The 72,089-nt window shown below is 48.6% G+C and overlaps 2 protein-coding genes across 2 annotated transcripts; both read left to right on the forward strand.

The window, feature by feature from the left end:
- Positions 1-9,981: 9,981 nt before the first annotated feature.
- Positions 9,982-54,967, forward strand: LOC125767456 (uncharacterized). Its single transcript, XM_049434061.1, has 2 exons — positions 9,982-10,065; positions 51,188-54,967. The coding sequence occupies exon 2, from the start codon at positions 52,442-52,444 to the stop codon at positions 54,965-54,967; it is 2,526 nt and encodes an 841-aa protein (XP_049290018.1). The 5' UTR covers positions 9,982-10,065; positions 51,188-52,441.
- Positions 30,233-43,545, forward strand: LOC125768924 (uncharacterized). Its single transcript, XM_049437256.1, has 2 exons — positions 30,233-31,019; positions 42,281-43,545. Exon 2 carries the CDS (start codon positions 42,601-42,603, stop codon positions 43,174-43,176), a length of 576 nt encoding a protein of 191 aa, XP_049293213.1. The 5' UTR covers positions 30,233-31,019; positions 42,281-42,600; the 3' UTR covers positions 43,177-43,545.
- Positions 54,968-72,089: the final 17,122 nt, after the last annotated feature.

The raw sequence follows: 72,089 nt of genomic DNA on the forward strand, positions 1-72,089 counted from the left end.
CCGGAGATCGGATGCAGCCGTGGATGGAGGACTGCAGCCCTGGACCGAGTTTCCTGGAAACGGATTGGTGACCAGGCCATGTCTACGCGACGTGCTCGACCGTGAGCAGGCCACAAAAGAAGAAGAAGAAGATATACAACACGTACGTACTTTTAATAAATATATAGCACTCGAGTTTTTAATTTAATTTACAATATTTAATGACACTCAAACGATTTAATTTTTTTATTTGTTTTTGTTTACCTTGTTATTGCAGAAAACTGTCATGGCGTCAAGTCGCGCTTCGAATAGCGATTTTTCGCAAAAAATACACGTATAGCGACTTTTCGCAATTTTTTTTATATGGAGTTTTGCAATTTTTTTCTGAATCGCGTTCGCAATCGCGACAATTGCTAAGCGTTTAGAACCGGGGTAACCTGCGTTCCACTTGTGCGCAAAGCTCAGTTTTAAGCGTCTCTATTCCTTTCTAGAAATCCAGACACTCACATTAGACTCCATATCCTTAAGAGAATTTGCAAGCAAATCTCATACGATTACCTTACGCTAATGTAATAGCGGATCTTAAAGTTTACATTACATCATTTACATTATGAGACCCTTAAACAAACTGGGAAATGTTGGGAAAAATGTTACCGGTAATGCATCCCTTACCTCAGGGATGAGCAACCCTTTTAGAGCTTCGGGCCACATTCAAAATCAAAAACTGGTTGGCGGGCCACATTGCAGGATGCATTGATATAGTATAGCTGCTTTTATCCGGACTTTTTCGGACTAGACGTATTGCTGTATTTTTGAAAAGTGAATTAGGATTAAACATCTTTTTTTTTAGTTTTGAGTGTTGTATTAACCGGGTAATTTGCACTTTTAATTCTTAATAACATTTGTTATAAAATTTGCTACTGGCTAATCGCGGGCCGCATAAAACCACTTCGGGGGCCGCATGCGGCCCGCGGGCCCCAGGTTGCCTCATGCCTGCCTTACCTTATATTTCCGTAGCCACACATTTCGGATAATAACATAATTTTTTAACGAGTTTAAAACGCCGTTATTCTGTTCAATCGATCTATTCATGTTCTGCAAATATATATAAATTTAGAATGTTTACATTTATTATATAGTATACACTATTTCATATTTGCTTGCTCACTTTTCATACGGTTGTAGCACTATCTATTATTTAAAGTAAATTTGTTCCCATTTCAAAAGCTACCAGCGTATTCACTACCTTCACAATGCTTAAAACCATGTTTTATACCTGACTCCTGTGAAACGGGGTGTTCGACAGCCTTTAAAAAAAACTTCAAACCAATTCTGCGCAATAAAACCATACTGAGCCTCACGAATTTAAATTTCATTTTCAAAAGTATGTGTGACCTCCTATACAATTATTTAAATAAAAGTTTAGTCACTGTGCGGACGTATCGTATTTTTTTTATTATGAAACTGCTTGTATTGTCTTTTTCATTAGCGGCTCAAATTCGACGAACGACAAGAACAAAACAATGAAAACAATTATGCAATAGTTATTGCACGGTGAATTGTATTTTTGAAGATAAAATTATTCTGCCAATACATATATGTACAATAAACTATGTGCTCAACGAAATCGACTCAACATGGAGAACAAATCCCAAATTCAAGGATAAGCTCCTTGAATTCTGAAAAGCGATTTTCCTAACGGGCGAAAACAAATTCGAGCTGCTTAACCGAAAGCTGCGAGCTCGTGTCTTTGAGTGGTTTTCTTGGAGTAAAGTGAGAAGTCTCGTGAAAATGGACGGAATAATTAATGCAGATTCATACATCAACATCTTACAGGAAAATTAGGAGGTTTCTCCGTTTCAGCAGGCCTTGCTGAAAAGTTTATTGCCCCCATAGCCAAGAAATATGACTTCAAATTCAGAAGTAGCTCGAAAAGCAAGCAGAACTATTTCCTCTATCTTGACTCTGGTAACTGCTTGTCGGCACAGATTTGCGGAAGTGCGCCTGTGAAACGCTTTCATAATACTGAAAAAAAAGATGGCACCGACTACACGATGGAGCTTTCGCGATTCGGTTTGAACAACATTCGTGCTCCTTACTTAATTGGTTGTAGCTTCTCACCATCAGTGCAGTCAAGCATGACACAGTTCCTGCGACCCTTAATCCCGCGTATTAAATATTTCTGCATAAATGAAAAAGAAAGATACCAAAAGCATGGAAAGATGCCTTCTGTCAGACTTTCTAGCTAGTTCCCTCAGTGGAAGACTTGACAAACCTGTCGGCTGGATCAATGACAAAACATTCGGCATTCGTGGGTAACCTTGTTGATTTATGCCTTTTTGGTATAACACGCACGTCAAACAAAGCATTGCTTCCGGCTGCCATGTTGATGGCTCTGAATATCACCAATAACCCATTTTACAAAGCCAAATTTTCGCAGGACAAAATTGATAAAAAAGGCGTGATGGATGAAATATTTTTATGCGAGGACCTGAAAAACATCGACTTTTCAGACCAAGGATTGCTTAACTTCTGGAACAGATGCTCCAATTTCTCTTTAAAATTTCGAGCTGATCCGATGCATTCCTGCTTTTGAAACTCACAAAGATGATCTAGATCTATTTAAATGAATGACTTTGTTAGCGGCCAAACCCAGGTCAGGCCACGCGAATGAGAGGCCTTCCGAGCCACTAGTTTAACCGCAAAACAGAATAGTTTGAGTTTCTGCACAAAAAGGGATTACTGTCACCAATTGTTCATTTAACTTTCCGCTAGTGTTCTCGGTGGGAACCTATACTGCGAAAGTGGAACAATCCGAACAGTAACAGTTTTCAGTAACAGTAACAGGAACAGTTTCGGTTGGAGGCAGAAGACGCGGATGAGATTCAAAGCAAAAAACTAAGGAGAGCTCAAGAAATATCAACTGAAAGTCGAGACGTTCTCCGTTCAAATTCTGAATGAAATCTCATCCGACTCCGAGAAGGGTGATGCGGATGCGATGCGGAAGTGTTAGACCGCTGTTTTTGGATCCGCAAAATGTGAGTTCTATAATGAAAAAATTGGAAGGACTATACGATCGCCCGGAACAGGTATATCAAGACCTTTTAAGAGACATTACGAAAATTCACATGGATAAAAGTAAGGTTCCTAAACTGAGCGACTCATTGGAAAACCTCGTGACAAACATTCAGGTCATGAGAAAAACAGCATACTTGTATGATCATCGATTGATAGATGATTTAACATTGAAACTGCCTACTCACCTTCAAACTAAATGGATAGAGCATAAAAAGACAATAGAACCCGATGAAATTGTAACTCTGATGCATCTATCCAGTTGGCTTCTGCCAATAGCAGCGACAATAAGACTGCTTCCAAAACGAAATGATCGACAATCGATCAATATGCATGATGCAAAGCCATCACCAAGCATAATCAGAAATAACCCAGAACAGCCAGAAAGGCATCGAGGTTTTGTAAAAAATAGGGAACAAAGAAGAAATCCCCAACAAGGCCCAATTAATCGGCGTCCGGTTCTTAGTAGACCATCATGGCCACTAAAATGCCCTATGTGTACTGCATCACACATATCGCCACAATGCGAACAATTTAAAAAGAAAAGTGTTCAAGCAAGGCATAACATAGCATTTCAAAAACGTCTATGCTGCAATTGTTTAAAAGGCAGCGGCCATAAGGCACATGATTGTCAAAGTACGCCGTTAGAATATGAATATTCTGGATACATCCAGCTAGTTTTAGCTCTTAAGAGCCTGCCAAGGACAAAGAAAAAATTTCGGGATAACAAATATCCCAATACTAGTTTATGTATTAATGCATAGTACTAATCTGGACGTGTCTCCTGTTTGACAGAGCAAACCATGGTGACGACGGTCATCCTCTCTAACAATATATGGATAGAAAGGTGTTAATCTTTTCCTGCCCTGCTTAACAGACGGAGACGGAAAATAGAGAGGAACCTATTTGTGTTATATTTCGTTTTGATCAGCGTTAATAGGAATTTCCCGGTTCTGGATCCTTATGATTATGGATTCACTGTCGAAATCGATCAGACGCTGACTTCAATGGCAAGATTGACGTCTGATGTATTACGTAATGCATCAGAAGAACATCGCATATGGCAGTGACTATTCGGTATCAGTATTGATTATGATACCATGATTATATTACTTCATAAACAGGTGCAAAGTGATTTGATAGAAACTTTGGCTACCGCTATGTTAGCTTTTATCATCAGCGAATGTTTGTCCAAGATGAGAACTATAGGACATGTCTTCATGGCAGCTATACATGTTAGGCTTTTAAAGAAATGTAAGACTTTACCCCGTATGCAACATATGTGTTTCATGGATAGTTTATCATGTCAGATCCTGCGCGACATAATGTCTAATATATCCAAGGCCGCGGCATTGACTCCTGCAGTAACATGGATGTTGGTGCAGACCTATTATGATTGTGTCGTGCTGTCATGCTCGAATTTAATAAAAAGTATCAATCTCCGTCTTTACCCTACTGGTATACGCGATGGGATTAATTTGAGTGATGGTTTGCTCGTTAGAATTATTCCTATCAGCAGATGCACGAGTGACGAGCATGACGTTTGAACGACTCGTTACTCTCATGATGTCTTGCGATATATTCCTTTGGCTTGCTTTAGCCTTCACACCCTAATATGCATAGATGACACAACGCAGTCATCTACAGTATACATCAAAGAATCATACCGCTGAATTTGTCCTTTGTGCTATTGAATGAGGTATTATCATTATTACTTTAGATTACACGATGAACTTTGCTCGGACAGTCATTAGATCAAATTCCTGCCAGGGCGGAAAGGATTGGTTTCATAAGTCCTATATTCCAATCGCGGTCTTTTCCCTGATATTTTGCCTGATATCCCTGATATTTCCCGAGGTGATGGGAGTAGTATATTGACAATTTACCCATGACTACCGAAGAAGGTAGGGGAGGGGGGTAGGATCGTGTCCTGAACAATTCACAAATTACCCATGGCTAGTCAGGCTGTAACGGACTTACCAGGCTAGGAGGCTCGTCCACCGGTGTTCCCAACATGTATGGTACTAACACGTGCAGCTCCAACACAACAACGTGCAGGTACAACACCTGAGGCTGATCCATCCCATGGCGGCAACAACAACAGCCATGCCAACTCTTTAAATCAGAGTTCAGTAGGTGGGGGTCACCGATTGACGACCAGTACCCGTAGATCAGACGGAGCAGCCAAGATGCCACCATCGCTTCTGATTTTGAAAGCGTTGTTTGACAGACCTATCCGCGAGGCGGGGCCGGAATGGTCACCCAGTTCTTGACCGACCCCCTCTACTTAATGGGGTATACATAAAAAAGCCAGTTATCCCAGTTTTCCGCGATTTTCCCGAAGAAGGACACGAGATAGACGATCGGGGTGTTCAGTGAAATTGTGCCCGGAGAAATTATCCATCTTTTCTCGCTGGAATATAGCTTACTTCCGTGAAATAGAACGTGCAGCAGATTTAAAAAAAAGCCAGTTATCCCAGTGGAAATCGTGTTATTTAATACGAATAAAATCAAGCATTTTATCTACCATGTCAACCGTGAATAGTGAAGAAATGTCCGGTGCCGCTGCCCTGGATACGAAGACAACTACCAAAAACCGTAAAGGTTTAGGCGCCAAACATCGTCAAGCTGAGCGATTCCGTTCTAAGAAGAATGAAATTACTCATAAGGAATTCCATGATGCCAATACGAGACTACGTGATTCTTTTTGCAAATATGAAAATCTCGAGGAACTCATGGCCACAGCCTATCTCACACATACAGTGTGAAAGATAACCGGGCGTCTAGCAGTGAGGAAATTTTAGCGGTCGTAGGTGTCGAAACTAGTGATATCCACAGTCGGCAGGCTCGTCCACCGGTGTTCCCAACATGTATGGTACTAACACGTGCAGCGCGGGCCCACCCCTTGCGGCCTAGTAGTAAGCGGGGATGAGACTCCAGTGTGCCAATGGACAACACGGACTGTTCTCGGAGGGTTGTTAGGCCCGCTAGCTTACGACCACCTAATGGGTATAAGTAGCGCTATCAGCTCGGATTGGATACTACCTTAGAGGTGGTTCCTCTCGTACTGCACAGGAATTTCGTGAAGATAGCGACGAACAATGCACACCAGTAGGATAAAACTAATCTATCTCACGACGGTCTAAACCCAGCTCACGTTCCCTTGAAAGGGTGAACAATCCTACGCTTGGTAAATTTTGCTTTACAATGATAGGAAGAGCCGAGATCGAAGGATCAAAAAGCCACGTCGCTATGAACGCTTGGCGGCTACAAGCCAGTTATCCCAGGGAGATTTTCGTTTCAGAATAGACGAAGAACAACAACCATGTCTAATACCGAGAAAGAGATGAACACTTTCCAGCGCTCTGAGGAGGATAGTAAGAAGAAAGGACGCAAAGGAAAGATGGCGGCAAAGAAGTCCCAGGAGAAATACCACGCTCGACGGGCAGACCAAGATCTCGAGGAGTTTGATAAAGCTTTGGCGGCGAAGTACAAGCTGTTCGCTTCAGATCATGGAAGCTTGAAGAAGGCGCTTGAGACTGTGAAAATAGTCAAAGCAAAGGTAGCAGTGCCTTTGTCAACGTCAACAAGAGGCGTAGGGGTAGCAACAGCGATGGCGTACAGTCGCACGTGCACCACGTGGAATCCACGAGAGATCGGCAGAATTGTAACAATTCACCAGGTCTATCGTGTACACCTTCTGTGTGCACATGTGAAATTGTATAAGGCGCAGCAGATCCAGACGGAATGTCTATCCGTATATGGAGCTCTCCGCCGCATAGTGATCAACGACCAGATCCGCGAAATGTTGGAAACAGTTGGTCAACTGCCATCCGCTATGATGGCCGTCATGGACGCCATTGGACGGATCGAAGCGGATGAACGCGTATACCATATGGGATACGCAGAAATCCCAGCGATCGCCGACGTTCGTGAACAGGCTGAAACAGCAGCCCTCACTTTGTCTCCTGATACAATAGAGGAAACCCTTCTATTGGCATCGACAGCAGAAACACCGCTTGCATGGAGACAGGAGTTCGAGGGTATGTGTTCCATCCCCGGTGCGGTTTTCCGCAATCATGTGCTGCAGAACTCTGCCGACATCTGGCCCGATGGTTATGGCGAACAACAGATCTTTGAAGATCTCCACGCCTTCAAGAATTGGGTGACTCGCGTCGAAGGACGACTTCCTTCTCATTCCTTCCCAGAACTTACTTGGAGTGGCATTGGAACGCCGGCAGGATTGATTTCCTGTGAGCCGGTCGACCTTAGGATGACAAGCACCATGCGTACCCAGCCAGTTATCCCAGGAGATTTTCGTTTCTGAATAGACGAACCAAACTAACAATGTCTACTACCGAAAAAGATAGCAATTCTTTCCAGCGCACCGAGGAGAAGGTTGAGAAGAAGGGTCGCAAAGGGAAGAAAGCTGCGCAGAAGTCCTAGGAAAAGTATCGGGCCAGAAGAGCGGACCAGGACATGGAAGAGTTTGACAAGGCGTTGGCAGCCAAGTACAAGCTATTCTCATCGGACCAAGGCAGTCTCAAGAAGGCTCTCGAAACTGTTAAGATCGTGAAGGCAAAGGTAGCAGTGCCCTTGTCGACATCAACGCGTGGGATTGGAGTCGCAACAGCTATGGCTTACAGCCGTACCTGTACGACCTGGAATCCGCGGGAGATCGGACGGATCGTATCCGTTCATCAGGTCTACCGCGTGCACCTGCTATGTGCACATGTTAAGCTGTACAAGGCGCAACAGATACAGACAGAATGTCTGTCAGTCTATGGCGCGCTCCGCCGGATAATCGTCAACGATCAAATCAGAGAAATGATGGAGACCGTTGGCCAACCGCCCTCAGCAATGATGGCGGTAATGGATGCAATTGGCAGAATCGAGGTAGATGACCGAATCTACCACATGGGATACGCTGAAATTCCCGCGATTGCCGATATCCAAGAACAGGCGGAAACAGCCGCACTCACCTTGTGTCCAGATACCATACAAGGCACGCTTCTGCTGGCATCAGATGCGGAAACGCCTATTGAGTGGAGACAAGAGTTTGAGGCGATGTGCTCAATTCCAGGAGCGGTCTTCCGAAACCACGTCCTGCAAAATGCGGCAGATATCTGGCCTGGCGGCTACGGAGAGCTGCAGATTTTCGAAGATTTGCATGCTTTCAAGAACTGGGTAACCAGAGTTGAAGGTCGGCTTCCCTCTCACTCATTCCCCGAGCTTACGTGGAGCGGAGTAGGAACACCAGCGGGATTAATTTCTTGCGAACCGGTGGACTTAAGGATGATCAGCACCATGCGGACTCACGCCGTGGACAAAGTTGTACCTCGTGGACCTGGAGGTAAACGTCCGGCTCGTCTTACGGATCAAGAGACAGCTCAGTCTCTCGAACATGTCACCGTGTCTTCTAATAAGACAGATTTCTGGTGTCTCGTTGACACCAAGGAACCAGCTGACGCAATAGGTGCAGCTAGCCTCGTTGGAGAAGTGCATTGTCATGTGATGCGTCAGGCAGCCAGTTATCCCAGGAACCATTTTAGTTATTGATTCTCCTAAAATACGGTTCTTCGACTAGTAGTCAGCAAACCACTATGAATCGCAAATCATCAAACTGCCCACGCACAATTCGTGCACGTGAACATGTCGCGACTGCAGACGATCTTCCTAATCCCTCAACATCAAGGAAACCGGTCGGTCTGGCCAGGTCACTCGGTAAGCCGATCGCTCGTGAAGATTTGGCTACACAGGCTGTAGCCTTTCAACCAAAGGCTGTCTCCGTGGCATCCAGCTCGGAGAAGAATGATCCTTTGCTAAAGTCTTCTATACTTATAGAAGAGGTGTCATCCGGCTCTTTGACCAAGAGACTGGGTAGATTTTCCAACGATTACAGTGGATTCGTCCAATTGGTGCGGTCCTCATACGAGGCTTCCGTGTCAAAAGATGCCAAATTCGGAAAGACTATCTCCGAGGCGCAATATTACTGCTATTGTGTAGTCTTGTTGTGGCGGCGTCTAGTAGCAGTGAGTTGCTCCCATAGCAGCGAACATCGCGAGCTTCGCGATTTCCTCTTTATGCGCATCTCCGAGATTGCAGTCCCTGAAGACATCAATGATTACCTCCTGGGCATTGGTGACGTCATGGATTACAATGGAGTGCCTTGGACACTCAAGCTCGGCGTGACATTGGACCCCACGCCCATAAACGGTCTCTGTGGTCACTACGGCAAAGTAGATGCCGCTAACCACATACATTATGAGACTGTGCCCTCGCCGTTCGTAGCGTTAGCCCGGATCGTTAACGAGTATGCGTACTCGGTAGCGCCGCGCACAGTATTGCCACCACCGGCTTGGGATCTGCCCGCCGAACTGCGTCCAGCAGCCGGCGAGGAGGGAGCCACTGGGCTCCCTAACCGGAATCTTCTTGGTTGGAGTCTCTCCAAGAAGATGACGGAGGGACAGCTAAAGCTATCCAGTAACAACGACGTATACGCGACCGTCCATAATCGCGTGGTTACTTACGTTGTCCCGGGGGTTGAGAACGAATGTGGTTTTCCCCTCGCTGTAGGATTGGTTCAATCCATATCCTCAGCACTGTTCTTTGGACGAGCAGGTCCAGTAGGACTAGAGTCTACTAGTCTAACGGGCTCGAAAGTCCAAGTGCTCTTTACTGAGCGAGCTGGATTAGACAGCGAGAAGCCCGAAGACGTTGGCGGGGCTCTCACTCCCGTATATCAGGGCTCGGGAGCTCCGATGGCCTACTCCGTAGCGTCATCGAACATCACCTCCGCTGCAGCCTTGTTCAGGTACAGGCTCAACCGTGTCCATTTAGATCACACAGACTCTCTGTGTTACACGGTAACAGGTGGTGCTGCCCTACCGGGCTGGTTGGCGACCGCGAACACAGTGTTCAACAGCTGCCCGCAGTGGAACACAGGTTATTACCGAGAGATGGAGCGTTACGCAGACGATATAACGTTAACGTACTGTCTCGGTGTTCGTGGTAACCGCCCACAGTAGTCCTTTGAGACTACTGATCAGCCAGTTATCCCAGTTACATAAGCGGTTGCGAATTGCTTATTATGTATTTATGACTCTTAGTTTGTCTGTTGCAGCGTTGGGTTTTCTGGCTACGAAATATGCTGAATACATTCCCCTAAATAAGGGCGAATACCATGTATTGAACGAACACACCTGGTTGTCTAGAGATAGAATTTAAGGAATGATAGTAGATATTAAGGACGGTATTCTCATTGGTTGTTTGGTTATCACTGCTATTATAAACAAATTAGCCTTAGCCAAGCGGGAAATAATGATTAAATATGACTCTGACTATAAAAAACAATTTAAGAAATTCTGCGACAACAGCACTGTAGGAGATATAAGGAAACTCGAAGCTGAGATGTCCTGAACCCAGTATCCCGCTTGACAACCGGGACCATGATACGTATATACCTGTATAAAAAAAAGCCAGTTATCCCAGTTAACCATTTTGTTGCCAACACTATTGGTTTAAGACTAGTAAGTCGAAAAGTTCCAATCAACATGTCCAATCGCAATAAGCCTAGACCACGCCAGGTGCGCCAGGAGAAACCTATCTCCGCAGTTGCACAGGAAGCCGCGGATCCACCAGCCTTACCATCAACTAGTGCTAGAAGGATGCCCGTTGGCTTAGCCAGATCAGCTGGCAAAATGATTGATCGCAACGATCAACCCGCGCTTAACAGCGCATTTGCACCTAAGGCCTTGTCTAACATGGCTAGTGAGGAGAAGAATGACCCTCTTCGCAAATCCTCCGTCCTCGTCGAGGGGGCTACATCTGGTACTCTCTGTAACAGATTAGCCAAATTCAGGAATGACTACTCGGGGTTTTCCCAAATAGTAGCCAGCTCCTATAGCGCGGCGTGCAGGAAGGATAAAACCTTCCGCAAACAGGTGTCCGAGGCCCAGTATTCCTACTACTGTACCGTACTCCTGTGGAGACGTCTTCTATACGTTTCCGCCTCGGAGACGACGTCAGAGCTCTCCATGAATGGATGAGCGCGCGAACGTCGGCACTATGTGTGCCAACAGACATCTCGGATTACCTCTCTGGTATAGGAGATGTAACCGACTTCGCGGGCGTCCCGTGGACATTGGAAATAGGAGCAGAGGTCAGCTATGATCCTATTGAAGGTATCTCAGGCCACTACGGAAGAGTGGATCATGATAACCATTATCATTATGAGACCTTACCCTCACCCTTCGTCGCGATAGTTCGTATGATATACGACTACGCGTACACCCGCTTGGCAGCGGGTCAAACCTGGAATTTACCAGGTGCGTTATCGCCGGATGGAAATTACCATCCAAATCGAAACTTGCTGGGATGGGTGCCAACTTCACGGCTTACTCCTGAACAGGAGCGGTTCAGCATTGAATCTGGCGTGTACGCAGCGCGTGGTGACCACAACGCGCTGTTGTTCGAGGTTTCAAGTGTGGAAAACCGTTTCGGCTTCCCCCTGGTGTTCGCTTTAATGTCAGGCGTTTCAGCGGCCCTCGGCACAACGAAGACCGGACCTGTATGTCCTGAAACTACGAGTCTAGGAGGCTCCAAGGCCCAGGTTTTATTCAAACAAAGGTCGTGGGCGGAGTCCCCTAGAGGCTGCGGGCTCACCGTATCTCCCGTTTATTCATGCGGTGCAACCCCGACGTCATGTGCAGCTACTTCTGCCGCCATGATGTCAGCAGCGTCACTATTCCGGTACAGGGTAGACCGGGTAGTACCTGGCTCCACCGACAGTCTGTGCTACACAGGCCGTCAAGGCGGGGCCCCCCCTGGCTGGACAGCAACAGCCAATGTGGAAGCAACACCAGTGGAACGTCAAAAACTATCGGGAAATAGAGCGTTATGCAGACAACACTGCAAGCCAGTTATCCCAGTGTTTTATAATATCAAGATGGACAGGCTATTGCGTGACTCTGTTGCGCATGCGTTTGGTACCCTACGTAATCATTCATTTGGAGTGAATGTTGCCTTGAATGCCTTGTGCAAGGGTATTGACGATGAATTCCAACGTATTGATTCTTATATTCATAAAAATCAAAGGAATATCGTCTCCATCGGTGAGGTAGTGGTGATTTCCAGCTATGAAGTTAGTTGGGGAGAAAACGTATGGTTAGATGTTGTTAATCAGAATAGAGTGCCTATTAAGCATGCGCTTATAAATTTTACGATATCGACGAACAATGCACACCAGTAGGATAAAACTAACCTATCTCACGACGGTCTAAACCCAGCTCACGTTCCATTTAAAGGGTGAACAATCCTACGCTTGGTAAATTTTGCTTTACAATGATAGGAAGAGCCGAGATCGAAGGATCAAAAAGCCACGTCGCTATGAACGCTTGGCGGCTACAAGCCAGTTATCCCAGGTTTAAAAATATTTGAGTGTTTATAGCTATCGAAAATCGCTACGAGATTTAATCGCTTTGTTAACGAAAAATATGAACGTGCCAACGAGTAGTCCTATTAAACATCGCTTATCACTCTATATGAGTAATAAGGATGCCATCTTGGTCAAGACGTGGTACAGGTTTCAGGAGCAAGCGGCAGATGTTGAAGAACGTATGTGCTTTCTACAACATATCCCTAAAGCTAACATCCCTGAGTTTATGAAAGGAAAACGTTTGGATAGATTGATTGATGTTAAGGGTAATGAAGGTGCTCCCATCATCCTTTAATCTCATTATTGTAAAGGATTCGCTGTTTGTCGACGGAGGTGGGTTCCCGAAATAAGGGAATAATTAAGATGGTCCGTAATAACGACAAAATGATTCACGTAGGTACTGTGGTTTTAAGCAAGCCAGACAATTCCCTATTGGATATGATCGCATCTCTTGATGTCAATCAATATATCAGAAAAGAGCAGTCTGGAATTGCTGAGTCTTCAACTATGTCTAAGAGCCAGTTATCCCAGGTTTTAAAATATACGTATATAATGACGAAGGACAAGGATCCTGCGATTCCTTCAAGCGATACCGCTATAGTGCGTATAGAAGACGTTACTAATGGGGTAGGTACCGGAAATGTAGTAATATATGAGCGCGCTAGAGGTCATGACCTCGGTCACTACCATCCTAATGCACCGTTGTATAGGGAATTGCCCGCTCCACCTGCGGTCAATCCTGATTTCACTGGATTATCAACAACTCGGGGTTACATGCCGTTGTCAACTATTATTGATGAACCTCCTGTGACTCTAGAGATTGATGATGACACAGATGTTCCTAAAAAAAAAGCCAGTTATCCCAGGGGGACCGCTGAAAATACCGGAACGTGATCAAAATTTCAAAGTGATTTCAACTAAGTGCTTTAAAACAAAAACGAGTGTTTTGCAAGTGTGTCTCTACGACTGATACGAGTGTTTCCACAAGTCAAGTTTAATTGCAAGGAGATTATATTTCTGCTTATTTGGAATTTATATGGAATTGAGATCTGGTTGTCTAGTGATGGATCAACCCGCTAGTACAAGTGGCGTAGCCTCACCACCTACGGTCGTGCAACAACAGAACGGTGGAGACGGAGGACGTATTACCAACTCACTCCAGAGTGCCCAACCCACACTCCAAGTCCCGTCTTCAGGTGGTACAACAACACCTGAGGCTGATCCATCGCATGGCGGCAACAACAACAGCCATGCCAACTCTTTAAATCAGGGTTCAGTAGGTGGGGGTCACCGATTGACGACCAGTACCCGTAGATCAGACGGAGCAGCCGAGATGCCACCATCGCTTCTGATTTTGAAAGCGTTGTTTGACAGACCTATCCGCGAGGCGGGGCCGGAATGGTCACCCAGTTCTTGACCGACCCCCTCTACTTAATGGGGTATACATAAAAAAGCCAGTTATCCCAGTTTTCCGCGATTTTCCCGAAGAAGGACACGAGATAGACGATCGGGGTGTTCAGTGAAATTGTGCCCGGGGAAATTCTCCATCTTTTCTCGCTAGAATATAGCTTACTTCCGCGAAATAGAACGTGCAGCAGATTTAAAAAAGCCAGTTATCCCAGTGGAAATCGTGTTATTTAGTACGAATAAAATCAAGCATTTTATCTACCATGTCAACCGTGAATAGTGAAGAAATGTCCGGTGCCGCTGCCCTGGATACGAAGACAACTACCAAAAACCGTAAAGGTTTAGGCGCCAAACATCGTCAAGCTGAGCGATTCCGTTCTAAGAAGAATGAAATTACTCATCCACCTCGTCCACCGGTGTTCCCAACATGTATGGTACTAACACGTGCAGCGCGGGCCCACCCCTTGCGGCCTAGTAGTAAGCGGGGATGAGACTCCAGTGTGCCAATGGACAACACGGACGGTTCTCGGAGGGTTGTTAGGCCCGCTAGCTTACGACCACCTAATGGGTATAAGTAGCGCTATCAGCTCGGATTGGATACTACCTTAGAGGTGGTTCCTCTCGTACTGCACAGGAATTTCGTGAAGATAGCGACGAACAATGCACACCAGTAGGATAAAACTAATCTATCTCACGACGGTCTAAACCCAGCTCACGTTCCCTTGAAAGGGTGAACAATCCTACGCTTGGTAAATTTTGCTTTACAATGATAGGAAGAGCCGAGATCGAAGGATCAAAAAGCCACGTCGCTATGAACGCTTGGCGGCTACAAGCCAGTTATCCCAGGGAGATTTTCGTTTCAGAATAGACGAAGAACAACAACCATGTCTAATACCGAGAAAGAGATGAACACTTTCCAGCGCTCTGAGGAGGATAGTAAGAAGAAAGGACGCAAAGGAAAGATGGCGGCAAAGAAGTCCCAGGAGAAATACCACGCTCGACGGGCAGACCAAGATCTCGAGGAGTTTGATAAAGCTTTGGCGGCGAAGTACAAGCTGTTCGCTTCAGATCATGGAAGCTTGAAGAAGGCGCTTGAGACTGTGAAAATAGTCAAAGCAAAGGTAGCAGTGCCTTTGTCAACGTCAACAAGAGGCGTAGGGGTAGCAACAGCGATGGCGTACAGTCGCACGTGCACCACGTGGAATCCACGAGAGATCGGCAGAATTGTAACAATTCACCAGGTCTATCGTGTACACCTTCTGTGTGCACATGTGAAATTGTATAAGGCGCAGCAGATCCAGACGGAATGTCTATCCGTATATGGAGCTCTCCGCCGCATAGTGATCAACGACCAGATCCGCGAAATGTTGGAAACAGTTGGTCAACTGCCATCCGCTATGATGGCCGTCATGGACGCCATTGGACGGATCGAAGCGGATGAACGCGTATACCATATGGGATACGCAGAAATCCCAGCGATCGCCGACGTTCGTGAACAGGCTGAAACAGCAGCCCTCACTTTGTCTCCTGATACAATAGAGGAAACCCTTCTATTGGCATCGACAGCAGAAACACCGCTTGCATGGAGACAGGAGTTCGAGGGTATGTGTTCCATCCCCGGTGCGGTTTTCCGCAATCATGTGCTGCAGAACTCTGCCGACATCTGGCCCGATGGTTATGGCGAACAACAGATCTTTGAAGATCTCCACGCCTTCAAGAATTGGGTGACTCGCGTCGAAGGACGACTTCCTTCTCATTCCTTCCCAGAACTTACTTGGAGTGGCATTGGAACGCCGGCAGGATTGATTTCCTGTGAGCCGGTCGACCTTAGGATGACAAGCACCATGCGTACCCAGCCAGTTATCCCAGGAGATTTTCGTTTCTGAATAGACGAACCAAACTAACAATGTCTACTACCGAAAAAGATAGCAATTCTTTCCAGCGCACCGAGGAGAAGGTTGAGAAGAAGGGTCGCAAAGGGAAGAAAGCTGCGCAGAAGTCCTAGGAAAAGTATCGGGCCAGAAGAGCGGACCAGGACATGGAAGAGTTTGACAAGGCGTTGGCAGCCAAGTACAAGCTATTCTCATCGGACCAAGGCAGTCTCAAGAAGGCTCTCGAAACTGTTAAGATCGTGAAGGCAAAGGTAGCAGTGCCCTTGTCGACATCAACGCGTGGGATTGGAGTCGCAACAGCTATGGCTTACAGCCGTACCTGTACGACCTGGAATCCGCGGGAGATCGGACGGATCGTATCCGTTCATCAGGTCTACCGCGTGCACCTGCTATGTGCACATGTTAAGCTGTACAAGGCGCAACAGATACAGACAGAATGTCTGTCAGTCTATGGCGCGCTCCGCCGGATAATCGTCAACGATCAAATCAGAGAAATGATGGAGACCGTTGGCCAACCGCCCTCAGCAATGATGGCGGTAATGGATGCAATTGGCAGAATCGAGGTAGATGACCGAATCTACCACATGGGATACGCTGAAATTCCCGCGATTGCCGATATCCAAGAACAGGCGGAAACAGCCGCACTCACCTTGTGTCCAGATACCATACAAGGCACGCTTCTGCTGGCATCAGATGCGGAAACGCCTATTGAGTGGAGACAAGAGTTTGAGGCGATGTGCTCAATTCCAGGAGCGGTCTTCCGAAACCACGTCCTGCAAAATGCGGCAGATATCTGGCCTGGCGGCTACGGAGAGCTGCAGATTTTCGAAGATTTGCATGCTTTCAAGAACTGGGTAACCAGAGTTGAAGGTCGGCTTCCCTCTCACTCATTCCCCGAGCTTACGTGGAGCGGAGTAGGAACACCAGCGGGATTAATTTCTTGCGAACCGGTGGACTTAAGGATGATCAGCACCATGCGGACTCACGCCGTGGACAAAGTTGTACCTCGTGGACCTGGAGGTAAACGTCCGGCTCGTCTTACGGATCAAGAGACAGCTCAGTCTCTCGAACATGTCACCGTGTCTTCTAATAAGACAGATTTCTGGTGTCTCGTTGACACCAAGGAACCAGCTGACGCAATAGGTGCAGCTAGCCTCGTTGGAGAAGTGCATTGTCATGTGATGCGTCAGGCAGCCAGTTATCCCAGGAACCATTTTAGTTATTGATTCTCCTAAAATACGGTTCTTCGACTAGTAGTCAGCAAACCACTATGAATCGCAAATCATCAAACTGCCCACGCACAATTCGTGCACGTGAACATGTCGCGACTGCAGACGATCTTCCTAATCCCTCAACATCAAGGAAACCGGTCGGTCTGGCCAGGTCACTCGGTAAGCCGATCGCTCGTGAAGATTTGGCTACACAGGCTGTAGCCTTTCAACCAAAGGCTGTCTCCGTGGCATCCAGCTCGGAGAAGAATGATCCTTTGCTAAAGTCTTCTATACTTATAGAAGAGGTGTCATCCGGCTCTTTGACCAAGAGACTGGGTAGATTTTCCAACGATTACAGTGGATTCGTCCAATTGGTGCGGTCCTCATACGAGGCTTCCGTGTCAAAAGATGCCAAATTCGGAAAGACTATCTCCGAGGCGCAATATTACTGCTATTGTGTAGTCTTGTTGTGGCGGCGTCTAGTAGCAGTGAGTTGCTCCCATAGCAGCGAACATCGCGAGCTTCGCGATTTCCTCTTTATGCGCATCTCCGAGATTGCAGTCCCTGAAGACATCAATGATTACCTCCTGGGCATTGGTGACGTCATGGATTACAATGGAGTGCCTTGGACACTCAAGCTCGGCGTGACATTGGACCCCACGCCCATAAACGGTCTCTGTGGTCACTACGGCAAAGTAGATGCCGCTAACCACATACATTATGAGACTGTGCCCTCGCCGTTCGTAGCGTTAGCCCGGATCGTTAACGAGTATGCGTACTCGGTAGCGCCGCGCACAGTATTGCCACCACCGGCTTGGGATCTGCCCGCCGAACTGCGTCCAGCAGCCGGCGAGGAGGGAGCCACTGGGCTCCCTAACCGGAATCTTCTTGGTTGGAGTCTCTCCAAGAAGATGACGGAGGGACAGCTAAAGCTATCCAGTAACAACGACGTATACGCGACCGTCCATAATCGCGTGGTTACTTACGTTGTCCCGGGGGTTGAGAACGAATGTGGTTTTCCCCTCGCTGTAGGATTGGTTCAATCCATATCCTCAGCACTGTTCTTTGGACGAGCAGGTCCAGTAGGACTAGAGTCTACTAGTCTAACGGGCTCGAAAGTCCAAGTGCTCTTTACTGAGCGAGCTGGATTAGACAGCGAGAAGCCCGAAGACGTTGGCGGGGCTCTCACTCCCGTATATCAGGGCTCGGGAGCTCCGATGGCCTACTCCGTAGCTACGAAATATGCTGAATACATTCCCCTAAATAAGGGCGAATACCATGTATTGAACGAACACACCTGGTTGTCTAGAGATAGAATTTAAGGAATGATAGTAGATATTAAGGACGGTATTCTCATTGGTTGTTTGGTTATCACTGCTATTATAAACAAATTAGCCTTAGCCAAGCGGGAAATAAAGATTAAATATGACTCTGACTATAAAAAACAATTTAAGAAATTCTGCGACAACAGCACTGTAGGAGATATAAGGAAACTCGAAGCTGAGATGTCCTGAACCCAGTATCCCGCTTGACAACCGGGACCATGATACGTATATACCTGTATAAAAAAAAGCCAGTTATCCCAGTTAACCATTTTGTTGCCAACACTATTGGTTTAAGACTAGTAAGTCGAAAAGTTCCAATCAACATGTCCAATCGCAATAAGCCTAGACCACGCCAGGTGCGCCAGGAGAAACCTATCTCCGCAGTTGCACAGGAAGCCGCGGATCCACCAGCCTTACCATCAACTAGTGCTAGAAGGATGCCCGTTGGCTTAGCCAGATCAGCTGGCAAAATGATTGATCGCAACGATCAACCCGCGCTTAACAGCGCATTTGCACCTAAGGCCTTGTCTAACACGGCTAGTGAGGAGAAGAATGACCCTCTTCGCAAATCCTCCGTCCTCGTCGAGGGGGCTACATCTGGTACTCTCTGTAACAGATTAGCCAAATTCAGGAATGACTACTCGGGGTTTTCCCAAATAGTAGCCAGCTCCTATAGCGCGGCGTGCAGGAAGGATAAAACCTTCCGCAAACAGGTGTCCGAGGCGCAGTATTCCTACTACTGTACCGTACTCCTGTGGAGACGTCTTCTATACGTTTCCGCCTCGCACGGAGACGACGTCAGAGCTCTCCATGAATGGATGAGCGCGCGAACGTCGGCACTATGTGTGCCAACAGACATCTCGGATAGATTTTCGTTTTTGAATAGACGGAACACAACAACTATGTCTACTACCGAAAAGGAAAATAGCTCTTTCCAGCGCTCTGAGGATAAGATGGAGAAGAAAGGACGCAAGGGAAAGAACGCAGCTAAGAAGTCCCAGGAGAAGTACCGAGCTAGACGGGCTGACCAGGATATGGAGGAATTCGACAAGGCCCTAGCGGCTAAGTACAAATTGTTCTCATCCGATCATGGTAGTCTGAAGAAAGCACTCGAGACTGTCAAGATTGTAAAGGCGAAGGTGGCAGTACCTTTGTCTACATCTACACGTGGAGTAGGAGTAGCGACGGCCATGGCCTATAGTCGCACATGCACCACTTGGAACCCGCGGGAGATTGGTAGGATCGTTACGGTTCACCAAGTCTATCGCGTGCACTTACTCTGTGCGCATGTGAAGCTCTACAAAGCGCAGCAAATCCAGACAGAGTGTCTGTCGGTTTACGGCGCGCTTCGCCGCATCATAGTCAACGACCAGATCCGCGAGATGCTGGAAACGGTTGGCCAACTGCCCTCGGCCATGATGGCAGTCATGGACGCAATCGGACGTATTGAGGTAGATGAACGCATTTACCATATGGGATATGCCGAGAGGATTGTCCCAGGTGTGCAGGGTCGGTGGAATCGGTGGCCCACGTATTGTTCGTGTGCCCACGCTTTGCAGACGTTCGCGCAGAGTTGCTGCAACGTGGGACGGATGACGACGTTGATGAAGACAACCTCGGCAGGCGACTGCTCGAGAGTGCGGAGACATGGAACCGCGTGCAGCAGGCATCGAAACGGATATTCTCCGTTCTGCAGGAAGACTGGCGGGAGGAATCGCGTGCTCTGGCAGCCTCCAGAACCACGCAGGCCGGTTCTTCGCAAGACCCACCCATGGACTCGACGGAAGCAGAACAGATACTGCAGCGAAGGCGTGAGGCGCGCAATCGAGACGCTCGTAGTCGGCGACAGCTTCGCAGAATGGAGCGGCTCGGCGACGTCCAGTTAACGCCGGCACTGCTGGCACGCACTACGGCTAGTGAAACGGTACAGCGGTCGGAAGAGGTTGCAGTAGAGGAGGCAGGTTCTTCAGTGCCAGTGATTCTCCAGCAGAGCAGAGGCTTGCTTCCTTCGCTGACCACCACAGACGCGCGGGGTTTGCTACCGAACCTAATTCAGCAACGGTACAGCGAGAGAGTTCGAGCCGGGACATTGGCTCCTCTTCCGGGGGTAAGACGGCGCCGTGGAAGGCAACCGGCTTCAGCCATTGAGCTGGAGCAGCAGAGACAGCGACGCCAAGAGAACGAGAGGGCGCGTAGGCTGCGCCACAGGCAGGCTCGCGACATGGAGATCGAGGCTCAACCTCCCCCATTGAATGAGCTGCCTGGCTCGGGATCACCCGAACGGACGCCGGTTCTGAGTACAGCTGAAGAGGCGGCGGTTACGGAAGAGGCGACATCAGGGCGCTAAACAAAATTGATTTTTAAAGAAAGAATCCGGCACGGAAATGGACGAAGGCTAACGGCATACGGTATACAGGGTGACATCGTAGAACTGATACACTTATTTGAGAGCCCCTGTATTGTGTTTACTATCACTGTATGTCAAACACATGGGTATATTTTGACAGATAAACTTGTTTACTGTTAATGTGCAAACCGTTTACTTCGTGTTTGATTCAATTTTTTAGTAAACTACAATGGATTCAAGTCGCGAACAAGTAAAAATTTTACATTTGCAAGGTTTGACAAACATTCAGATTAGGCAGAAACTGTCTCATCTCAAGTTAAGCAGATTATTCGTCTACCGGACCATCAAGCGGTACGAGGAGACAGGCACGATTGTTCCAAAGAAGAAACCGGGCAAAAAACGGACAGTCCGAACTCCAGCGGTGATCAAAGCGGTAAAGGAACGAATACGACGGAATCCAGCTCGCTCGGGAAGAAAAATGGCGCGTGAAATGAATATGAGCCACTTTGCCATGCAAAGCATTCTGAAAAAGGATCTAGGCAACAAACCGTATAAAAAACAGAAAATTCACGGTTTAACCAGCAAAAATATTGCCGACAGGGTTGCCAGATCTCGCTTGCTGCTGAAGACGCACGCTGGCCATAACATCATCTTTTCGGACGAAAAACTGTTCACATTGGAGGCACCCTTGAATAAGCAGAACGATCGTGTTTATGGAGCATCTCTTCGGGATATACCAGCAGATAAAAGAGCAGTCGAACGGTATCAAAATGCGTCATCGGTGATGGTTTGGGGAGCTATCTCGACAAAAGGGAAGTTACCGCTTTTATTCATCGATAAAGGCGTGAAGATCAACAAGGAATACTATTTAGAACACGTTCTGCAAGGCCACTTAAAACCATACGCTAAGAAGCTTTTTGGCAACGACAGTTTTTGCTTCCAACAGGATTCAGCTCCAGCCCATAAGGCTTCGATCGTTCAGGAGTGGTGCAAGGAGCATTTGCCATGTTTCATCAGTGCATCGGAATGGCCAGCTGCGTCTCCGGATTTGAACCCGTTGGACTTCAGCACATGGGGATACATGCTAGGAAAGTTGGGTGAAGTCAAACATCTGAATTTGGACGGATTCAAGAGGCGGTTGTTGAAGATATGGGACGAAATGCCGGATGAAGTTGTGCGTGCGGCTTGCAACGACTTCAAACAGCGCCTACGGGCCGTTATCAAGTGCAAAGGCGAAAGATTTGAAATAAATTAAGTAAAATGCAAGTTTAATACTAATAGATGTTATTTCAATCGATTTCGAAGAAAAATGATATCGGGTTTCAATTTTAATTAAATTTACAAAGTGTATCACTTCTACGATGCCACCCTGTATTAGTGTTTAAGATAGATATAAACGGTGAAATTCTTCAAATTTCCATTTTTAGGCCCTCAAAGGGCGGAATTCCCGGCGGGGGGAGTCCGTTAGTGGTAACTCCCGCCGGCAGGTGCGGATCTAGAAAGTAAAAAAAATAAAATAAAAGATCCAAGAATTAAAAAAAAAAAAAAGACATCTCGGATTACCTCTCTGGTATAGGAGATGTAACCGACTTCGCGGGCGTCCCGTGGACATTGGAAATAGGAGCAGAGGTCAGCTATGATCCTATTGAAGGTATCTCAGGCCACTACGGAAGAGTGGATCATGATAACCATTATCATTATGAGACCTTACCCTCACCCTTCGTCGCGATAGTTCGTATGATATACGACTACGCGTACACCCGCTTGGCAGCGGGTCAAACCTGGAATTTACCAGGTGCGTTATCGCCGGATGGAAATTACCATCCAAATCGAAACTTGCTGGGATGGGTGCCAACTTCACGGCTTACTCCTGAACAGGAGCGGTTCAGCATTGAATCTGGCGTGTACGCAGCGCGTGGTGACCACAACGCGCTGTTGTTCGAGGTTTCAAGTGTGGAAAACCGTTTCGGCTTCCCCCTGGTGTTCGCTTTAATGTCAGGCGTTTCAGCGGCCCTCGGCACAACGAAGACCGGACCTGTATGTCCTGAAACTACGAGTCTAGGAGGCTCCAAGGCCCAGGTTTTATTCAAACAAAGGTCGTGGGCGGAGTCCCCTAGAGGCTGCGGGCTCACCGTATCTCCCGTTTATTCATGCGGTGCAACCCCGACGTCATGTGCAGCTACTTCTGCCGCCATGATGTCAGCAGCGTCACTATTCCGGTACAGGGTAGACCGGGTAGTACCTGGCTCCACCGACAGTCTGTGCTACACAGGCCGTCAAGGCGGGGCCCCCCCTGGCTGGACAGCAACAGCCAATGTGGAAGCAACACCAGTGGAACGTCAAAAACTATCGGGAAATAGAGCGTTATGCAGACAACACTGCAAGCCAGTTATCCCAGTGTTTTATAATATCAAGATGGACAGGCTATTGCGTGACTCTGTTGCGCATGCGTTTGGTACCCTACGTAATCATTCATTTGGAGTGAATGTTGCCTTGAATGCCTTGTGCAAGGGTATTGACGATGAATTCCAACGTATTGATTCTTATATTCATAAAAATCAAAGGAATATCGTCTCCATCGGTGAGGTAGTGGTGATTTCCAGCTATGAAGTTAGTTGGGGAGAAAACGTATGGTTAGATGTTGTTAATCAGAATAGAGTGCCTATTAAGCATGCGCTTATAAATTTTACGATATCGACGAACAATGCACACCAGTAGGATAAAACTAACCTATCTCACGACGGTCTAAACCCAGCTCACGTTCCATTTAAAGGGTGAACAATCCTACGCTTGGTAAATTTTGCTTTACAATGATAGGAAGAGCCGAGATCGAAGGATCAAAAAGCCACGTCGCTATGAACGCTTGGCGGCTACAAGCCAGTTATCCCAGGTTTAAAAATATTTGAGTGTTTATAGCTATCGAAAATCGCTACGAGATTTAATCGCTTTGTTAACGAAAAATATGAACGTGCCAACGAGTAGTCCTATTAAACATCGCTTATCACTCTATATGAGTAATAAGGATGCCATCTTGGTCAAGACGTGGTACAGGTTTCAGGAGCAAGCGGCAGATGTTGAAGAACGTATGTGCTTTCTACAACATATCCCTAAAGCTAACATCCCTGAGTTTATGAAAGGAAAACGTTTGGATAGATTGATTGATGTTAAGGGTAATGAAGGTGCTCCCATCATCCTTTAATCTCATTATTGTAAAGGATTCGCTGTTTGTCGACGGAGGTGTTTCCCGAAATAAGGGAATAATTAAGATGGTCCGTAATAACGACAAAATGATTCACGTAGGTACTGTGGTTTTAAGCAAGCCAGACAATTCCCTATTGGATATGATCGCATCTCTTGATGTCAATCAATATATCAGAAAAGAGCAGTCTGGAATTGCTGAGTCTTCAACTATGTCTAAGAGCCAGTTATCCCAGGTTTTAAAATATACGTATATAATGACGAAGGACAAGGATCCTGCGATTCCTTCAAGCGATACCGCTATAGTGCGTATAGAAGACGTTACTAATGGGGTAGGTACCGGAAATGTAGTAATATATGAGCGCGCTAGAGGTCATGACCTCGGTCACTACCATCCTAATGCACCGTTGTATAGGGAATTGCCCGCTCCACCTGCGGTCAATCCTGATTTCACTGGATTATCAACAACTCGGGGTTACATGCCGTTGTCAACTATTATTGATGAACCTCCTGTGACTCTAGAGATTGATGATGACACAGATGTTCCTAAAAAAAAAGCCAGTTATCCCAGGGGGACCGCTGAAAATACCGGAACGTGATCAAAATTTCAAAGTGATTTCAACTAAGTGCTTTAAAACAAAAACGAGTGTTTTGCAAGTGTGTCTCTACGACTGATACGAGTGTTTCCACAAGTCAAGTTTAATTGCAAGGAGATTATATTTCTGCTTATTTGGAATTTATATGGAATTGAGATCTGGTTGTCTAGTCATGGATCAACCCGCTAGTACAAGTGGCGTAGCCTCACCACCTACGGTCGTGCAACAACAGAACGGTGGAGACGGAGGACGTATTACCAACTCACTCCAGAGTGCCCAACCCACACTCCAAGTCCCGTCTTCAGGTGGTACAACAACACCTGAGGCTGATCCATCCCATGGCGGCAACAACAACAGCCATGCCAACTCTTTAAATCAGGGTTCAGTAGGTGGGGGTCACCGATTGACGACCAGTACCCGTAGATCAGACGGAGCAGCCGAGATGCCACCATCGCTTCTGATTTTGAAAGCGTTGTTTGACAGACCTATCCGCGAGGCGGGGCCGGAATGGTCACCCAGTTCTTGACCGACCCCCTCTACTTAATGGGGTATACATAAAAAAGCCAGTTATCCCAGTTTTCCGCGATTTTCCCGAAGAAGGACACGAGATAGACGATCGGGGTGTTCAGTGAAATTGTGCCCGGGGAAATTCTCCATCTTTTCTCGCTAGAATATAGCTTACTTCCGCGAAATAGAACGTGCAGCAGATTTAAAAAAGCCAGTTATCCCAGTGGAAATCGTGTTATTTAGTACGAATAAAATCAAGCATTTTATCTACCATGTCAACCGTGAATAGTGAAGAAATGTCCGGTGCCGCTGCCCTGGATACGAAGACAACTACCAAAAACCGTAAAGGTTTAGGCGCCAAACATCGTCAAGCTGAGCGATTCCGTTCTAAGAAGAATGAAATTACTCATGAGGAATTCCATGATGCCAATACGAGACTACGTGATTCTTTTTGCAAATATGAAAATCTCGAGGAACTCATGGCCACAGTGTGAAAGATAACCGGGCGTCTACCAGTGAGGAAATTTTAGCGGTCGTAGGTGTCGAAACTAGTGATATCCACAGTCGGCAGGCTCGTCCACCGGTGTTCCCAACATGTATGGTACTAACACGTGCAGCGCGGGCCCACCCCTTGCGGCCTAGTAGTAAGCGGGGATGAGACTCCAGTGTGCCAATGGACAACACGGACGGTTCTCGGAGGGTTGTTAGGCCCGCTAGCTTACGACCACCTAATGGGTATAAGTAGCGCTATCAGCTCGGATTGGATACTACCTTAGAGGTGGTTCCTCTCGTACTGCACAGGAATTTCGTGAAGATAGCGACGAACAATGCACACCAGTAGGATAAAACTAATCTATCTCACGACGGTCTAAACCCAGCTCACGTTCCCTTGAAAGGGTGAACAATCCTACGCTTGGTAAATTTTGCTTTACAATGATAGGAAGAGCCGAGATCGAAGGATCAAAAAGCCACGTCGCTATGAACGCTTGGCGGCTACAAGCCAGTTATCCCAGGGAGATTTTCGTTTCAGAATAGACGAAGAACAACAACCATGTCTAATACCGAGAAAGAGATGAACACTTTCCAGCGCTCTGAGGAGGATAGTAAGAAGAAAGGACGCAAAGGAAAGATGGCGGCAAAGAAGTCCCAGGAGAAATACCACGCTCGACGGGCAGACCAAGATCTCGAGGAGTTTGATAAAGCTTTGGCGGCGAAGTACAAGCTGTTCGCTTCAGATCATGGAAGCTTGAAGAAGGCGCTTGAGACTGTGAAAATAGTCAAAGCAAAGGTAGCAGTGCCTTTGTCAACGTCAACAAGAGGCGTAGGGGTAGCAACAGCGATGGCGTACAGTCGCACGTGCACCACGTGGAATCCACGAGAGATCGGCAGAATTGTAACAATTCACCAGGTCTATCGTGTACACCTTCTGTGTGCACATGTGAAATTGTATAAGGCGCAGCAGATCCAGACGGAATGTCTATCCGTATATGGAGCTCTCCGCCGCATAGTGATCAACGACCAGATCCGCGAAATGTTGGAAACAGTTGGTCAACTGCCATCCGCTATGATGGCCGTCATGGACGCCATTGGACGGATCGAAGCGGATGAACGCGTATACCATATGGGATACGCAGAAATCCCAGCGATCGCCGACGTTCGTGAACAGGCTGAAACAGCAGCCCTCACTTTGTCTCCTGATACAATAGAGGAAACCCTTCTATTGGCATCGACAGCAGAAACACCGCTTGCATGGAGACAGGAGTTCGAGGGTATGTGTTCCATCCCCGGTGCGGTTTTCCGCAATCATGTGCTGCAGAACTCTGCCGACATCTGGCCCGATGGTTATGGCGAACAACAGATCTTTGAAGATCTCCACGCCTTCAAGAATTGGGTGACTCGCGTCGAAGGACGACTTCCTTCTCATTCCTTCCCAGAACTTACTTGGAGTGGCATTGGAACGCCGGCAGGATTGATTTCCTGTGAGCCGGTCGACCTTAGGATGACAAGCACCATGCGTACCCAGCCAGTTATCCCAGGAGATTTTCGTTTCTGAATAGACGAACCAAACTAACAATGTCTACTACCGAAAAAGATAGCAATTCTTTCCAGCGCACCGAGGAGAAGGTTGAGAAGAAGGGTCGCAAAGGGAAGAAAGCTGCGCAGAAGTCCTAGGAAAAGTATCGGGCCAGAAGAGCGGACCAGGACATGGAAGAGTTTGACAAGGCGTTGGCAGCCAAGTACAAGCTATTCTCATCGGACCAAGGCAGTCTCAAGAAGGCTCTCGAAACTGTTAAGATCGTGAAGGCAAAGGTAGCAGTGCCCTTGTCGACATCAACGCGTGGGATTGGAGTCGCAACAGCTATGGCTTACAGCCGTACCTGTACGACCTGGAATCCGCGGGAGATCGGACGGATCGTATCCGTTCATCAGGTCTACCGCGTGCACCTGCTATGTGCACATGTTAAGCTGTACAAGGCGCAACAGATACAGACAGAATGTCTGTCAGTCTATGGCGCGCTCCGCCGGATAATCGTCAACGATCAAATCAGAGAAATGATGGAGACCGTTGGCCAACCGCCCTCAGCAATGATGGCGGTAATGGATGCAATTGGCAGAATCGAGGTAGATGACCGAATCTACCACATGGGATACGCTGAAATTCCCGCGATTGCCGATATCCAAGAACAGGCGGAAACAGCCGCACTCACCTTGTGTCCAGATACCATACAAGGCACGCTTCTGCTGGCATCAGATGCGGAAACGCCTATTGAGTGGAGACAAGAGTTTGAGGCGATGTGCTCAATTCCAGGAGCGGTCTTCCGAAACCACGTCCTGCAAAATGCGGCAGATATCTGGCCTGGCGGCTACGGAGAGCTGCAGATTTTCGAAGATTTGCATGCTTTCAAGAACTGGGTAACCAGAGTTGAAGGTCGGCTTCCCTCTCACTCATTCCCCGAGCTTACGTGGAGCGGAGTAGGAACACCAGCGGGATTAATTTCTTGCGAACCGGTGGACTTAAGGATGATCAGCACCATGCGGACTCACGCCGTGGACAAAGTTGTACCTCGTGGACCTGGAGGTAAACGTCCGGCTCGTCTTACGGATCAAGAGACAGCTCAGTCTCTCGAACATGTCACCGTGTCTTCTAATAAGACAGATTTCTGGTGTCTCGTTGACACCAAGGAACCAGCTGACGCAATAGGTGCAGCTAGCCTCGTTGGAGAAGTGCATTGTCATGTGATGCGTCAGGCAGCCAGTTATCCCAGGAACCATTTTAGTTATTGATTCTCCTAAAATACGGTTCTTCGACTAGTAGTCAGCAAACCACTATGAATCGCAAATCATCAAACTGCCCACGCACAATTCGTGCACGTGAACATGTCGCGACTGCAGACGATCTTCCTAATCCCTCAACATCAAGGAAACCGGTCGGTCTGGCCAGGTCACTCGGTAAGCCGATCGCTCGTGAAGATTTGGCTACACAGGCTGTAGCCTTTCAACCAAAGGCTGTCTCCGTGGCATCCAGCTCGGAGAAGAATGATCCTTTGCTAAAGTCTTCTATACTTATAGAAGAGGTGTCATCCGGCTCTTTGACCAAGAGACTGGGTAGATTTTCCAACGATTACAGTGGATTCGTCCAATTGGTGCGGTCCTCATACGAGGCTTCCGTGTCAAAAGATGCCAAATTCGGAAAGACTATCTCCGAGGCGCAATATTACTGCTATTGTGTAGTCTTGTTGTGGCGGCGTCTAGTAGCAGTGAGTTGCTCCCATAGCAGCGAACATCGCGAGCTTCGCGATTTCCTCTTTATGCGCATCTCCGAGATTGCAGTCCCTGAAGACATCAATGATTACCTCCTGGGCATTGGTGACGTCATGGATTACAATGGAGTGCCTTGGACACTCAAGCTCGGCGTGACATTGGACCCCACGCCCATAAACGGTCTCTGTGGTCACTACGGCAAAGTAGATGCCGCTAACCACATACATTATGAGACTGTGCCCTCGCCGTTCGTAGCGTTAGCCCGGATCGTTAACGAGTATGCGTACTCGGTAGCGCCGCGCACAGTATTGCCACCACCGGCTTGGGATCTGCCCGCCGAACTGCGTCCAGCAGCCGGCGAGGAGGGAGCCACTGGGCTCCCTAACCGGAATCTTCTTGGTTGGAGTCTCTCCAAGAAGATGACGGAGGGACAGCTAAAGCTATCCAGTAACAACGACGTATACGCGACCGTCCATAATCGCGTGGTTACTTACGTTGTCCCGGGGGTTGAGAACGAATGTGGTTTTCCCCTCGCTGTAGGATTGGTTCAATCCATATCCTCAGCACTGTTCTTTGGACGAGCAGGTCCAGTAGGACTAGAGTCTACTAGTCTAACGGGCTCGAAAGTCCAAGTGCTCTTTACTGAGCGAGCTGGATTAGACAGCGAGAAGCCCGAAGACGTTGGCGGGGCTCTCACTCCCGTATATCAGGGCTCGGGAGCTCCGATGGCCTACTCCGTAGCTACGAAATATGCTGAATACATTCCCCTAAATAAGGGCGAATACCATGTATTGAACGAACACACCTGGTTGTCTAGAGATAGAATTTAAGGAATGATAGTAGATATTAAGGACGGTATTCTCATTGGTTGTTTGGTTATCACTGCTATTATAAACAAATTAGCCTTAGCCAAGCGGGAAATAAAGATTAAATATGACTCTGACTATAAAAAACAATTTAAGAAATTCTGCGACAACAGCACTGTAGGAGATATAAGGAAACTCGAAGCTGAGATGTCCTGAACCCAGTATCCCGCTTGACAACCGGGACCATGATACGTATATACCTGTATAAAAAAAAGCCAGTTATCCCAGTTAACCATTTTGTTGCCAACACTATTGGTTTAAGACTAGTAAGTCGAAAAGTTCCAATCAACATGTCCAATCGCAATAAGCCTAGACCACGCCAGGTGCGCCAGGAGAAACCTATCTCCGCAGTTGCACAGGAAGCCGCGGATCCACCAGCCTTACCATCAACTAGTGCTAGAAGGATGCCCGTTGGCTTAGCCAGATCAGCTGGCAAAATGATTGATCGCAACGATCAACCCGCGCTTAACAGCGCATTTGCACCTAAGGCCTTGTCTAACACGGCTAGTGAGGAGAAGAATGACCCTCTTCGCAAATCCTCCGTCCTCGTCGAGGGGGCTACATCTGGTACTCTCTGTAACAGATTAGCCAAATTCAGGAATGACTACTCGGGGTTTTCCCAAATAGTAGCCAGCTCCTATAGCGCGGCGTGCAGGAAGGATAAAACCTTCCGCAAACAGGTGTCCGAGGCGCAGTATTCCTACTACTGTACCGTACTCCTGTGGAGACGTCTTCTATACGTTTCCGCCTCGCACGGAGACGACGTCAGAGCTCTCCATGAATGGATGAGCGCGCGAACGTCGGCACTATGTGTGCCAACAGACATCTCGGATAGATTTTCGTTTTTGAATAGACGGAACACAACAACTATGTCTACTACCGAAAAGGAAAATAGCTCTTTCCAGCGCTCTGAGGATAAGATGGAGAAGAAAGGACGCAAGGGAAAGAACGCAGCTAAGAAGTCCCAGGAGAAGTACCGAGCTAGACGGGCTGACCAGGATATGGAGGAATTCGACAAGGCCCTAGCGGCTAAGTACAAATTGTTCTCATCCGATCATGGTAGTCTGAAGAAAGCACTCGAGACTGTCAAGATTGTAAAGGCGAAGGTGGCAGTACCTTTGTCTACATCTACACGTGGAGTAGGAGTAGCGACGGCCATGGCCTATAGTCGCACATGCACCACTTGGAACCCGCGGGAGATTGGTAGGATCGTTACGGTTCACCAAGTCTATCGCGTGCACTTACTCTGTGCGCATGTGAAGCTCTACAAAGCGCAGCAAATCCAGACAGAGTGTCTGTCGGTTTACGGCGCGCTTCGCCGCATCATAGTCAACGACCAGATCCGCGAGATGCTGGAAACGGTTGGCCAACTGCCCTCGGCCATGATGGCAGTCATGGACGCAATCGGACGTATTGAGGTAGATGAACGCATTTACCATATGGGATATGCCGAGAGGATTGTCCCAGGTGTGCAGGGTCGGTGGAATCGGTGGCCCACGTATTGTTCGTGTGCCCACGCTTTGCAGACGTTCGCGCAGAGTTGCTGCAACGTGGGACGGATGACGACGTTGATGAAGACAACCTCGGCAGGCGACTGCTCGAGAGTGCGGAGACATGGAACCGCGTGCAGCAGGCATCGAAACGGATATTCTCCGTTCTGCAGGAAGACTGGCGGGAGGAATCGCGTGCTCTGGCAGCCTCCAGAACCACGCAGGCCGGTTCTTCGCAAGACCCACCCATGCACTCGACGGAAGCAGAACAGATACTGCAGCGAAGGCGTGAGGCGCGCAATCGAGACGCTCGTAGTCGGCGACAGCTTCGCAGAATGGAGCGGCTCGGCGACGTCCAGTTAGCGCCGGCACTGCTGGCACGCACTACGGCTAGTGAAACGGTACAGCGGTCGGAAGAGGTTGCAGTAGAGGAGGCAGGTTCTTCAGTGCCAGTGATTCTCCAGCAGAGCAGAGGCTTGCTTCCTTCGCTGACCACCACAGACGCGCGGGGTTTGCTACCGAACCTAATTCAGCAACGGTACAGCGAGAGAGTTCGAGCCGGGACATTGGCTCCTCTTCCGGGGGTAAGACGGCGCCGTGGAAGGCAACCGGCTTCAGCCATTGAGCTGGAGCAGCAGAGACAGCGACGCCAAGAGAACGAGAGGGCGCGTAGGCTGCGCCACAGGCAGGCTCGCGACATGGAGATCGAGGCTCAACCTCCCCCATTGAATGAGCTGCCTGGCTCGGGATCACCCGAACGGACGCCGGTTCTGAGTACAGCTGAAGAGGCGGCGGTTACGGAAGAGGCGACATCAGGGCGCTAAACAAAATTGATTTTTAAAGAAAGAATCCGGCACGGAAATGGACGAAGGCTAACGGCATACGGTATACAGGGTGACATCGTAGAACTGATACACTTATTTGAGAGCCCCTGTATTGTGTTTACTATCACTGTATGTCAAACACATGGGTATATTTTGACAGATAAACTTGTTTACTGTTAATGTGCAAACCGTTTACTTCGTGTTTGATTCAATTTTTTAGTAAACTACAATGGATTCAAGTCGCGAACAAGTAAAAATTTTACATTTGCAAGGTTTGACAAACATTCAGATTAGGCAGAAACTGTCTCATCTCAAGTTAAGCAGATTATTCGTCTACCGGACCATCAAGCGGTACGAGGAGACAGGCACGATTGTTCCAAAGAAGAAACCGGGCAAAAAACGGACAGTCCGAACTCCAGCGGTGATCAAAGCGGTAAAGGAACGAATACGACGGAATCCAGCTCGCTCGGGAAGAAAAATGGCGCGTGAAATGAATATGAGCCACTTTGCCATGCAAAGCATTCTGAAAAAGGATCTAGGCAACAAACCGTATAAAAAACAGAAAATTCACGGTTTAACCAGCAAAAATATTGCCGACAGGGTTGCCAGATCTCGCTTGCTGCTGAAGACGCACGCTGGCCATAACATCATCTTTTCGGACGAAAAACTGTTCACATTGGAGGCACCCTTGAATAAGCAGAACGATCGTGTTTATGGAGCATCTCTTCGGGATATACCAGCAGATAAAAGAGCAGTCGAACGGTATCAAAATGCGTCATCGGTGATGGTTTGGGGAGCTATCTCGACAAAAGGGAAGTTACCGCTTTTATTCATCGATAAAGGCGTGAAGATCAACAAGGAATACTATTTAGAACACGTTCTGCAAGGCCACTTAAAACCATACGCTAAGAAGCTTTTTGGCAACGACAGTTTTTGCTTCCAACAGGATTCAGCTCCAGCCCATAAGGCTTCGATCGTTCAGGAGTGGTGCAAGGAGCATTTGCCATGTTTCATCAGTGCATCGGAATGGCCAGCTGCGTCTCCGGATTTGAACCCGTTGGACTTCAGCACATGGGGATACATGCTAGGAAAGTTGGGTGAAGTCAAACATCTGAATTTGGACGGATTCAAGAGGCGGTTGTTGAAGATATGGGACGAAATGCCGGATGAAGTTGTGCGTGCGGCTTGCAACGACTTCAAACAGCGCCTACGGGCCGTTATCAAGTGCAAAGGCGAAAGATTTGAAATAAATTAAGTAAAATGCAAGTTTAATACTAATAGATGTTATTTCAATCGATTTCGAAGAAAAATGATATCGGGTTTCAATTTTAATTAAATTTACAAAGTGTATCACTTCTACGATGCCACCCTGTATTAGTGTTTAAGATAGATATAAACGGTGAAATTCTTCAAATTTCCATTTTTAGGCCCTCAAAGGGCGGAATTCCCGGCGGGGGGAGTCCGTTAGTGGTAACTCCCGCCGGCAGGTGCGGATCTAGAAAGTAAAAAAAATAAAATAAAAGATCCAAGAATTAAAAAAAAAAAAAAGACATCTCGGATTACCTCTCTGGTATAGGAGATGTAACCGACTTCGCGGGCGTCCCGTGGACATTGGAAATAGGAGCAGAGGTCAGCTATGATCCTATTGAAGGTATCTCAGGCCACTACGGAAGAGTGGATCATGATAACCATTATCATTATGAGACCTTACCCTCACCCTTCGTCGCGATAGTTCGTATGATATACGACTACGCGTACACCCGCTTGGCAGCGGGTCAAACCTGGAATTTACCAGGTGCGTTATCGCCGGATGGAAATTACCATCCAAATCGAAACTTGCTGGGATGGGTGCCAACTTCACGGCTTACTCCTGAACAGGAGCGGTTCAGCATTGAATCTGGCGTGTACGCAGCGCGTGGTGACCACAACGCGCTGTTGTTCGAGGTTTCAAGTGTGGAAAACCGTTTCGGCTTCCCCCTGGTGTTCGCTTTAATGTCAGGCGTTTCAGCGGCCCTCGGCACAACGAAGACCGGACCTGTATGTCCTGAAACTACGAGTCTAGGAGGCTCCAAGGCCCAGGTTTTATTCAAACAAAGGTCGTGGGCGGAGTCCCCTAGAGGCTGCGGGCTCACCGTATCTCCCGTTTATTCATGCGGTGCAACCCCGACGTCATGTGCAGCTACTTCTGCCGCCATGATGTCAGCAGCGTCACTATTCCGGTACAGGGTAGACCGGGTAGTACCTGGCTCCACCGACAGTCTGTGCTACACAGGCCGTCAAGGCGGGGCCCCCCCTGGCTGGACAGCAACAGCCAATGTGGAAGCAACACCAGTGGAACGTCAAAAACTATCGGGAAATAGAGCGTTATGCAGACAACACTGCAAGCCAGTTATCCCAGTGTTTTATAATATCAAGATGGACAGGCTATTGCGTGACTCTGTTGCGCATGCGTTTGGTACCCTACGTAATCATTCATTTGGAGTGAATGTTGCCTTGAATGCCTTGTGCAAGGGTATTGACGATGAATTCCAACGTATTGATTCTTATATTCATAAAAATCAAAGGAATATCGTCTCCATCGGTGAGGTAGTGGTGATTTCCAGCTATGAAGTTAGTTGGGGAGAAAACGTATGGTTAGATGTTGTTAATCAGAATAGAGTGCCTATTAAGCATGCGCTTATAAATTTTACGATATCGACGAACAATGCACACCAGTAGGATAAAACTAACCTATCTCACGACGGTCTAAACCCAGCTCACGTTCCATTTAAAGGGTGAACAATCCTACGCTTGGTAAATTTTGCTTTACAATGATAGGAAGAGCCGAGATCGAAGGATCAAAAAGCCACGTCGCTATGAACGCTTGGCGGCTACAAGCCAGTTATCCCAGGTTTAAAAATATTTGAGTGTTTATAGCTATCGAAAATCGCTACGAGATTTAATCGCTTTGTTAACGAAAAATATGAACGTGCCAACGAGTAGTCCTATTAAACATCGCTTATCACTCTATATGAGTAATAAGGATGCCATCTTGGTCAAGACGTGGTACAGGTTTCAGGAGCAAGCGGCAGATGTTGAAGAACGTATGTGCTTTCTACAACATATCCCTAAAGCTAACATCCCTGAGTTTATGAAAGGAAAACGTTTGGATAGATTGATTGATGTTAAGGGTAATGAAGGTGCTCCCATCATCCTTTAATCTCATTATTGTAAAGGATTCGCTGTTTGTCGACGGAGGTGTTTCCCGAAATAAGGGAATAATTAAGATGGTCCGTAATAACGACAAAATGATTCACGTAGGTACTGTGGTTTTAAGCAAGCCAGACAATTCCCTATTGGATATGATCGCATCTCTTGATGTCAATCAATATATCAGAAAAGAGCAGTCTGGAATTGCTGAGTCTTCAACTATGTCTAAGAGCCAGTTATCCCAGGTTTTAAAATATACGTATATAATGACGAAGGACAAGGATCCTGCGATTCCTTCAAGCGATACCGCTATAGTGCGTATAGAAGACGTTACTAATGGGGTAGGTACCGGAAATGTAGTAATATATGAGCGCGCTAGAGGTCATGACCTCGGTCACTACCATCCTAATGCACCGTTGTATAGGGAATTGCCCGCTCCACCTGCGGTCAATCCTGATTTCACTGGATTATCAACAACTCGGGGTTACATGCCGTTGTCAACTATTATTGATGAACCTCCTGTGACTCTAGAGATTGATGATGACACAGATGTTCCTAAAAAAAAAGCCAGTTATCCCAGGGGGACCGCTGAAAATACCGGAACGTGATCAAAATTTCAAAGTGATTTCAACTAAGTGCTTTAAAACAAAAACGAGTGTTTTGCAAGTGTGTCTCTACGACTGATACGAGTGTTTCCACAAGTCAAGTTTAATTGCAAGGAGATTATATTTCTGCTTATTTGGAATTTATATGGAATTGAGATCTGGTTGTCTAGTCATGGATCAACCCGCTAGTACAAGTGGCGTAGCCTCACCACCTACGGTCGTGCAACAACAGAACGGTGGAGACGGAGGACGTATTACCAACTCACTCCAGAGTGCCCAACCCACACTCCAAGTCCCGTCTTCAGGTGGTACAACAACACCTGAGGCTGATCCATCCCATGGCGGCAACAACAACAGCCATGCCAACTCTTTAAATCAGGGTTCAGTAGGTGGGGGTCACCGATTGACGACCAGTACCCGTAGATCAGACGGAGCAGCCGAGATGCCACCATCGCTTCTGATTTTGAAAGCGTTGTTTGACAGACCTATCCGCGAGGCGGGGCCGGAATGGTCACCCAGTTCTTGACCGACCCCCTCTACTTAATGGGGTATACATAAAAAAGCCAGTTATCCCAGTTTTCCGCGATTTTCCCGAAGAAGGACACGAGATAGACGATCGGGGTGTTCAGTGAAATTGTGCCCGGGGAAATTCTCCATCTTTTCTCGCTAGAATATAGCTTACTTCCGCGAAATAGAACGTGCAGCAGATTTAAAAAAGCCAGTTATCCCAGTGGAAATCGTGTTATTTAGTACGAATAAAATCAAGCATTTTATCTACCATGTCAACCGTGAATAGTGAAGAAATGTCCGGTGCCGCTGCCCTGGATACGAAGACAACTACCAAAAACCGTAAAGGTTTAGGCGCCAAACATCGTCAAGCTGAGCGATTCCGTTCTAAGAAGAATGAAATTACTCATGAGGAATTCCATGATGCCAATACGAGACTACGTGATTCTTTTTGCAAATATGAAAATCTCGAGGAACTCATGGCCACAGCCTATCTCACACATACAGTGTGAAAGATAACCGGGCGTCTAGCAGTGAGGAAATTTTAGCGGTCGTAGGTGTCGAAACTAGTGATATCCACAGTCGGCAGGCTCGTCCACCGGTGTTCCCAACATGTATGGTACTAACACGTGCAGCGCGGGCCCACCCCTTGCGGCCTAGTAGTAAGCGGGGATGAGACTCCAGTGTGCCAATGGACAACACGGACGGTTCTCGGAGGGTTGTTAGGCCCGCTAGCTTACGACCACCTAATGGGTATAAGTAGCGCTATCAGCTCGGATTGGATACTACCTTAGAGGTGGTTCCTCTCGTACTGCACAGGAATTTCGTGAAGATAGCGACGAACAATGCACACCAGTAGGATAAAACTAATCTATCTCACGACGGTCTAAACCCAGCTCACGTTCCCTTGAAAGGGTGAACAATCCTACGCTTGGTAAATTTTGCTTTACAATGATAGGAAGAGCCGAGATCGAAGGATCAAAAAGCCACGTCGCTATGAACGCTTGGCGGCTACAAGCCAGTTATCCCAGGGAGATTTTCGTTTCAGAATAGACGAAGAACAACAACCATGTCTAATACCGAGAAAGAGATGAACACTTTCCAGCGCTCTGAGGAGGATAGTAAGAAGAAAGGACGCAAAGGAAAGATGGCGGCAAAGAAGTCCCAGGAGAAATACCGCGCTCGACGGGCAGACCAAGATCTCGAGGAGTTTGATAAAGCTTTGGCGGCGAAGTACAAGCTGTTCGCTTCAGATCATGGAAGCTTGAAGAAGGCGCTTGAGACTGTGAAAATAGTCAAAGCAAAGGTAGCAGTGCCTTTGTCAACGTCAACAAGAGGCGTAGGGGTAGCAACAGCGATGGCGTACAGTCGCACGTGCACCACGTGGAATCCACGAGAGATCGGCAGAATTGTAACAATTCACCAGGTCTATCGTGTACACCTTCTGTGTGCACATGTGAAATTGTATAAGGCGCAGCAGATCCAGACGGAATGTCTATCCGTATATGGAGCTCTCCGCCGCATAGTGATGAACGACCAGATCCGCGAAATGTTGGAGACAGTTGGTCAACTGCCATCCGCTATGATGGCCGTCATGGACGCCATTGGACGGATCGAAGCGGATGAACGCGTATACCATATGGGATACGCAGAAATCCCAGCGATCGCCGACGTTCGTGAACAGGCTGAAACAGCAGCCCTCACTTTGTCTCCTGATACAATAGAGGAAACCCTTCTATTGGCATCGACAGCAGAAACACCGCTTGCATGGAGACAGGAGTTCGAGGGTATGTGTTCCATCCCCGGTGCGGTTTTCCGCAATCATGTGCTGCAGAACTCTGCCGACATCTGGCCCGATGGTTATGGCGAACAACAGATCTTTGAAGATCTCCACGCCTTCAAGAATTGGGTGACTCGCGTCGAAGGACGACTTCCTTCTCATTCCTTCCCAGAACTTACTTGGAGTGGCATTGGAACGCCGGCAGGATTGATTTCCTGTGAGCCGGTCGACCTTAGGATGACAAGCACCATGCGTACCCAGCCAGTTATCCCAGGAGATTTTCGTTTCTGAATAGACGAACCAAACTAACAATGTCTACTACCGAAAAAGATAGCAATTCTTTCCAGCGCACCGAGGAGAAGGTTGAGAAGAAGGGTCGCAAAGGGAAGAAAGCTGCGCAGAAGTCCCAGGAAAAGTATCGGGCCAGAAGAGCGGACCAGGACATGGAAGAGTTTGACAAGGCGTTGGCAGCCAAGTACAAGCTATTCTCATCGGACCAAGGCAGTCTCAAGAAGGCTCTCGAAACTGTTAAGATCGTGAAGGCAAAGGTAGCAGTGCCCTTGTCGACATCAACGCGTGGGATTGGAGTCGCAACAGCTATGGCTTACAGCCGTACCTGTACGACCTGGAATCCGCGGGAGATCGGACGGATCGTATCCGTTCATCAGGTCTACCGCGTGCACCTGCTATGTGCACATGTTAAGCTGTACAAGGCGCAACAGATACAGACAGAATGTCTGTCAGTCTATGGCGCGCTCCGCCGGATAATCGTCAACGATCAAATCAGAGAAATGATGGAGACCGTTGGCCAACCGCCCTCAGCAATGATGGCGGTAATGGATGCAATTGGCAGAATCGAGGTAGATGACCGAATCTACCACATGGGATACGCTGAAATTCCCGCGATTGCCGATATCCAAGAACAGGCGGAAACAGCCGCACTCACCTTGTGTCCAGATACCATACAAGGCACGCTTCTGCTGGCATCAGATGCGGAAACGCCTATTGAGTGGAGACAAGAGTTTGAGGCGATGTGCTCAATTCCAGGAGCGGTCTTCCGAAACCACGTCCTGCAAAATGCGGCAGATATCTGGCCTGACGGCTACGGAGAGCTGCAGATTTTCGAAGATTTGCATGCTTTCAAGAACTGGGTAACCAGAGTTGAAGGTCGGCTTCCCTCTCACTCATTCCCCGAGCTTACGTGGAGCGGAGTAGGAACACCAGCGGGATTAATTTCTTGCGAACCGGTGGACTTAAGGATGATCAGCACCATGCGGACTCACGCCGTGGACAAAGTTGTACCTCGTGGACCTGGAGGTAAACGTCTGGCTCGTCTTACGGATCAAGAGACAGCTCAGTCTCTCGAACATGTCACCGTGTCTTCTAATAAGACAGATTTCTGGTGTCTCGTTGACACCAAGGAACCAGCTGACGCAATAGGTGCAGCTAGCCTCGTTGGAGAAGTGCATTGTCATGTGATGCGTCAGGCAGCCAGTTATCCCAGGAACCATTTTAGTTATTGATTCTCCTAAAATACGGTTCTTCGACTAGTAGTCAGCAAACCACTATGAATCGCAAATCATCAAACTGCCCACGCACAATTCGTGCACGTGAACATGTCGCGACTGCAGACGATCTTCCTAATCCCTCAACATCAAGGAAACCGGTCGGTCTGGCCAGGTCACTCGGTAAGCCGATCGCTCGTGAAGATTTGGCTACACAGGCTGTAGCCTTTCAACCAAAGGCTGTCTCCGTGGCATCCAGCTCGGAGAAGAATGATCCTTTGCTAAAGTCTTCTATACTTATAGAAGAGGTGTCATCCGGCTCTTTGACCAAGAGACTGGGTAGATTTTCCAACGATTACAGTGGATTCGTCCAATTGGTGCGGTCCTCATACGAGGCTTCCGTGTCAAAAGATGCCAAATTCGGAAAGACTATCTCCGAGGCGCAATATTACTGCTATTGTGTAGTCTTGTTGTGGCGGCGTCTAGTAGCAGTGAGTTGCTCCCATAGCAGCGAACATCGCGAGCTTCGCGATTTCCTCTTTATGCGCATCTCCGAGATTGCAGTCCCTGAAGACATCAATGATTACCTCCTGGGCATTGGTGACGTCATGGATTACAATGGAGTGCCTTGGACACTCAAGCTCGGCGTGACATTGGACCCCACGCCCATAAACGGTCTCTGTGGTCACTACGGCAAAGTAGATGCCGCTAACCACATACATTATGAGACTGTGCCCTCGCCGTTCGTAGCGTTAGCCCGGATCGTTAACGAGTATGCGTACTCGGTAGCGCCGCGCACAGTATTGCCACCACCGGCTTGGGATCTGCCCGCCGAACTGCGTCCAGCAGCCGGCGAGGAGGGAGCCACTGGGCTCCCTAACCGGAATCTTCTTGGTTGGAGTCTCTCCAAGAAGATGACGGAGGGACAGCTAAAGCTATCCAGTAACAACGACGTATACGCGACCGTCCATAATCGCGTGGTTACTTACGTTGTCCCGGGGGTTGAGAACGAATGTGGTTTTCCCCTCGCTGTAGGATTGGTTCAATCCATATCCTCAGCACTGTTCTTTGGACGAGCAGGTCCAGTAGGACTAGAGTCTACTAGTCTAACGGGCTCGAAAGTCCAAGTGCTCTTTACTGAGCGAGCTGGATTAGACAGCGAGAAGCCCGAAGACGTTGGCGGGGCTCTCACTCCCGTATATCAGGGCTCGGGAGCTCCGATGGCCTACTCCGTAGCTACGAAATATGCTGAATACATTCCCCTAAATAAGGGCGAATACCATGTATTGAACGAACACACCTGGTTGTCTAGAGATAGAATTTAAGGAATGATAGTAGATATTAAGGACGGTATTCTCATTGGTTGTTTGGTTATCACTGCTATTATAAACAAATTAGCCTTAGCCAAGCGGGAAATAAAGATTAAATATGACTCTGACTATAAAAAACAATTTAAGAAATTCTGCGACAACAGCACTGTAGGAGATATAAGGAAACTCGAAGCTGAGATGTCCTGAACCCAGTATCCCGCTTGACAACCGGGACCATGATACGTATATACCTGTATAAAAAAAAGCCAGTTATCCCAGTTAACCATTTTGTTGCCAACACTATTGGTTTAAGACTAGTAAGTCGAAAAGTTCCAATCAACATGTCCAATCGCAATAAGCCTAGACCACGCCAGGTGCGCCAGGAGAAACCTATCTCCGCAGTTGCACAGGAAGCCGCGGATCCACCAGCCTTACCATCAACTAGTGCTAGAAGGATGCCCGTTGGCTTAGCCAGATCAGCTGGCAAAATGATTGATCGCAACGATCAACCCGCGCTTAACAGCGCATTTGCACCTAAGGCCTTGTCTAACACGGCTAGTGAGGAGAAGAATGACCCTCTTCGCAAATCCTCCGTCCTCGTCGAGGGGGCTACATCTGGTACTCTCTGTAACAGATTAGCCAAATTCAGGAATGACTACTCGGGGTTTTCCCAAATAGTAGCCAGCTCCTATAGCGCGGCGTGCAGGAAGGATAAAACCTTCCGCAAACAGGTGTCCGAGGCGCAGTATTCCTACTACTGTACCGTACTCCTGTGGAGACGTCTTCTATACGTTTCCGCCTCGCACGGAGACGACGTCAGAGCTCTCCATGAATGGATGAGCGCGCGAACGTCGGCACTATGTGTGCCAACAGACATCTCGGATAGATTTTCGTTTTTGAATAGACGGAACACAACAACTATGTCTACTACCGAAAAGGAAAATAGCTCTTTCCAGCGCTCTGAGGATAAGATGGAGAAGAAAGGACGCAAGGGAAAGAACGCAGCTAAGAAGTCCCAGGAGAAGTACCGAGCTAGACGGGCTGACCAGGATATGGAGGAATTCGACAAGGCCCTAGCGGCTAAGTACAAATTGTTCTCATCCGATCATGGTAGTCTGAAGAAAGCACTCGAGACTGTCAAGATTGTAAAGGCGAAGGTGGCAGTACCTTTGTCTACATCTACACGTGGAGTAGGAGTAGCGACGGCCATGGCCTATAGTCGCACATGCACCACTTGGAACCCGCGGGAGATTGGTAGGATCGTTACGGTTCACCAAGTCTATCGCGTGCACTTACTCTGTGCGCATGTGAAGCTCTACAAAGCGCAGCAAATCCAGACAGAGTGTCTGTCGGTTTACGGCGCGCTTCGCCGCATCATAGTCAACGACCAGATCCGCGAGATGCTGGAAACGGTTGGCCAACTGCCCTCGGCCATGATGGCAGTCATGAACGCAATCGGACGTATTGAGGTAGATGAACGCATTTACCATATGGGATATGCCGAGAGGATTATCCCAGGTGTGCAGGGTCGGTGGAATCGGTGGCCCACGTATTGTTCGTGTGCCCACGCTTTGCAGACGTTCGCGCAGAGTTGCTGCAACGTGGGACGGATGACGACGTTGATGAAGACAACCTCGGCAGGCGACTGCTCGAGAGTGCGGAGACATGGAACCGCGTGCAGCAGGCATCGAAACGGATATTCTCCGTTCTGCAGGAAGACTGGCGGGAGGAATCGCGTGCTCTGGTAGCCTCCAGAACCACGCAGGCCGGTTCTTCGCAAGACCCGCCCATGGACTCGACGGAAGCAGAACAGATACTGCAGCGAAGGCGTGAGGCGCGCAATCGAGACGCTCGTAGTCGGCGACAGCTTCGCAGAATGGAGCGGCTCGGCGACGTCCAGTTAGCGCCGGCACTGCTGGCACGCACTACGGCTAGTGAAACGGTACAGCGGTCGGAAGAGGTTGCAGTAGAGGAGGCAGGTTCTTCAGTGCCAGTGATTCTCCAGCAGAGCAGAGGCTTGCTTCCTTCGCTGACCACCACAGACGCGCGGGGTTTGCTGCCGAACCTAATTCAGCAACGGTACAGCGAGAGAGTTCGAGCCGGGACATTGGCTCCTCTTCCGGGGGTAAGACGGCGCCGTGGAAGGCAACCGGCTTCAGCCATTGAGCTGGAGCAGCAGAGACAGCGACGCCAAGAGAACGAGAGGGCGCGTAGGCTGCGCCACAGGCAGGCTCGCGACATGGAGATCGAGGCTCAACCTCCCCCATTGAATGAGCTGCCTGGCTCGGGATCACCCGAACGGACGCCGGTTCTGAGTACAGCTGAAGAGGCGGCGGTTACGGAAGAGGCGACATCAGGGCGCTAAACAAAATTGATTTTTAAAGAAAGAATCCGGCACGGAAATGGACGAAGGCTAACGGCATACGGTATATTAGTGTTTAAGATAGATATAAACGGTGAAATTCTTCATATTTCCATTTTTAGGCCCTCAAAGGGCGGAATTCCCGGCGGGGGGAGTCCGTTAGTGGTAACTCCCGCCGGCAGGTGCGGATCTAGAAAGTAAAAAAAATAAAATAAAAGATCCAAGAATTAAAAAAAAAAAAAAAAGACATCTCGGATTACCTCTCTGGTATAGGAGATGTAACCGACTTCGCGGGCGTCCCGTGGACATTGGAAATAGGAGCAGAGGTCAGCTATGATCCTATTGAAGGTATCTCAGGCCACTACGGAAGAGTGGATCATGATAACCATTATCATTATGAGACCTTACCCTCACCCTTCGTCGCGATAGTTCGTATGATATACGACTACGCGTACACCCGCTTGGCAGCGGGTCAAACCTGGAATTTACCAGGTGCGTTATCGCCGGATGGAAATTACCATCCAAATCGAAACTTGCTGGGATGGGTGCCAGCTTCACGGCTTACTCCTGAACAGGAGCGGTTCAGCATTGAATCTGGCGTGTACGCAGCGCGTGGTGACCACAACGCGCTGTTGTTCGAGGTTTCAAGTGTGGAAAACCGTTTCGGCTTCCCCCTGGTGTTCGCTTTAATGTCAGGCGTTTCAGCGGCCCTCGGCACAACGAAGACCGGACCTGTATGTCCTGAAACTACGAGTCTAGGAGGCTCCAAGGCCCAGGTTTTATTCAAACAAAGGTCGTGGGCGGAGTCCCCTAGAGGCTGCGGGCTCACCGTATCTCCCGTTTATTCATGCGGTGCAACCCCGACGTCATGTGCAGCTACTTCTGCCGCCATGATGTCAGCAGCGTCACTATTCCGGTACAGGGTAGACCGGGTAGTACCTGGCTCCACCGACAGTCTGTGCTACACAGGCCGTCAAGGCGGGGCCCCCCCCTGGCTGGACAGCAACAGCCAATGTGGTTTTTGACATACCACACCAGTGGAACGTCAAAAACTATCGGGAAATAGAGCGTTATGCAGACAACACTGCAAGCCAGTTATCCCAGTGTTTTATAATATCAAGATGGACAGGCTATTGCGTGACTCTGTTGCGCATGCGTTTGGTACCCTACGTAATCATTCATTTGGAGTGAATGTTGCCTTGAATGCCTTGTGCAAGGGTATTGACGATGAATTCCAACGTATTGATTCTTATATTCATAAAAATCAAAGGAATATCGTCTCCATCGGTGAGGTAGTGGTGATTTCCAGCTATGAAGTTAGTTGGGGAGAAAACGTATGGTTAGATGTTGTTAATCAGAATAGAGTGCCTATTAAGCATGCGCTTATAAATTTTACGATATCGACGAACAATGCACACCAGTAGGATAAAACTAACCTATCTCACGACGGTCTAAACCCAGCTCACGTTCCATTTAAAGGGTGAACAATCCTACGCTTGGTAAATTTTGCTTTACAATGATAGGAAGAGCCGAGATCGAAGGATCAAAAAGCCACGTCGCTATGAACGCTTGGCGGCTACAAGCCAGTTATCCCAGGTTTAAAAATATTTGAGTGTTTATAGCTATCGAAAATCGCTACGAGATTTAATCGCTTTGTTAACGAAAAATATGAACGTGCCAACGAGTAGTCCTATTAAACATCGCTTATCACTCTATATGAGTAATAAGGATGCCATCTTGGTCAAGACGTGGTACAGGTTTCAGGAGCAAGCGGCAGATGTTGAAGAACGTATGTGCTTTCTACAACATATCCCTAAAGCTAACATCCCTGAGTTTATGAAAGGAAAACGTTTGGATAGATTGATTGATGTTAAGGGTAATGAAGGTGCTCCCATCATCCTTTAATCTCATTATTGTAAAGGATTCGCTGTTTGTCGACGGAGGTGTTTCCCGAAATAAGGGAATAATTAAGATGGTCCGTAATAACGACAAAATGATTCACGTAGGTACTGTGGTTTTAAGCAAGCCAGACAATTCCCTATTGGATATGATCGCATCTCTTGATGTCAATCAATATATCAGAAAAGAGCAGTCTGGAATTGCTGAGTCTTCAACTATGTCTAAGAGCCAGTTATCCCAGGTTTTAAAATATACGTATATAATGACGAAGGACAAGGATCCTGCGATTCCTTCAAGCGATACCGCTATAGTGCGTATAGAAGACGTTACTAATGGGGTAGGTACCGGAAATGTAGTAATATATGAGCGCGCTAGAGGTCATGACCTCGGTCACTACCATCCTAATGCACCGTTGTATAGGGAATTGCCCGCTCCACCTGCGGTCAATCCTGATTTCACTGGATTATCAACAACTCGGGGTTACATGCCGTTGTCAACTATTATTGATGAACCTCCTGTGACTCTAGAGATTGATGATGACACAGATGTTCCTAAAAAAAAAGCCAGTTATCCCAGGGGGACCGCTGAAAATACCGGAACGTGATCAAAATTTCAAAGTGATTTCAACTAAGTGCTTTAAAACAAAAACGAGTGTTTTGCAAGTGTGTCTCTACGACTGATACGAGTGTTTCCACAAGTCAAGTTTAATTGCAAGGAGATTATATTTCTGCTTATTTGGAATTTATATGGAATTGAGATCTGGTTCTCAATTCTGGAGATCTGGAGATCTAGTGATGGATCAACCCGCTAGTACAAGTGGCGTAGCCTCACCACCTACGGTCGTGCAACAACAGAACGGTGGAGACGGAGGACGTATTACCAACTCACCCCAGAGTGCCCAACCCACACTCCAAGTCCCGTCTTCAGGTGGTACAACAACACCTGAGGCTGATCCATCCCATGGCGGCAACAACAACAGCCATGCCAACTCTTTAAATCAGGGTTCAGTAGGTGGGGGTCACCGATTGACGACCAGTACCCGTAGATCAGACGGAGCAGCCGAGATGCCACCATCGCTTCTGATTTTGAAAGCGTTGTTTGACAGACCTATCCGCGAGGCGGGGCCGGAATGGTCACCCAGTTCTTGACCGACCCCCTCTACTTAATGGGGTATACATAAAAAAAGCCAGTTATCCCAGTTTTCCGCGATTTTCCCGAAGAAGGACACGAGATAGACGATCGGGGTGTTCAGTGAAATTGTGCCCGGGGAAATTCTCCATCTTTTCTCGCTAGAATATAGCTTACTTCCGCGAAATAGAACGTGCAGCAGATTTAAAAAAGCCAGTTATCCCAGTGGAAATCGTGTTATTTAGTACGAATAAAATCAAGCATTTTATCTACCATGTCAACCGTGAATAGTGAAGAAATGTCCGGTGCCGCTGCCCTGGATACGAAGACAACTACCAAAAACCGTAAAGGTTTAGGCGCCAAACATCGTCAAGCTGAGCGATTCCGTTCTAAGAAGAATGAAATTACTCATGAGGAATTCCATGATGCCAATACGAGACTACGTGATTCTTTTTGCAAATATGAAAATCTCGAGGAACTCATGGCCACAGCCTATCTCACACATACAGTGTGAAAGATAACCGGGCGTCTAGCAGTGAGGAAATTTTAGCGGTCGTAGGTGTCGAAACTAGTGATATCCACAGTCGGCAGGCTCGTCCACCGGTGTTCCCAACATGTATGGTACTAACACGTGCAGCGCGGGCCCACCCCTTGCGGCCTAGTAGTAAGCGGGGATGAGACTCCAGTGTGCCAATGGACAACACGGACGGTTCTCGGAGGGTTGTTAGGCCCGCTAGCTTACGACCACCTAATGGGTATAAGTAGCGCTATCAGCTCGGATTGGATACTACCTTAGAGGTGGTTCCTCTCGTACTGCACAGGAATTTCGTGAAGATAGCGACGAACAATGCACACCAGTAGGATAAAACTAATCTATCTCACGACGGTCTAAACCCAGCTCACGTTCCCTTGAAAGGGTGAACAATCCTACGCTTGGTAAATTTTGCTTTACAATGATAGGAAGAGCCGAGATCGAAGGATCAAAAAGCCACGTCGCTATGAACGCTTGGCGGCTACAAGCCAGTTATCCCAGGAGATTTTCGTTTCTGAATAGACGAACCAAACTAACAATGTCTACTACCGAAAAAGATAGCAATTCTTTCCAGCGCACCGAGGAGAAGGTTGAGAAGAAGGGTCGCAAAGGGAAGAAAGCTGCGCAGAAGTCCCAGGAAAAGTATCGGGCCAGAAGAGCGGACCAGGACATGGAAGAGTTTGACAAGGCGTTGGCAGCCAAGTACAAGCTATTCTCATCGGACCAAGGCAGTCTCAAGAAGGCTCTCGAAACTGTTAAGATCGTGAAGGCAAAGGTAGCAGTGCCCTTGTCGACATCAACGCGTGGGATTGGAGTCGCAACAGCTATGGCTTACAGCCGTACCTGTACGACCTGGAATCCGCGGGAGATCGGACGGATCGTATCCGTTCATCAGGTCTACCGCGTGCACCTGCTATGTGCACATGTTAAGCTGTACAAGGCGCAACAGATACAGACAGAATGTCTGTCAGTCTATGGCGCGCTCCGCCGGATAATCGTCAACGATCAAATCAGAGAAATGATGGAGACCGTTGGCCAACCGCCCTCAGCAATGATGGCGGTAATGGATGCAATTGGCAGAATCGAGGTAGATGACCGAATCTACCACATGGGATACGCTGAAATTCCCGCGATTGCCGATATCCAAGAACAGGCGGAAACAGCCGCACTCACCTTGTGTCCAGATACCATACAAGGCACGCTTCTGCTGGCATCAGATGCGGAAACGCCTATTGAGTGGAGACAAGAGTTTGAGGCGATGTGCTCAATTCCAGGAGCGGTCTTCCGAAACCACGTCCTGCAAAATGCGGCAGATATCTGGCCTGACGGCTACGGAGAGCTGCAGATTTTCGAAGATTTGCATGCTTTCAAGAACTGGGTAACCAGAGTTGAAGGTCGGCTTCCCTCTCACTCATTCCCCGAGCTTACGTGGAGCGGAGTAGGAACACCAGCGGGATTAATTTCTTGCGAACCGGTGGACTTAAGGATGATCAGCACCATGCGGACTCACGCCGTGGACAAAGTTGTACCTCGTGGACCTGGAGGTAAACGTCCGGCTCGTCTTACGGATCAAGAGACAGCTCAGTCTCTCGAACATGTCACCGTGTCTTCTAATAAGACAGATTTCTGGTGTCTCGTTGACACCAAGGAACCAGCTGACGCAATAGGTGCAGCTAGCCTCGTTGGAGAAGTGCATTGTCATGTGATGCGTCAGGCAGCCAGTTATCCCAGGAACCATTTTAGTTATTGATTCTCCTAAAATACGGTTCTTCGACTAGTAGTCAGCAAACCACTATGAATCGCAAATCATCAAACTGCCCACGCACAATTCGTGCACGTGAACATGTCGCGACTGCAGACGATCTTCCTAATCCCTCAACATCAAGGAAACCGGTCGGTCTGGCCAGGTCACTCGGTAAGCCGATCGCTCGTGAAGATTTGGCTACACAGGCTGTAGCCTTTCAACCAAAGGCTGTCTCCGTGGCATCCAGCTCGGAGAAGAATGATCCTTTGCTAAAGTCTTCTATACTTATAGAAGAGGTGTCATCCGGCTCTTTGACCAAGAGACTGGGTAGATTTTCCAACGATTACAGTGGATTCGTCCAATTGGTGCGGTCCTCATACGAGGCTTCCGTGTCAAAAGATGCCAAATTCGGAAAGACTATCTCCGAGGCGCAATATTACTGCTATTGTGTAGTCTTGTTGTGGCGGCGTCTAGTAGCAGTGAGTTGCTCCCATAGCAGCGAACATCGCGAGCTTCGCGATTTCCTCTTTATGCGCATCTCCGAGATTGCAGTCCCTGAAGACATCAATGATTACCTCCTGGGCATTGGTGACGTCATGGATTACAATGGAGTGCCTTGGACACTCAAGCTCGGCGTGACATTGGACCCCACGCCCATAAACGGTCTCTGTGGTCACTACGGCAAAGTAGATGCCGCTAACCACATACATTATGAGACTGTGCCCTCGCCGTTCGTAGCGTTAGCCCGGATCGTTAACGAGTATGCGTACTCGGTAGCGCCGCGCACAGTATTGCCACCACCGGCTTGGGATCTGCCCGCCGAACTGCGTCCAGCAGCCGGCGAGGAGGGAACCACTGGGCTCCCTAACCGGAATCTTCTTGGTTGGAGTCCCTCCAAGAAGATGACGGAGGGACAGCTAAAGCTATCCAGTAACAACGACGTATACGCGACCGTCCATAATCGCGTGGTTACTTACGTTGTCCCGGGGGTTGAGAACGAATGTGGTTTTCCCCTCGCTGTAGGATTGGTTCAATCCATATCCTCAGCACTGTTCTTCGGGCGCGCAGGCCCAGTAGGAACAGAATCCACCAGCTTAACGGGCTCTAAGGCTCAAGTGCTCTTCACGGAGCGTGGTGGTTTGGTCGTGTGCACCTCGACCATACGGATTCTTTGTGCTACACAGTTGCAGGCGGTGCAGCCCTGCCAGGGTGGCTCACCAATGCTCATGCGGTATTTAACAGCCAGTTATCCCAGTAACCATTTTTAGACACAGATTCATCTGGAAATCGGTTCTCTGACAAGTAGTCAATCCCCACTATGAATCGTAAAACTACCAACTGCCCACGACCAATCCGCAGACGACATTCCGATACCTACAACATCACGGAAATCTGTCGGCCTAGCCAGATCGCTCGGGAAGCCGATCGCCCGCGAGGATATTGCTACTCAAGCAGTAGCGTTCCAACCGAAGGCCGTCTCTGTAGCTGCTAGACCAGAGAAGAACGACCCTCTTATGAAATCTTCTATCTTGATAGAAGGGGTAACGTCCGGTGCTCTAACCAAGAGACTCGGAAAGTTTTCGAATGATTACAGTGGCTTTGTCCAACTGGTACGATCTTCGTACGAAGCATCTGTATCCAAAGACGCGAAGTTCGGAAAGAACATATCCGAAGCCCAGTACTACTACTACTGTGTAGTTTTACTATGGCGACGTCTTGTAGCTGTGAGCTGTTCGCACAGTAGTGAACACCGCGAATTACGCGACTTCCTCTACATGCGTATCACCGAGTTAGCGGTACCCGACGACATCAATGACTATTTACTAGGCATTGGTGATGTCACCGACTATAACGGTGTACCGTGGACGCTCAAGCTAGGTGTAGCATTGGACACTACACAAATAATTGGTCTCACTGGTCATTACGGTTAGCGCATAAAGTTAGCGCCGAAAATCACATCTACTATGAGACCATACCCTCGCCGTTTGTTGCGCTGGCGTGGATTGTCAACGAGTACGCGTACTCTGTGGCACCAAGAACAGCTACCCCACCTACGGCTTGGGACCTTCCCGCTGAATTGCGCCCTTCAGCTGGTGAAGAAGGAGTCCTCGGATTTCCAAATCGTAAGCTCCTTGGTTGGAGTCCTTCCAAGAAGATGACCGAAGGACAACAGAAATTATGTTGTAACAATGACGTCTACGCAACGGTTCACAACCGCGTAGTTACATATGTTGTCCCTGGCGTGGAAAACGACTGTGGTTTTCCCCTTGCTGTCGGATTGGTCTAGGCCATATCCTCTGCTCTGTTCTTTGGACGAGCAGGTCCAGTAGGACTAGAGTCTACTAGTCTAACGGGCTCGAAAGCCCAAGTGCTCTTTACTGAGCGAGCTGGATTAGACAGCGAGAACCCCGAAGACGTTGGCGGGGCTCTCACTCCCGTATATCAGGGCTCGGGAGCTCCGATGGCCTATTCTGTAGCGTCATCGAACATCACCTCCGCTGCAGCCTTGTTCAGGTACAGGCTCAACCGTATTCATTTAGATCACACAGACTCTCTGTGTTACACGGTAACAGGTGGTGCTGCCCTACCGGGCTGGTTAGCGACCGCGAACACAGTGTTCAACAGCTGCCCGCAGTGGAACACAGGTTATTACCGAGAGATGGAGCGTTACGCAGACGATGTAACATTAACGTACTGTATCGGTGTTCGAGGTAACCGCCCAGAGTAGTCCTTTGAGACTACTGATCAGCCAGTTATCCCAGTTACATAAGCGGTTGCGAATTGCTTATTATGTATTTATGACTCTTAGTTTGTCTGTTGCAGCGTTGGGTTTTCTGGCTACGAAATATGCTGAATACATTCCCCTAAATAAGGGCGAATACCATGTATTGAATGAACACACCTGGTTGTCTAGAGATAGAACTTACGGAATGATAGTAGATATTAAGGACGGTATTCTCATTGGTTGTTTGGTTATCACTGCTATTATAAACAAATTAGCCTTAGCCAAGCGGGAAATAATGATTAAATATGACTCTGACTATAAAAAACAATTTAAGAAATTCTGCGACAACAGCACTGTAGGAGATATAAGGAAACTCGAAGCTGAGATGTCCTGAACCCAGTATCCCGCTTGACAACCGGGACCATGATACGTATATACCTGTACCTGTTGTGCCATCGCTGGCTGAGACGCTGAAGGGTCGGGCGACGTTGCGTCCACTAGCACCCACACTAACCTTGAAGGTGCGTGATCTTGATCAACGCAGGCGAAGATCTCCATTCCGAAGGGTGCCATCCGGCTACGCAAGGGCCGTGAGAAGGGTACGCAGGTGGAAATGATCAAGGTGGGCACCAAAGACGCGTAGGTGTTACTTAAGCAACATCAGCACAATGTGGGATGGGAAGTCTGCTATGTACGTGCGACACGGCGCACTAAACGTTGCTTCAAAGTTTGGTGTACGGGGCATTTGAGCTACTCGTGCACGAAAGAAGACCGTCGCAACTTATACATGTGATGCGGTGAAGAGGGCCATGATGGCATTGGAAAATCCCTGCAAGGCCACCATGCCATTTAAAAAAAACACAAAAATCCATACTCGCGTCATAACACCACTGTGGTGTGTCGGTGGCCAAATCGTGCACCACTCCGTCAGTTTTCGTTGGATCCGGACGTGCGACACCTCCCTGGAATCGTCTTCGCGAGAGCCAGCTCTTGCCGTACCAGGGGGGGGCGATCCAGTAAACGGCCCCGGAACTGGGTTTTGCGTGTGTGTGTGTGTGCGCGCTAGAATTTCATCCGTGCACCATTTCGGAACCGCTGGTCCGATTTGGACGTCCGACACCTCGTTGGATTCGTCTCGACGAGACCTACTTGCTGCCATCAATCCGGAATCGATCAACGAAGAGGCAAGTAAGTTGATTTTTTATTAGGGTCTGCTTGGCACCTGGGGAAGCCAAGCACCATGGACGGTGCAAGGTCTTTGCGGTCGAGGACCTTGTCGACGGATGAGAGGGCTGCGCCGACGACTCGTCCTACATTGCAGCCGCGAGTGCTGCTTACGAGGTCGTCGATGCCGGTCGTCAAGGAGACGACCTCTACCGGTTCTGCAGCGCAACGCGACGAAGAGATGCGCGAGCTTCGTCGCACCAACGAGGAGCTGCGGGCCATGCTCGCCAAGCTGCAGGAGGAGCTGTCCCTCTTCCGGGTCCAGATGGCGTCAGCAGAAGCGAATGCTCGTCGCGATGCGGAGGTGGCACTCTCGGCGGCCGTACGTCGGGAGGAGATAGCGGCGGCGGAAATCGCCGCACTTCGAGAGGCGCTACGACTCGATCGCGAGGCTCATCGGCGCGAGCGTGACGCGCTTAATGAGCTAATCTTGCAGGTGGTCGGAGGTCAGCAGCAGCTGGGCGAGCCGATACGCGCCTCTGTCGCTTATTCGCCGACCCCAATGCCACGGCGTCGGATGGAGCAGCAGCAGAGTGAGCAGCAGTGTGGGCAGCAGCAGCAGCGGGAGCGACAGCAGGGTGCGGTGACGGCTATGGTGGAGCCATCTCCGGACCAGGAAGGCGGCTCCTGGGCTGAGGTGGTGCGCCGTAAGCCGGCACGTCAATCAGCGAGCATGCAGCAGCAGCAGCAGCAGCAGTGGCCGCAGCTGCCACAACAACGGGCGAAGGTCTGGCGACAGGCGGTTGCAGGACCATCGTCTCAGCAGCCCCAACAACAGCAGGGGCAACAGGCCTGGCGTAGCCAGCCTGCAACACAGCGAGGCGGACGGCGTCAACGGCAGCGCAAGACCAAGCCGGACGCAATCGAGATCGCCCCAGCCGAGGGACAAACCTGGACTGAGGTTTACCAGGTTGTGCGTGGGGCTCCAGAAATGGAGAAGTATGCAGAGGCCTTCGGAGTCGGACGACGCACCACACGCTCCCGACTTGTGATGGAGCTGAAGGAAAGCGCGAACGCTGCAGAGGTGCTGCAGTGTATCCAAGAAGTGTGCGCGAAGGCGGAACTGCCGGCTTCAGCACGCTTGGTGACTCCCACGGTCGACATCCGGATGGACGCGGTCGACCCTTTAGCGAAGGAGTCACACGTGGCGAAGGCACTCTCCAACCTGTGCCAACTCACCGTGGAGGAGACGTCGGTTCGGCTGCGACCAGCGTGGGACGGCACAGAATCCGTTGTGATTGGATATGCAGCTAATGACACAGGAGACGGCATGCCGAACCTGGCAGCGGTGAAAGGTCTAGAAACAGAAGTTCACCATGACCGTTGCCCGGTTTACGGCAAATCGTACTTAACACGACATCTGACTGCCCCTGTTTGGGCTAGAAGTAGGGAGGGGCGTATCATAGACGTTTTAGTCGGCTGTTTTCCAGCACCCGGCGATTGCGACTGTGCTACGGCCATCCAATATTTCAACGCTCAGAGGGGCGAGATGGTCCTTAGCCCGGAAGCAGTTCGTAAAGGCATAAGACGGAACTCAACGTACTTCGTCCATTCAGTTGGTGGAGTCAGAGACATCTTTAGAGCGAATATTGACTGCACATGGGAAAGGGATTCAAGGCAGCAGCGTGGATCTATATTGAGTATGGGATCTGCGCACCCAAGAAGTCCGTCCAAGAGTACCTCACGTAATGTGGGGATTCAAGTGGCGGCGCCTATGCCAGCTAGAGTTCTGGCAAAGGTTAAATTAATTGAAAAGGCTAACAAGCCTGAACCAGAAGTAGTCCGGCAACTTAGGAACCGGACTGTATTAGCAGCGCCGGCACCCGGGGTGTCAAAGTCAGCTAAGAAACGCGCCCAAATTCGGCGGTCAGAAGAGAAGAGAATGGGACGGGAGCTAGCGGCCAAAGGGCCAATAGCTCACTTCGGTGACCACTCCATTCAGGGTGAGGGAGCAGCAGGTGTGTACTCAAATATCATGCACGCAGCACTAGATGATGCACTAATCGCGGGATTCATGAGTGACAAGGCCAACTACAACACGAAGGCTGTGGCTGGCTCTTTAACTTCAGCAATTGGAGTAACCCATACTGTGGCTACAACTATTGCTACACAGATAGGCCTATCAAGGGAAATCAACGATAACACGGCGCTCTATGCAAAAGGATGGTTCCTTTGCCTACTGCAAGCGCAAATTGAAGGGAACAGAGGGGCTTTTTATGCTCCTGGGTGGAATGCTGCAGGCGTTGAGTTTGCTGAACGCTCATGGGGCGATGATGCCATTGGTGGCCTGTTCGAATCGGATGTCTCTAATCGTCGGTTCGTCCTATTGGCTAGGTATTTCTCAGCAAGGCAGATCAATTGCCTTAAGCACATAGCCAGGGCTGGCGTTGCCACTGCAGCTCCAGCAGAAGCCGGCCGGGAGCCGCTTGGTATGGCCGTTAACTGGTTTGCCGTTAATATATCAGTTTACTACGCGGGCCAGCCGCCGGGTGCGGCCATTAACAATTTCACAGCCAGTTATCCCAGTAGAATTTTCGTCTGATTTCGACGGAAATGGAAGAAGAAAGTACCACCGCAACTTCCAAGGATTCGAAGAAGAAGGGTTTCGGACCAAAGAAGAAGCCAGGAAAAGCGTCAGCCCAGAGAAGACAGGATGATTACAGAAAGGCAAGGAACGCTGAGGAGAGTGCTAAGCACACTCGTGCTCTTAAAGAGCGTCTAGGCATATTGGATGATGAGGGACCATCTCCTTTGGAGGCGGCAGTACGATCTAAGGCGAAGGAGATCAGCACCGTTGCCGTACCTCTCTCCGTTACAACGCGTGGGGTTGGATTTGCATCCGCCCTTTCGTTTGACCCACCAGCCGGTCACCTCGTTTGAGGGCAAACCACCGGAAGTGCCTCTCAGCATCTTCCAAATGTACCGCGTTCATCTGTGGGCTGTGCACTATAAAATGCACCTATCGAATGCCCTTATGGCTGAGGTTCCTAGCTTTCCCATGTCGATTACGGTCATTGAACCTCTTTTGGTTCACGTGCTGGAACACATCAAATTGCTGCCCAGTGTGATGTCGGTCATCATCGACTCAGTTGGTAGGGTGGAGACTCAAGCAGCAACATACTTTGCGTGCTATGTCAATCCTCCAACGAGTTCTGCTTCGTCAGTCGATGTGGCACAGTTTCACGCTACGACCATCACCCCAGACAACATTCGGGAACTACTCCGACTGGCAGTGAGCGGCACAGCAGCACAGCGTTTACGGCTACGGGAACTTTGGTCCATTCCGGGAGCTCGCTTTTCGGACGCAGGGCTACTTGAAAACGGGGATGAGATCTACCCCCCGGATTATGGACACGAACAGCCAGTTATCCCAGGGTTTTAAAATATATGAGAACAATGGAACAAGGATTTACGCTATTTTACAGAAGTTATACACGCGGTAGTCAAACCGGCATAATTCGCCCAGATGGCGTAGATTTGCTGTTACAGCTAGAGTATGAATATTCACCAAGTAGATATAATAATTGGACTGATGAGATACAACCTCATAGTTGGAAGAAACCGAGCAAAGGTTCATCTATCGAACCTTATGACCCTGGATTTCTTGAATTAGATCGATTTTTTTATATAGCTGAATGCAATATAATTCTACCATTTGATAAATCCGAGGAAGCCGAAGTTGAAATATGTAACAGCGCTGTAAGCTTAGTTGAGGCTTATGTTCACACGTCCAATCATCACACGTCAATCAGCTTCGCAATGGCGAATTAGCCCATGAAAGTGGTAGATCTAGAATCTACCTCGTACGATCAGGGCCGTTTCAAGCTTCGCTCATGTCACACAATATTTTGGATTCAGGGATACCAATACGTTTCGGTTATAATAGCGATTCAAAAGGATTTGTTACTAACAGAACTAGCCTTATTAAGTATTTCAATGATGTGGGCTTAGGGACTCGCCGAGTTGGCATCAGTATACTACATGGACGTAATATAGCCTGGTATTCATATCGTCGTCGAAATAAAGCTCAACTGAAAGATTATACAGAAAGCATAAAAAAAATCTTTTCATATGCGGATAGTGTGTTGGCGGATATGAAACGGTGGGCCGCCGAGACTAACTCCATGTACATAGTCATAATGTGTAAGGATCATAGAGTCAGGTATCCATATATGAATTATGCAGAGATATTTGAAAAATACGGAAAGAAGTGGAACTTGTTGACTCCAAATGTAGCGTTGAGTGACGCGATGGACGACCCACAATGGTGGGAAACGCATGGTTACCATTGCTCAAAGGAAATTAGGGGCGACATATGTGTTTCACATGTAGACGATCATAATCCCGTATTATTTGAGTTTACATGGATTGGGGCGAAGATTAGACGATCTGTAGCTAGAAAAGCTGCAAAAGAATACTTTATTAAGAGAGCCAGTTATCCCAGTAACCATTTTTAGACACAGATTCATCTGGAAATCGGTTCTCTGACAAGTAGTCAATCCCCACTATGAATCGTAAAACTACCAACCGCCCACGCACGATCCGTGCGAAAGAACCTGTTGCATCCGCAGACGACATTCCGATACCTACAACATCACGGAAATCTGTCGGTGTAGCCAGATCGCTCGGGAAGCCGATCGCCCGCGAGGATATTGCTACTCAAGCTGTGGCGTTCCAACCGAAGGCCGTCTCTGTAGCTGCTAGACCAGAGAAGAACGACCCTCTTATGAAATCTTCTATCTTGATAGAAGGGGTAACGTCCGGTGCTCTAACCAAGAGACTCGGAAAGTTTTCGAATGATTACAGTGGCTTTGTCCAACTGGTACGATCTTCGTACGAAGCATCTGTATCCAAAGACGCGAAGTTCGGAAAGAACATATCCGAAGCCCAGTACTACTACTACTGTGTAGTTTTACTATGGCGACGTCTTGTAGCTGTGAGCTGTTCGCACAGTAGTGAACACCGCGAATTACGCGACTTCCTCTACATGCGTATCACCGAGTTAGCGGTACCCGACGACATCAATGACTATTTACTAGGCATTGGTGATGTCACCGACTATAACGGTGTACCGTGGACGCTCAAGCTAGGTGTAGCATTGGACACTACACAAATAATTGGTCTCACTGGTCATTACGGTTAGCGCATAAAGTTAGCGCCGAAAATCACATCTACTATGAGACCATACCCTCGCCGTTTGTTGCGCTGGCGTGGATTGTCAACGAGTACGCGTACTCTGTGGCACCAAGAACAGCTACCCCACCTACGGCTTGGGACCTTCCCGCTGAATTGCGCCCTTCAGCTGGTGAAGAAGGAGTCCTCGGATTTCCAAATCGTAAGCTCCTTGGTTGGAGTCCTTCCAAGAAGATGACCGAAGGACAACAGAAATTATGTTGTAACAATGACGTCTACGCAACGGTTCACAACCGCGTAGTTACATATGTTGTCCCTGGCGTGGAAAACGACTGTGGTTTTCCCCTTGCTGTCGGATTGGTCTAGGCCATATCCTCTGCTCTGTTCTTTGGACGAGCAGGTCCAGTAGGACTAGAGTCTACTAGTCTAACGGGCTCGAAAGCCCAAGTGCTCTTTACTGAGCGAGCTGGATTAGACAGCGAGAACCCCGAAGACGTTGGCGGGGCTCTCACTCCCGTATATCAGGGCTCGGGAGCTCCGATGGCCTATTCTGTAGCGTCATCGAACATCACCTCCGCTGCAGCCTTGTTCAGGTACAGGCTCAACCGTGTTCATTTAGATCACACAGACTCTCTGTGTTACACGGTAACAGGTGGTGCTGCCCTACCGGGCTGGTTAGCGACCGCGAACACAGTGTTCAACAGCTGCCCGCAGTGGAACACAGGTTATTACCGAGAGATGGAGCGTTACGCAGACGATGTAACATTAACGTACTGTATCGGTGTTCGAGGTAACCGCCCAGAGTAGTCCTTTGAGACTACTGATCAGCCAGTTATCCCAGTTACATAAGCGGTTGCGAATTGCTTATTATGTATTTATGACTCTTAGTTTGTCTGTTGCAGCGTTGGGTTTTCTGGCTACGAAATATGCTGAATACATTCCCCTAAATAAGGGCGAATACCATGTATTGAACGAACACACCTGGTTGTCTAGAGATAGAACTTACGGAATGATAGTAGATATTAAGGACGGTATTCTCATTGGTTGTTTGGTTATCACTGCTATTATAAACAAATTAGCCTTAGCCAAGCGGGAAATAATGATTAAATATGACTCTGACTATAAAAAACAATTTAAGAAATTCTGCGACAACAGCACTGTAGGAGATATAAGGAAACTCGAAGCTGAGATGTCCTGAACCCAGTATCCCGCTTGACAACCGGGACCATGATACGTATATACCTGTACCTGTTGTGCCATCGCTGGCTGAGACGCTGAAGGGTCGGGCGACGTTGCGTCCACTAGCACCCACACTAACCTTGAAGGTGCGTGATCTTGATCAACGCAGGCGAAGATCTCCATTCCGAAGGGTGCCATCCGGCTACGCAAGGGCCGTGAGAAGGGTACGCAGGTGGAAATGATCAAGGTGGGCACCAAAGACGCGTAGGTGTTACTTAAGCAACATCAGCACAATGTGGGATGGGAAGTCTGCTATGTACGTGCGACACGGCGCACTAAACGTTGCTTCAAAGTTTGGTGTACGGGGCATTTGAGCTACTCGTGCACGAAAGAAGACCGTCGCAACTTATACATGTGATGCGGTGAAGAGGGCCATGATGGCATTGGAAAATCCCTGCAAGGCCACCATGCCATTTAAAAAAAACACAAAAATCCATACTCGCGTCATAACACCACTGTGGTGTGTCGGTGGCCAAATCGTGCACCACTCCGTCAGTTTTCGTTGGATCCGGACGTGCGACACCTCCCTGGAATCGTCTTCGCGAGAGCCAGCTCTTGCCGTACCAGGGGGGGGCCAACCCAGTAAACGGCCCCGGAACTGGGTTTTGCGTGTGTGTGTGTATGCGCGCTAGAATTTCATCCGTGCACCATTTCGGAACCGCTGGTCCGATTTGGACGTCCGACACCTCGTTGGATTCGTCTCGACGAGACCTACTTGCTGCCATCAATCCGGAATCGATCAACGAAGAGGCAAGTAAGTTGATTTTTTATTAGGGTCTGCTTGGCACCTGGGGAAGCCAAGCACCATGGACGGTGCAAGGTCTTTGCGGTCGAGGACCTTGTCGACGGATGAGAGGGCTGCGCCGACGACTCGTCCTACATTGCAGCCGCGAGTGCTGCTTACGAGGTCGTCGATGCCGGTCGTCAAGGAGACGACCTCTACCGGTTCTGCAGCGCAACGCGACGAAGAGATGCGCGAGCTTCGTCGCACCAACGAGGAGCTGCGGGCCATGCTCGCCAAGCTGCAGGAGGAGCTGTCCCTCTTCCGGGTCCAGATGGCGTCAGCAGAAGCGAATGCTCGTCGCGATGCGGAGGTGGCACTCTCGGCGGCCGTACGTCGGGAGGAGATAGCGGCGGCGGAAATCGCCGCACTTCGAGAGGCGCTACGACTCGATCGCGAGGCTCATCGGCGCGAGCGTGACGCGCTTAATGAGCTAATCTTGCAGGTGGTCGGAGGTCAGCAGCAGCTGGGCGAGCCGATACGCGCCTCTGTCGCTTATTCGCCGACCCCAATGCCACGGCGTCGGATGGAGCAGCAGCAGAGTGAGCAGCAGTGTGGGCAGCAGCAGCAGCGGGAGCGACAGCAGGGTGCGGTGACGGCTATGGTGGAGCCATCTCCGGACCAGGAAGGCGGCTCCTGGGCTGAGGTGGTGCGCCGTAAGCCGGCACGTCAATCAGCGAGCATGCAGCAGCAGCAGCAGCAGCAGTGGCCGCAGCTGCCACAACAACGGGCGAAGGTCTGGCGACAGGCGGTTGCAGGACCATCGTCTCAGCAGCCCCAACAACAGCAGGGGCAACAGGCCTGGCGTAGCCAGCCTGCAACACAGCGAGGCGGACGGCGTCAACGGCAGCGCAAGACCAAGCCGGACGCAATCGAGATCGCCCCAGCCGAGGGACAAACCTGGACTGAGGTTTACCAGGTTGTGCGTGGGGCTCCAGAAATGGAGAAGTATGCAGAGGCCTTCGGAGTCGGACGACGCACCACACGCTCCCGACTTGTGATGGAGCTGAAGGAAAGCGCGAACGCTGCAGAGGTGCTGCAGTGTATCCAAGAAGTGTGCGCGAAGGCGGAACTGCCGGCTTCAGCACGCTTGGTGACTCCCACGGTCGACATCCGGATGGACGCGGTCGACCCTTTAGCGAAGGAGTCACACGTGGCGAAGGCACTCTCCAACCTGTGCCAACTCACCGTGGAGGAGACGTCGGTTCGGCTGCGACCAGCGTGGGACGGCACAGAATCCGTTGTGATTGGATATGCAGCTAATGACACAGGAGACGGCATGCCGAACCTGGCAGCGGTGAAAGGTCTAGAAACAGAAGTTCACCATGACCGTTGCCCGGTTTACGGCAAATCGTACTTAACACGACATCTGACTGCCCCTGTTTGGGCTAGAAGTAGGGAGGGGCGTATCATAGACGTTTTAGTCGGCTGTTTTCCAGCACCCGGCGATTGCGACTGTGCTACGGCCATCCAATATTTCAACGCTCAGAGGGGCGAGATGGTCCTTAGCCCGGAAGCAGTTCGTAAAGGCATAAGACGGAACTCAACGTACTTCGTCCATTCAGTTGGTGGAGTCAGAGACATCTTTAGAGCGAATATTGACTGCACATGGGAAAGGGATTCAAGGCAGCAGCGTGGATCTATATTGAGTATGGGATCTGCGCACCCAAGAAGTCCGTCCAAGAGTACCTCACGTAATGTGGGGATTCAAGTGGCGGCGCCTATGCCAGCTAGAGTTCTGGCAAAGGTTAAATTAATTGAAAAGGCTAACAAGCCTGAACCAGAAGTAGTCCGGCAACTTAGGAACCGGACTGTATTAGCAGCGCCGGCACCCGGGGTGTCAAAGTCAGCTAAGAAACGCGCCCAAATTCGGCGGTCAGAAGAGAAGAGAATGGGACGGGAGCTAGCGGCCAAAGGGCCAATAGCTCACTTCGGTGACCACTCCATTCAGGGTGAGGGAGCAGCAGGTGTGTACTCAAATATCATGCACGCAGCACTAGATGATGCACTAATCGCGGGATTCATGAGTGACAAGGCCAACTACAACACGAAGGCTGTGGCTGGCTCTTTAACTTCAGCAATTGGAGTAACCCATACTGTGGCTACAACTATTGCTACACAGATAGGCCTATCAAGGGAAATCAACGATAACACGGCGCTCTATGCAAAAGGATGGTTCCTTTGCCTACTGCAAGCGCAAATTGAAGGGAACAGAGGGGCTTTTTATGCTCCTGGGTGGAATGCTGCAGGCGTTGAGTTTGCTGAACGCTCATGGGGCGATGATGCCATTGGTGGCCTGTTCGAATCGGATGTCTCTAATCGTCGGTTCGTCCTATTGGCTAGGTATTTCTCAGCAAGGCAGATCAATTGCCTTAAGCACATAGCCAGGGCTGGCGTTGCCACTGCAGCTCCAGCAGAAGCCGGCCGGGAGCCGCTTGGTATGGCCGTTAACTGGTTTGCCGTTAATATATCAGTTTACTACGCGGGCCAGCCGCCGGGTGCGGCCATTAACAATTTCACAGCCAGTTATCCCAGTAGAATTTTCGTCTGATTTCGACGGAAATGGAAGAAGAAAGTACCACCGCAACTTCCAAGGATTCGAAGAAGAAGGGTTTCGGACCAAAGAAGAAGCCAGGAAAAGCGTCAGCCCAGAGAAGACAGGATGATTACAGAAAGGCAAGGAACGCTGAGGAGAGTGCTAAGCATACTCGTGCTCTTAAAGAGCGTCTAGGCATATTGGATGATGAGGGACCATCTCCTTTGGAGGCGGCAGTACGATCTAAGGCGAAGGAGATCAGCACCGTTGCCGTACCTCTCTCCGTTACAACGCGTGGGGTTGGATTTGCATCCGCCCTTTCGTTTGACCCACCAGCCGGTCACCTCGTTTGAGGGCAAACCACCGGAAGTGCCTCTCAGCATCTTCCAAATGTACCGCGTTCATCTGTGGGCTGTGCACTATAAAATGCACCTATCGAATGCCCTTATGGCTGAGGTTCCTAGCTTTCCCATGTCGATTACGGTCATTGAACCTCTTTTGGTTCACGTGCTGGAACACATCAAATTGCTGCCCAGTGTGATGTCGGTCATCATCGACTCAGTTGGTAGGGTGGAGACTCAAGCAGCAACATACTTTGCGTGCTATGTCAATCCTCCAACGAGTTCTGCTTCGTCAGTCGATGTGGCACAGTTTCACGCTACGACCATCACCCCAGACAACATTCGGGAACTACTCCGACTGGCAGTGAGCGGCACAGCAGCACAGCGTTTACGGCTACGGGAACTTTGGTCCATTCCGGGAGCTCGCTTTTCGGACGCAGGGCTACTTGAAAACGGGGATGAGATCTACCCCCCGGATTATGGACACGAACAGCCAGTTATCCCAGGGTTTTAAAATATATGAGAACAATGGAACAAGGATTTACGCTATTTTACAGAAGTTATACACGCGGTAGTCAAACCGGCATAATTCGCCCAGATGGCGTAGATTTGCTGTTACAGCAAGAGTATGAATATTCACCAAGTAGATATAATAATTGGACTGATGAGATACAACCTCATAGTTGGAAGAAACCGAGCAAAGGTTCATCTATCGAACCTTATGACCCTGGATTTCTTGAATTAGATCGATTTTTTTATATAGCTGAATGCAATATAATTCTACCATTTGATAAATCCGAGGAAGCCGAAGTTGAAATATGTAACAGCGCTGTAAGCTTAGTTGAGGCTTATGTTCACACGTCCAATCATCACACGTCAATCAGCTTCGCAATGGCGAATTAGCCCATGAAAGTGGTAGATCTAGAATCTACCTCGTACGATCAGGGCCGTTTCAAGCTTCGCTCATGTCACACAATATTTTGGATTCAGGGATACCAATACGTTTCGGTTATAATAGCGATTCAAAAGGATTTGTTACTAACAGAACTAGCCTTATTAAGTATTTCAATGATGTGGGCTTAGGGACTCGCCGAGTTGGCATCAGTATACTACATGGACGTAATATAGCCTGGTATTCATATCGTCGTCGAAATAAAGCTCAACTGAAAGATTATACAGAAAGCATAAAAAAAATCTTTTCATATGCGGATAGTGTGTTGGCGGATATGAAACGATGGGCCGCCGAGACTAACTCCATGTACATAGTCATAATGTGTAAGGATCATAGAGTCAGGTATCCATATATGAATTATGCAGAGATATTTGAAAAATACGGAAAGAAGTGGAACTTGTTGACTCCAAATGTAGCGTTGAGTGACGCGATGGACGACCCACAATGGTGGGAAACGCATGGTTACCATTGCTCAAAGGAAATTAGGGGCGACATATGTGTTTCACATGTAGACGATCATAATCCCGTATTATTTGAGTTTACATGGATTGGGGCGAAGATTAGACGATCTGTAGCTAGAAAAGCTGCAAAAGAATACTTTATTAAGAGAGCCAGTTATCCCAGTAACCATTTTTAGACACAGATTCATCTGGAAATCGGTTCTCTGACAAGTAGTCAATCCCCACTATGAATCGTAAAACTACCAACCGCCCACGCACGATCCGTGCGAAAGAACCTGTTGCATCCGCAGACGACATTCCGATACCTACAACATCACGGAAATCTGTCGGTCTAGCCAGATCGCTCGGGAAGCCGATCGCCCGCGAGGATATTGCTACTCAAGCTGTGGCGTTCCAACCGAAGGCCGTCTCTGTAGCTGCTAGATCAGAGAAGAACGACCCTCTTATGAAATCTTCTATCTTGATAGAAGGGGTAACGTCCGGTGCTCTAACCAAGAGACTCGGAAAGTTTTCGAATGATTACAGTGGCTTTGTCCAACTGGTACGATCTTCGTACGAAGCATCTGTATCCAAAGACGCGAAGTTCGGAAAGAACATATCCGAAGCCCAGTACTACTACTACTGTGTAGTTTTACTATGGCGACGTCTTGTAGCTGTGAGCTGTTCGCACAGTAGTGAACACCGCGAATTACGCGACTTCCTCTACATGCGTATCACCGAGTTAGCGGTACCCGACGACATCAATGACTATTTACTAGGCATTGGTGATGTCACCGACTATAACGGTGTACCGTGGACGCTCAAGCTAGGTGTAGCATTGGACACTACACAAATAATTGGTCTCACTGGTCATTACGGTTAGCGCATAAAGTTAGCGCCGAAAATCACATCTACTATGAGACCATACCCTCGCCGTTTGTTGCGCTGGCGTGGATTGTCAACGAGTACGCGTACTCTGTGGCACCAAGAACAGCTACCCCACCTACGGCTTGGGACCTTCCCGCTGAATTGCGCCCTTCAGCTGGTGAAGAAGGAGTCCTCGGATTTCCAAATCGTAAGCTCCTTGGTTGGAGTCCTTCCAAGAAGATGACCGAAGGACAACAGAAATTATGTTGTAACAATGACGTCTACGCAACGGTTCACAACCGCGTAGTTACATATGTTGTCCCTGGCGTGGAAAACGACTGTGGTTTTCCCCTTGCTGTCGGATTGGTCTAGGCCATATCCTCTGCTCTGTTCTTTGGACGAGCAGGTCCAGTAGGACTAGAGTCTACTAGTCTAACGGGCTCGAAAGCCCAAGTGCTCTTTACTGAGCGAGCTGGATTAGACAGCGAGAACCCCGAAGACGTTGGCGGGGCTCTCACTCCCGTATATCAGGGCTCGGGAGCTCCGATGGCCTATTCTGTAGCGTCATCGAACATCACCTCCGCTGCAGCCTTGTTCAGGTACAGGCTCAACCGTGTTCATTTAGATCACACAGACTCTCTGTGTTACACGGTAACAGGTGGTGCTGCCCTACCGGGCTGGTTAGCGACCGCGAACACAGTGTTCAACAGCTGCCCGCAGTGGAACACAGGTTATTACCGAGAGATGGAGCGTTACGCAGACGATGTAACATTAACGTACTGTATCGGTGTTCGAGGTAACCGCCCAGAGTAGTCCTTTGAGACTACTGATCAGCCAGTTATCCCAGTTACATAAGCGGTTGCGAATTGCTTATTATGTATTTATGACTCTTAGTTTGTCTGTTGCAGCGTTGGGTTTTCTGGCTACGAAATATGCTGAATACATTCCCCTAAATAAGGGCGAATACCATGTATTGAACGAACACACCTGGTTGTCTAGAGATAGAACTTACGGAATGATAGTAGATATTAAGGACGGTATTCTCATTGGTTGTTTGGTTACCACTGCTATTATAAACAAATTAGCCTTAGCCAAGCGGGAAATAATGATTAAATATGACTCTGACTATAAAAAACAATTTAAGAAATTCTGCGACAACAGCACTGTAGGAGATATAAGGAAACTCGAAGCTGAGATGTCCTGAACCCAGTATCCCGCTTGACAACCGGGACCATGATACGTATATACCTGTATAAAAAAAAGCCAGTTATCCCAGTTAACCATTTTGTTGCCAACACTATTGGTTTAAGACTAGTAAGTCGAAAAGTTCCAATCAACATGTCCAATCGCAATAAGCCTAGACCACGCCAGGTGCGCCAGGAGAAACCTATCTCCGCAGTTGCACAGGAAGCCGCGGATCCACCAGCCTTACCATCAACTAGTGCTAGAAGGATGCCCGTTGGCTTAGCCAGATCAGCTGGCAAAATGATTGATCGCAACGATCAACCCGCGCTTAACAGCGCATTTGCACCTAAGGCCTTGTCTAACATGGCTAGTGAGGAGAAGAATGACCCTCTTCGCAAATCCTCCGTCCTCGTCGAGGGGGCTACATCTGGTACTCTCTGTAACAGATTAGCCAAATTCAGGAATGACTACTCGGGGTTTTCCCAAATAGTAGCCAGCTCCTATAGCGCGGCGTGCAGGAAGGATAAAACCTTCCGCAAACAGGTGTCCGAGGCGCAGTATTCCTACTACTGTACCGTACTCCTGTGGAGACGTCTTCTATACGTTTCCGCCTCGGAGACGACGTCAGAGCTCTCCATGAATGGATGAGCGCGCGAACGTCGGCACTATGTGTGCCAACAGACATCTCGGATTACCTCTCTGGTATAGGAGATGTAACCGACTTCGCGGGCGTCCCGTGGACATTGGAAATAGGAGCAGAGGTCAGCTATGATCCTATTGAAGGTATCTCAGGCCACTACGGAAGAGTGGATCATGATAACCATTATCATTATGAGACCTTATCCTCACCCTTCGTCGCGATAGTTCGTATGATATACGACTACGCGTACACCCGCTTGGCAGCGGGTCAAACCTGGAATTTACCAGGTGCGTTATCGCCGGATGGAAATTACCATCCAAATCGAAACTTGCTGGGATGGGTGCCAGCTTCACGGCTTACTCCTGAACAGGAGCGGTTCAGCATTGAATCTGGCGTGTACGCAGCGCGTGGTGACCACAACGCGCTGTTGTTCGAGGTTTCAGGTGTGGAAAACCGTTTCGGCTTCCCCCTGGTGTTCGCTTTAATGTCAGGCGTTTCAGCGGCCCTCGGCACAACGAAGACCGGACCTGTATGTCCTGAAACTACGAGTCTAGGAGGCTCCAAGGCCCAGGTTTTATTCAACCAAAGGTCGTGGGCGGAGTCCCCTAGAGGCTGCGGGCTCACCGTATCTCCCGTATCCCACAGTAGTTTATTCATGCGGTGCAACCCCGACGTCATGTGCAGCTACTTCTGCCGCCATGATGTCAGCAGCGTCACTATTCCGGTACAGGGTAGACCGGGTAGTACCTGGCTCCACCGACAGTCTGTGCTACACAGGCCGTCAAGGCGGGGCCCCCCCTGGCTGGACAGCAACAGCCAATGTGGTTTTTGACATACCACACCAGTGAAACGTCACGTATTGCGTGACTCTGTTGCGCATGCGTTTGGTACCCTACGTAATCATTCATTTGGAGTGAATGTTTCTGCCTTGTGCAAGGGTATTGACGATGAATTCCAACGTATTGATTCTTATATTCATAAAAATCAAAGGAATATCGTCTCCATCGGTGAGGTAGTGGTGATTTCCAGCTATGAAGTTAGTTGGGGAGAAAACGTATGGTTGGATCAGTTGTTAATCAGAATAGAGTGCCTATTAAGCATGCGCTTATAAATTTGATGGAAAGAAGATCGAAGTCTATACCTATCGATCCGACTTCCGTGTTTCTGGATACTTGGAAAATTGATCAAGATGCTTCTTATTACAACTTCCTTACCGGTCGCGGTGCTGAAAACGCGACATACGGAATGTTGCATTTGTATGAGTGGTTCGGTCTTTTGTCCGACCTAGTAAAACCTGGATCACGTATTGAATTGTCTTATTTAGCTGGAATTGTTAGTCGTTTTAGAGAACCTATTTTTAAGAGTAAACATGCAGATAAAAGTGTTATAGAGAATGTTCAAGGATTCTACAATCTACCTAATATCGTTGAATCACTTTTAAACGTCAGCGTGTTGCGACTTGGTATGGAAGTGGAGCTTGTGAATATTTGGTCTAAAAAAGTTTTATTATACAGTATGTTAGATGAGGTGGCATTACGCGTGTGTGTTTCACCTAAAATTATCATGAATGAGATTAGAAAATACTTGGTGTATGTAGTTCGTTACTCAGGTACCTTAACGCAGGATGATATATTGTATTATTCTCATAATTCACATATATCTTCTTACGTTAGAAGTTTTCTCCAGGAAGAGATGATTGTTAGCAATGATCTATTCTCGGTTTATAAGAATTCAGCAATATTCACAGAGGAGGTTTCAAAGGGTAGAGCGAAATTGATAAGTCTAATTTCGTGTAAATTTTCTAATGGCGTGTAAATTTTTATTATCTTTACTTTCAATACCAGGATATGGGAGAGTTTTAAACTTTTCCTCTTCTCCTCGTAGCGGACAAGAATTAGAAGTAGATGAATTAGATGAACGCATGCGCCGTAGAAGCGGGATTCGATATCGTTCATCCTCGCGACTGGAAGGTCACTTGCATATCATTTTGGAAGTCGACGGGAGCGGGAGTAGATTCAGAAACCATAGATATATGTAACTGTGGATGGTGAGGAAAGAAGAGTTAAAGCTACAAAGAAGCCTACTATAGGGGCGATCTATGGTGATAGAGCATTTCGTTCATCTACGCTTAATAGTAAGCGAACCTTAGATTCTCCTGGTAGTGTGGGATATCGTCATGTTCCGGGAAAAAGTACACGTGCCATATATGTTTTACCGCTACCTACTCTTCACACCCAGGTAGTTGTCTTCAACCACCTAGTTAATTACGTGTCTACTAGAGGAACGGGGGATGGTAATGCAAATATTCCTTTCAATGCATCACATATTCACTCAGGACCTGGTACGACTACTGGAATGCGTATTTTTGACAATCTAGAGGCTATAAAGGCTAGCTCATCCCCTGGCGACTTCTACTTAGGCACCGACCTTTCTAGTTTCGACGCTAATAACGTGTACTGGAATTTTCGAGGTCCTATGATACGCGCATTTACTGATATTGGTAGAGATACTAATTATGAATATGGTACTGACAAGATTTCTTGGGCTGATATGGTTGATAAGTGCCCGAAATTGTGCCCGGGGAAATTCTCCATCTTTTCTCGCTGGAATATAGCTTACTTCCGCGAAATAGAACGTGCAGCAGATTTTTAAAAAGCCAGTTATCCCAGTGGAAATCGTGTTATTTAGTACGAATAAAATCAAGCATTTTATCTACCATGTCAACCGTGAATAGTGAAGAAATGTCCGGTGCCGCTGCCCTGGATACGAAGACAACTACCAAAAAACGTAAAGGTTTAGGCGCCAAACATCGTCAAGCTGAGCGATTCCGTTCTAAGAAGAATGAAATTACTCATGAGGAATTCCATGATGCCAATACGAGACTACGTGATTCTTTTTGCAAATATGAAAATCTCGAGGAACTCATGGCCACAGTGTGAAAGATAACCGGGCGTCTACCAGTGAGGAAATTTTAGCGGTCGTAGGTGTCGAAACTAGTGATATCCACAGTCGGCAGGCTCGTCCACCGGCGTTCCCAACATGTATGGTACTAACACGTGCAGCGCGGGACCACCCCTTGCGGCCTAGTAGTAAGCGGGGATGAGACTCCAGTATGCCAATGGACAACACGGACGGTTCTCGGAGGGTTGTTAGGCCCGCTAGCTTACGACGACCTAATGGGTAGAAGTAGCGCTATCAACTCGGATTGGATACTACCTTAGAGGTGGTTCCTCTCGTACTGCACAGGAATTTCGTGAAGATAGCGACGAACAATGCACACCAGTAGGATAAAACTAACCTATCTCACGACGGTCTAAACCCAGCTCACGTTCCCTTGAAAGGGTGAACAATCCTACGCTTGGTAAATTTTGCTTTACAATGATAGGAAGAGCCGAGATCGAAGGATCAAAAAGCCACGTCGCTATGAACGCTTGGCGGCTACAAGCCAGTTATCCCAGTAGAATTTTCGTCTGATTTCGACGGAATCCAAACACCACCATCATGGAAAAGTTTGAGAATCTCAGAATGGAGGAAGAGAACACCACAACCTCTAGGGAACCAAAGAAGAAGGGGTTCGGCCAGAAGAAGAAGCCAGGGAAGGCATCTGCACAGCGACGACAAGATGACTACAGGAAAGCGAGGAATGCAGAAGAAAGTGCCAAGCACACCCGAGCGCTCAAGGAGCGTCTTGGAATTCTTGAGGACGAAGGACCTTCACCACTCGAGGCAGTTGTGAAATCCAAGGCAAAGGAGATCAGTACCGTTGCCGTTCCCCTCTCCATCACTACGCGTGGAGTCGGGTTTGCGTCCGCACTCGCGTTTGACCGTCTGGTCACGTCCTTTGAGGGTAAGCCACCAGAGGTACCCTTAAGCCAGTTATCCCAGTGGTAGTCTAGACGGTGGGTCAGAATCCGTTGTGATTGGATATGCAGCTAATGACACAGGAGACGGCATGCCGAACCTGGCAGCGGTGAAAGGTCTAGAAACAGAAGTTCACCATGACCGTTGCCCGGTTTACGGCAAATCGTACTTAACACGACATCTGACTGCCCCTGTTTGGGCTAGATGTAGGGAGGGGCGTATCATAGATGTTTTAGTCGGCTGTTTACCAGCACCCGACGATTGCGACTGTGCTGCGGCCATCCAATATTTCAACGCTCAGAGGGGCGAGATGGTCCTTAGCCCGGAAGCAGTTCGTAAAGACATAAGACGGAACTCAACGTACTTCGTCCATTCAGTTGGTGGAGTCAGAGACATCTTTAGAGCGAATATTGACTGCACATGGGAAAGGGATTCAAGGCAGCAGCGTGGATCTATATTGAGTATGGGATCTGCGCACCCAAGAAGTCCGTCCAAGAGTACCTCACGTAATGTGGCGATTCAAGTGGCGGCGCCTATGCCAGCTAGAGTTCTGGCAAAGGTTAAATTAATTGAAAAGGCTAACAAGCCTGAACCAGAAGTAGTCCGGCAACTTAGGAACCGGACTGTATTAGCAGCGCCGGCACCCGGGGTGTCAAAGTCAGCTAAGAAACGCGCCCAAATTCGGCGGTCAGAAGAGAAGAGAATGGGACGGGAGCTAGCGGCCAAAGGGCCAATAGCTCACTTCGGTGACCACTCCATTCAGGGTGAGGGAGCAGCAGGTTTGTGCTCAAATATCATGCACGCAGAAATACAACAGAATGTAATTTCCTACCTACGTAATCGGGTGGCATACGAGCCCAATTACATCCAGTGGCCCGATGACAGCTTAGATGAAGTGCACATCGTATCAACGACGCTACGGAACGCTACACGGCTAGCCCCAGTGGCTGCAGAGAAACGAGGTGTGTTCACGCTGTGGACCACCGCACGCCCGCAAGGTGTATCGGTCTCTGCCCAGTACGGGCAGCCGATTGGAGCACTAGATGATGCACTAATCGCGGGATTCATGAGTGACAAGGCAAACTACAACACGAAGGCTGTGGCTGGCTCTTTAACTTCAGCAATTGGAGTAACCCATACTGTGGCTACAACTATTGCTACACAGATAGGCCTATCAAGGGAAATCAACGATAACACGGCGCTCTATGCAAAAGGATGGTTACTTTGCCTACTTCAAGCGCAAATTGAAGGGAACAGAGGGGCTGTTTATGCTCCTGGGTGGAATGCTGCAGGCGTTGAGTTTGCTGAACGCTCATGGGGCGATGATGCCATTGGAGGCCTGTTCGAATCGGATGTCTCTAATCGTCGGTTCGTCCTATTGGCTAGGTATTTCTCAGCAAGGCAGATCAATTGCCTTAAGCACATAGCCAGGGCTGGCGTTGCCACTGCAGCTCCAGCGGAAGCCGGCCGGGAGCCGCTTGGTATGGCCGTTAACTGGTTTGCCGTTAATATATCAGTTTACTACGCGGGCCAGCCGCCGGGTGCGGCCATTAACAATTTCACAGCCAGTTATCCCAGTAGAATTTTCGTCTGATTTCGACGGAAATGGAAGAAGAAAGTACCACCGCAACTTCCAAGGATTCGAAGAAGAAGGGTTTCGGACCAAAGAAGAAGCCAGGAAAAGCGTCA

The sequence above is a fragment of the Anopheles funestus genome, chromosome 3RL, assembly GCF_943734845.2.
Source record: "Anopheles funestus chromosome 3RL, idAnoFuneDA-416_04, whole genome shotgun sequence".
NCBI lineage: Eukaryota > Metazoa > Arthropoda > Insecta > Diptera > Culicidae > Anopheles > Anopheles funestus.

Excerpts from the sequence above, each read along its gene's own strand:
- LOC125768924 (XM_049437256.1), top strand. The coding sequence starts at position 42,601 with ATGGACTCGACGGAAGCAGAACAGATACTGCAGCGAAGGCGTGAGGCG.
- LOC125767456 (XM_049434061.1), top strand. The coding sequence starts at position 52,442 with ATGGACGGTGCAAGGTCTTTGCGGTCGAGGACCTTGTCGACGGATGAG.